We start from the raw sequence: 71872 nt of genomic DNA, 5'->3' as shown, positions 1-71872 counted from the left end.
TTAAAATTGCACAGTAGACATCTGGATAAATGGTGTCTGACAACTCCATCAAAATCTGGATAGAAAACAAATCTAAGAGGTCAAATGAGGTCATGATACACCCCCCCCCAAATCTGATAAGCATCCAGGAAACATATTCTTCACTCTGGTCTTTTATCACTTACATTCAGTTTGCTGCAGGGAAATTTACTCTTTAGTAAGTTTAGTACTTTTCATTTCAGTTTAACTGTAGCAGAATGGTGTAAGTTTTCCAGTTCCCAATGCCTGTTTTGTAATTTCTCTTAAATCAGCGAAGCATTGCTGAAGGAATGCTGGGAAATTGGAGCAATGACATCCAGAGATAGGGGAAATAAAAGACAGAAGCATCCCCTTGGTCTGGTCTGTTAGTACTGACCCACTTCACTTTCCTGCAGAACACCCAGCTCATCCGGTCACATGGCCATCTTGGGTACAACCAGTGGTAAGTAAGCAGGCTACGATCAAGGAGTAGCCTTGCATATACCCATCCAAACCATTGATGCAGCTCAGGTTGAAGTGGTCAGTTTTGTCCAAGGCTCTATAGAATTTGCACTGCTTTATATATTTAATTCTGTGTTCAGCATGGGTCCCTATCATGCCATTGGTTTTAAGCAGAACTGCCCCTCGACTTCAGAGCTGTTAGGACAATTTCTGATATGCCAATAGCACTAAATTAGATCCATTTCAAGGTGATCCATTCCATATGCTTCTGCAGAGCACACTGTATTGCTATTTTTAAGGCACTGTATTCTAATGCTGCATTCTAATAACATGCACCAAGGAGACCTGCAGGTCCCATTATTACATTATATTAAAATTCATTGTACTGGATACATTTACATTTAGAAATGTATTTGCACTGTCAGCCAAACAGCAAGAGCCATCTAGCATAAGATGCTGGGCATTGTATTAGCTACATTGATTTGTACATGGAAAATGCACAAACTGATGATACATTGTAACTAAAACGCAATACAATGTAAAGAATTGCAGTTTGTCCTCTCTTGTAGTCATAGTTAGACTCCAGGTTGAGTTGGGGGAAAATAGAGCTGTTTTCTAATTTTTCTTGGGACCATGTACAGTAGAACCTGAGTTACAAACCCTTCAGGAATGGAGGTTGTTCATAACTCTGAACAAAAAGTCATGGTGGTTGTTTCAGAAGTTTACAACTGAACATTGACTTAAAACAGCTTTGAAACTTTACCATGCAGAAGAAAAATGCTGCTTTTAACCATCTTAATTAAATGAAACAAGCACAGAACATTCCCTTACCTTGTCAAATCTTTTTTTTTAAGCTTTCCCCCTTTTTTTTTTTTAGTAGTTTACATTTAACACGGTACTATATTTGCCTTTTGGGTTTTGTGGGGTTTTTTCCCTCTCTCTCTCCCCTCTGCTGCTGCCTGATTGCATACTTCCGGTTCCAAATTAGGTGTGTGGTTGATCAGTCAGTTCATAACTCTGGTGTTCGTAACTCTGAGGTTCCACTGGATGTGGTATTGATGTGGTTTTGTTTTACTTGATTGTAACCTTATCTTTAGTGAGCTGGCATTTATTCCAAGGTTTTTCAAGACAGTGATGGGATCGTTAATTCCCTGAGGGCTGCACCCCCCCCCCCCCCAGCACACTGCAATGAGTTTTGTTAGCCTTTCTAATATGAACCCCTAGTTTCTGATGGGTCAGCTCAGCCACACACACACACCTCCACCCACTCACCCACACACACACACTCTCTCCAGGTACTTAAGCCTGGGTGTAATTTTAAGTGTCTGAGAAGTCCTATTGATTATGTTAAATTACTTTCTTAAATTCATTCATTGTGAGAAAGATACTTTCACTTTGAAACATTGATATGAACACGCCACTGGGACTATAGAACTGAACAAGCTTCTACAGACATTGGCCTATGACATGGGCTCTCAAACTGGAGGTCACGACCCCTCCAGGGGTCACGAGGTTATTAGGTTGGGGGTGGTGAGCTGTCAGACTCCACCCCATACCCTGCTTCATCTCCAGCATTTATAATAGTGCTAAATATTTAAAAAGTGTTTTTAATTTAGGGGGAGGGTCACACTCAGGGGCTTGCAGTGTGAAAGGGGTCACCAATACAAAAGTTTGAGAACCACTGTTTCTACGTGGATGAGAGTTTCTTCTGGGTAAAGAGCTGTTTGGGTGCAGACACTGCACAGGTGGAATTGCCTTGGGATATTTGGGATGCTGGAAGCATCCTGGTCTCTCTGGTAAGTGGTCTGCATTTCTTCCTGGTCTGAGTGAAGGTTCAGTGACCAATTCAACGTATGAAATATTAAGAATTACTAGGTTTAGAAACTATTGCCAGACAATATGGAAAAGCCAGAAATTCCAGCTTCCCCATGTTATAGTCACTTTTCTAGCCCTCTTCATTTGCAAGTTATGGACCTTAAAATCACATCATTCTGAATACCATCTTGTTTTTTCCCTCCCACTTCAATTCCAACCTGATTTTAGCACCTACTATCTCCAAAACTGATAACTTACTTTGTATATCACCATAAAGCTTGTCACCCCATCTCTCAAAGTGAATTCTAGGAGTTTGTCAAGACATTGGCCACTAAAATCTTGCTCAGCTTTGTGGGAGAGAAGGAGGTGCTGGGCGGGAGGAGACGACAAACCAAGATGGTACTCAGAATGACCTGATTTTTCAAGTGTTTTGTTACATTAATTTGTAGTAGTTTTGTTGGGTTTGAATATTAACTATGTATAGATTATGAATAGTTTCACTAAATTTAAGGAAATATTAATATTTGTGCATCAGCTGCAATCCCGCCTCCTAGCAGAGTCTAATAAGCTTTCTTAATCTGACATCATAAGCGGTTGCTGTTTCCTCATCCGAGAGATGCTACAAAAGGCCCAGTGATGTTAAGAGGAGAAAAGATTGGATTTAGAAAATCAATAATTTCATGTTTTAACTTCATCAGGCTGCTGGAGCTTGACCATGGACACAGAAGATGTGAGTAATGTGGGACCTAACTGACCCCCTCAGACTTTGCTGGGAGAAGGAATCACAGCAGAATAGCAAATACTAATATTTCTTCATATTTTGTGAAACTATGGAAGTTGCATAACCATAATCAGGGCCCTACCAAATTCACAGTCCATTTTGGTCAATTTCATAGTCATAGGATTTTTAAAATCCTAAATTTCATGATTTCAGCTATTTAAAGCTGAAATGTCAGTGTTGTAATTGTAGGGGTCTTGACCCAAAAAGGAGTTGGGGGGTGGGGGAGGCAAGGTTATTGTGGGGGGGGGGGGGTTGCGGTACTGCTACCCTTACTTCTGTGCTGCTGCTGGCGGCGCTGCCTTCAGAGCTGGGCACCTGGCCAGCAGCCACCATTCTCTGGCCGCCCAGCTCTGAAGGCAGCGCAGAAGTCAGGGTGGCAATACCACGATCCCCCCCATTAAAATAACTTTGTGACCCCCCCCTGCAACTCCCTTCTGGGTCAGGACCCCCAATTTTTGAAATGCCAGTTTCCTCTGTGAAATCTGTATAGTATAGGGTAAAAACGCACAAGACCAGATTTCATGGGGGAAAAATAGATTTCACGGTCCATGACATGTTTTTCATGGCTGTGAATTTGGTAGGGCCCTAATCATAATTAATGCTGGAAATAAACTATTGGGGACGAGCAGTGCCACACATCAGGAGGCATCCATGCAGCAACATTCGTTGTTTTGTGACTTGCCCGCACAAGGGACACTGCTGGCCAACCAGTACAAATACTTTCAGTAGCAGTGAGTGCTGGTCCTGCAGCAGTGATTAGAAAGAAAACAGTCTGATACCCCAGGCCCTGCTCTCCCCCACCAGCACTGCTCATCTGCATCTGGCACCCACAACCCTCAGAACGGTCATGCCCCTGCACCCAGCAGCAACCTCCAGCTTCTTGCAGAGAACCCTGGAGCCAGCACTTAATCAAGGTGAATGTTCATCTACATAGGAGAGGAGACATGTTGTCTAAGACCTGTGCATGTAACTAGCCTCCCTGAGACCTACAGAGATAGGGACTTCCACTACAACCATCTCCAGCAACTGGGAGCACGAGGCCCTACTCCCAACAATTGTCCCTCTCCACCAGCCTTGGTGGAAGAGCCCCCATCCCACTGCCCCGGTCACAGGTTAGTTTGTGCTTGACTATTTTTTTTAAGGCATATTTATTAGAAGACTGAGTCCTGTCTACTTGCCTCCTCCAGGAGATGTGCAGTGCTATTACTGCCGGCCTAGGGCCATACTAGCTCCAGTCATCCCACTGACTGCAAGGGAGGACCAGATCTCAGCAGGCCTGCGACTCTGGCTGAGGCGCTGCAAGGCATTCTCACCCCTCCTTAGCTCTTTAGGCTGACCAGGCCAGTCTGCTGTGGGCCTCCTAGGCTTTGCATACCCCAATGGCCACACTTGTATTGGGACAGCTAGAGCGCCAAGTCAGAGATCCCCATGCATAACTCCCAATGAGTAGAACAGAGTCCATAATCCAGAGGTCCCCAATCTGTGGGGCATGGAAGATCATGCAGGGGGCATGGCTGGGGCCTGGGCCAGCCCCCGCAGGGAGGGAGCCCCACCTAGCTCTGCTTCTGGCCCCGCCCCCTGTCATCTGCTTCTGGCCATGGCTTCCAGCCCTGAGCCCTGGGATCCACTTCCAGCCGCAGCTGCCGGCCCTGCACCCAAGGCCCTGGCTGCCAGCCAAGGCCCCTGGCTACAGTCCCAGCCTCAAACCCCCTTACCTGTCCATGTGTCTGTCCATCCGTCCCCCAAAGCCATGGACCCACTCCTGGCCCTGGCTCTGGGGGGCACACGGGAGGCACAGACGGGTGAGGGGGGTGCGAAGTAAAAAGTTTGGGCACCACTGCCATAATCTGAGGAAATTCTCTGTCAGAACAGCAGTCAGGCAGAAAATAATTTTTCTAATCACCAACATTCCGCATGCTCTTCCATTCAGCTGTTAAACAGACACAATAGAAGGTCCCTATAGTGATGAAATCACACTAATAGGACAGTTGTAGAAGGCTTCCCAATTTCTCACAGCCAGGTCACCCCTGGACAACCAGAAACTGCTTCTAATCCCTCACTAAGGGGTTGGATAAATATTTAAATTGCCTATTAGAAGCTGCATTAGCTACATACAGTGCACTCAGATCAATGCAATAATAATGTTCAGCTCTCATGTAGCGCTTTTCGTGTTCAAAGCACTGGAGCAACATTAACCAGCTGAGCCTCACAATGCTCCTGTGAGCTACTTAAGTAAGCCCTATTAACCCCATTTTACAGGTGATGAAAGTGGGACAAAGCAGGTAAGTGACTTGCTCGTGGGCACAGCTAGTCAGTGGCAGAGCTTGGATAAGAACTCTGATGTTCCTGGTTCTCGCCCCAATAATCACTCTATTTGAAAAATGAGTTTAACATAACCTGCCCTTGTAGGCACTAGCGCATAAGGGTGCAGGAAAATAGGCTTTGACATGCAAGCAACTTTTGCACATAATGCAGGGGAAATGGACAGAATGCTGCAGTGACACACAAAAGTGTGCTACAACCACCTAATACAGCAAGACATGCGCCATGCAGCAAAAGATTACATGGTTACCTGAAAAGGGGCTGCCCTAGCAAGTGTGTCATGCATTCAGGACTCTGGGGGGTTGGTGAGAAGAAACAGTGTTTTTTTTGTTTTGTTTTTGTTTTGTTTTAACAGCAGGAGCACTCCAGGTTCAGGCTGAGCCCACGCAGGCTTCTGGAAATGTTTGATTCATACTGAACGAACTCACAGGCTTAACATAATCATTTCCATATTAGTCACATGATACTGAGCATATGATTACACCTACCATGCTGCACTCCGTAAGCACATATGCACACTGCCCCCGTTGTGAAGAGCCCTAACCACCACATTCAGCACAGCTCACCAGCTGCAGGAGAAAGATCCTCCCCTGCGATGAGTTGTCCTGGATGCATCCCCAGCTGGGTGCTTCTGCTGCAGAGGCGGGCTTGACCCCCAGGATTCCATGACGTTACTTTTGTGTGTGATTCTAAATTCAAGTGAAGCACTTCCTACTGTGAGACACATTCATGGTATAAATAGTTACATCCTCTTCCTTTCGCTCTGAGGTTTAATTAATACATAGATCAACCACTTCTAAAATTCACAAATGCTTGGGAAGATGTAAAATTTAATTAGTTTGCCCACACAACTCCATATGTCAACTGTTAGCTCAATTATTCTTTGCTGTGAAACACTGACTGCACTTTTGCACATTAGTAATTTCCCCGTATCTTGGAGTCATCATTAATCAACACCTGAACTCACAACACACACACGCGCGCGCGCACACACTGAATTAAATGTTGAGCACAAGGAAACTGGATCTTTGCTAAGGAAATTGCAGCAGAATTGTGCTCATTACAAATTGACACATGCAGTACTGGGTCAGATTATAATCCTGTGACACAGGTCGGATTGCTGCGTAGCTCCAGAAATGTGCTATTGTGCTCACTGGTGAAGATTTTCCATTCAGCCTGGATTCCTTTGCACCAATAGTTCAGTTGAGGTGGGGTTTGCCCAGCTGCAGAGCATTCATGCAAGGCCATTTGTGACACATCGTGCAAGTGGGACTGTGCAGGGAGGGTCGCAGGGGCAGAATAGACATGCAGGGTAGGTGTGCTTCAGCAAGGCTCTCCCCACTGGATCTGAATAGGGCAGTATAGAAGGGGGCTCTGGAGGGATCAAGAGCAATTTACTGGCCCAAAACCTTCACAGAGGGGCTGTGGCTAAGACCCAGCTGAAAGTGGGGAAACTGAGGCAGTAAGGAATACTGCATAATGCGATTCCTTCCTCAGGATGGGAAAATCTAAAGATATGTATGCATCATCCATAAGGCTGCTGCCTATAATAGAAGATCCTTTTCAGAGGGTGGCTATAGAGTTTGGGGACACCTCACTCAAGGGACCCTGACTTGCAGCGCACACAGAAGTGGGGCAGAGAACATAGGGTTATCCCAAAAAGGGAAGCTGCTTTCCTCATATGCATGCAGCTCAGGGATCGAGACAGACCCCAGAGAGGGCATGTTCCACCTGGCACTGGGTAAATGGATCCCAGGAGTCAGTGCTTGGTTAAGACCAGCTTTGCCTGTGGTGAGCAGACAGGTTGTTCTACAACACCCAGCAAATGTGAGCACAGAGTGGCAAAGCGAGTGGTAGCACTATGAGTCTTGGGATACATACTCAGTTAGCTGTATTGCTTGTTGTCAAGGTTCCTTCCCCACTCTGAACTCTAGGGAACAGATGTGGGGACCTGCATGAAAAACCCCCTAAGCTTATTTTTACCAGCTTAGGTTAAAACTTCCCCAAGGTACAAACTATTTTACCTTTTGCCCCTGGATTTTATTGCTGCCACCACCAAGCGTCTAACAAATATATAACAGGGAAAGAGCCCGCTTGGAAACGTCTTTTCCCCCAAAAATCCTCCCGAACCCTACACCCCCTTTTCTGGGGAAGGCTTGATAAAAATCCTCACCAATTTGCATAGGTGAACATAGACCCAAACCCTTGGATCTTAAGAACAATGAAAAAGCAATCAGGTTCTTCAAAGAAGAATTTTAATTGAAGAAAAAGTAAAAGAATCACCTCTGTAAAATCAGGATGGTAAATACCTTACAGGGTAATCAGATTTAAAACATAGAGAATCCCTCTAGGCAAAACCTTAAGTTACAAAAAGACACAAAAACAGGAATATACATTCCATTCAGCACAACTTATTTTATCAGCCATTTAAACAAAACAGAATCTAACGCATATCTAACTAGATTGCTTATTAGCCCTTTACAGGAGTTCTGACCTGCATTCCTGCTCTGGTCCCAGGAAAAAAAACACACAGACAGAGAGAACCCTTTGTTTCTCCTCCCCTCCTGCTTTGAAAGTATCTTGTCTCCTCATTGGTCATTTTGGTCAGGTGCCAGCGAGGTTATCCTAGCTTCTTAACCCTTTACAGGTGAAAGGGTTTTTCCTCTGGCCAGGAGGGATTTAAAGGGCTTTATATTTATGACACTTGTCATGGCCCTGTACAGCACCAGTGTGAATAAGGGGCATGACTGCACAGTAAGGGGGCCAAGCTATCCCAGGCTAGGCTACCACAGCTTAGTTTACTCCATATTTGCTTCGCCTGTGCTTAGCATGCAGCGAAGATACAGCCTTAGGGCACCACTCAAGTTATACCTCAAGCTAATGAAGCTTCAGGCAGTGAAGACAAGCCTGAAGTCACTGGCAGACAGAGGGGTAGGGATGGAAATATATCCCCACGGCAGAGGAACACAGTGAGGATCGGAACCATGTCGTTAATTACACAGTGGGGTTGATGGATTCTATTTTTTTTTAAATTGCAGATGGAGGCAGGGCCAGATTAACCCATCACTGGGCCCTACATAAACATACACTTCTGGGCCCCTGTCTTCTCACAGTCAGCCAGCCAGCACACTCCCTGCCCCCGGGCTGGCCATTCTGTGGGTCTGTCAGGACCGGATGCTGATCCTGCTGCTGCTCGAGATGCTGCTCACCATGACGGTTCGATCGGGATAAGTGGCATTGTGACCTGGTGCATGGGGGTGCAGCACCACTCAGGTTTGGCCCGGCTGCTCCTCTGTCATGGTGAACAGAGCCCCAAGCAGCAGGATGAGCAGCCAGTCCTGACAGATGCACAGTACCGCTAGCCAGGCCACAGCGAGTACTGTCTGGCTGTTTGGTGGATCCCAGCACCCTCCCCTGCTCCATGCATTTGGGCCCTAGGCAAGTGCTTAGTTTGCCTGTGTGTAATCCAGTCCTGGCGAGAGATGAGATGAGGGGAAACGGCACAAATTAGTAATATTCAGGGACTAGGAAGAAGATAAAGAGAGGAGAGGAATGGCTGAGGAAGGGGAAGGGCTACCCCAGGATCATACAGTTACTCACTTTGCACACCTGCCTAAAGGGGAGACCGTAGGTCTCCGGTAACTAATGTAATGAAGATGATGCACTAATTTTTTGCCCTCCCTTTGTACTAAAACAGATTCCAGCCCAGTAGCGACACCAACACTAACGATTAGACCTGGATGATTTTTTTTTTTTTTTAACTTTGACAAACTTTCAAAATTCTAGCCTGGGGGGGAGAATCAGGAAAAAAAATTCTTGACCAGCTCTGTCAATAACCAAGTTTTCACAGCGCCTTTCATGCAAGGATCTCAAACATTCACCAAGCCTCGATACACTCCTGCAGGGTAGGCAAAGGCTATTATACTTAATGGCCTCCAGAGTGTCTGTGGCTTGTGTGTTGTTTCCCTAAGTCACACAGGCCCAAGGAGTTAAACGCTGTTAAGTGCCAGGACTTGGAAATGATCTTTTCACAGTTTTATCTCCATACTCCGCATGCTTGGCTGCACAGCCTACAATAGAGAACTACTTGCTTTAGCCCGGTATACCAGGAACGTCACATGCACTTTACGTGGTGCAGACAACAGCCAGCTATGATGCAAGTTCAGAAAACCAACCCAGCCTTTATTCTGTGTGCTGTGTTCTCATCATGTCACAAGATGAGATTTCGTTAATACATTTCTCCCTGGGACACCACCTTTTTGCACGCCTCTACAGAAGCCAGCATTTGTGCAACGTCACTGCAAAAATAGGACCAAGTCAGAGATTACAAAACATTCCTGGTTCTAACAAATCAACTGTACATATTCAATATCAACATAACTTAGTACAAGTTTCTCAAAAGGGGCACAAGTCATAGAAAGTACCACAGAAGAGTTTAGCACCAACAACTAAAATGAATAGACTTTTTCATACTGCACTTAAGTACTTTACTATCTTAAAGAAAAATGTAAATGAGAATCTCTTTGACAAGCATTTCCCTATGTTAAACAACACCTTCAATTAAAACTGATTTAGAAAACAAATTTGCTTTCCACTTATTTATGCTTTTTGATTCCTTATTGCATTTCTCTCATCTTGCACAATGAAAACAAACTGTTCCATTCCACTCTTGGTTTATAACCAGTTTCTCATAAATTTCATTTGCAGTATTTCAGGCACTAGCTAAAAATACAAATGCAATATATAGATGGCAAACACTGCACAGACATGATAATTTGTTTTCAAAATTGTTTACATTGGCATTTTAAAATCATGGAAATATTCCAGTTTGTTTTCAGTTTTGTGAGATGGCTTATATGTTACAAGATCTAAATTCCAGGCCAAATTTGATATGACAGGGTGAATTTAAATTGAAAAATACCAACTGCTAATAGCAAGGAATCTCATAGATATCATATCTAAACTTGCAGACTAAAATTTTACATTGTTTTATTTTTGAATGCAGGTTTTTTTGTACATAATTCTACATTTGTAAGTTTAACTTTCATAATAAAGAGATTGCGCTACAGTACTTGTGTTAGGTGAATTGAAAAATACTATTTCTTTTGTTTCTTTACAGTGCAAATACTTGTAATCAAAAATAAATATAAAGTGAGCACTGTACACTTTGTATTCTGTGTTATATAATTGAAATCAATATATTTGAAAATGTAGAAAACATCCAAAAATATGTAAATAAATGGTATTCTAGTACTGTTTAACAATGCAATTAATTGCTATTAATTTTTTTAATCGCTTGACAGCCCTACACAAAATGTGATCCACAATATGTGCAAAATCCTATTTCCCCAGCAACGGGAAAGGCCCTTGTACCTGACCCTCTGTTGTACTAATTTAGCTTGAATATATGTGCCTAAAGTGTCAAAGATGTTGGACAGTGACAGGGTCATGGTAACATTAAACACTGTTAAACCTCAGCCTGCTTAGCACCCTGGCAAACCCCATTAAAAATCCCTTTAACCTTTTATTAAACATGCAGAAAAGAAGGGAAATCAGTGAAAGCATTTGAAATGTAACATGTTGAGTAAGGCTTTCATTCCCACCACAGCCCTGGTTCCTTTTCCCTATGGCTGGGGAGAGTCTTTAAAAGGAAACCCTGCCCTGGTCAGACCATCTTTTAGATGGCAATAACTGTCCTTAGTGCAAGACTGGGGAACAGTTCTTACGCCCATGCTGCCTCCCCACAGAAGGGACAGACACAGCCTGGCCTTTGGCATTTGATTCAAGCAAACAGTCATGCAAAAAATGTCCATGCATTTGCTCAAGCTGCAATCATTAGGCAGAAACTGGAACAGAGAGGCCAAGTGAGATTCAATCGGACAGGGGCCCCTAACTTCTTAGACTCCTTGGGAAACCCCAGCCTAAGTGTCCTGCCTAAGCCAATGGGGTGTATGTGTGTCAATGTGCTGGCTCCCACTCCTGTGCTCATCCCATGAGTCCCAGGATCCAGTAAGAGGGGTCTATTCAACCCTCAGGCTACATCTACACTTGGAGCTAGGGGTGTGATTCCCAGCTTGTGTAGACATTCTCGTGCTAGCTCTCATCAAGCTTGTGCCCTAAAAATAGCAGTGTAGCCATGTAACACAGGCCGTGGTGTGTGGCAGCACAGACTAGCCACCCTGAGTAAAATCCACCTTGCCCCCATAGTACATAGTCAGGGCAGCTAGCCCAGGCCACGTCTGCCCATGCTACCACGGCTACACTACTATCTTTATCGCACCAGTCAATGAAAGCTAGCATGAGTATGACTACATAAGCTGGGAATCACACACACCCCAGCTCCAAGTGTCCATGTAGCCTCAGTGTATTTGTGTAAACCCCACTGTACATCTCCGGAGAAAATCAATCTATCTACAGTATTTATAAGGCCCTTATTTTTGTAATATCTGAGCATCTCTGAATCTTCCCACATTTTACACATGGAGAACTAAGGCACAGAGGCTAAGTGACTTGCCCAAGGTCACACAAGTAGTCTGTGGCAGAGCAGGGACTTGAACTCAAGACTCAGAATAGTGCCCTAACCACTGGCTTGTGTTTCCTTTCTACCATGTCAAAAGTGAATAGACCCCTGCCATTGGTGCTCATCTAAACCCTATTCCCATCCCAGTAGACACCAGTGAGAACAGTGTTGCAGCCAACATGCAGGAATTCTATATTAGACCTATCCTAACAGATAAAGAGGAACTGATCACAGAACTAAAAGTTTGCGGTAGCTTAGGTACAAGTGATCGTGATTGTGACTTGGTCACATTTATAATGTGCAAGCAGAATATATATATACTTGATGCTTTAATAGGGCCAGTTTCACAAAGATGAAAACAGTTATGAACCAAATCAGCTGGAAGGAAAAATGTAATCAGAAAAATACGAATGATAATTGGGAATCATTTCAGAGCACCTTACTAGATGTCCCAAAAGCCAAAATACCCCAATTGACAAAAAGGCTGCATTCATTTTAAAAAAAATGGTTTAGAGGGGAAGTGAAGGCAGCTGTAAAATTAAATATGTATCTAACAAGAAGAAAAAACTAACAACAAAAAAAGTTCAAAAACAGACTCCTGAGTCTCTCCAGACTTCAGAGAGACTGCTGAATTGGAATTAATTTGCAAACTGGATACAATTAACTTAGGCTTGAATAAAGACTGGGAGTAGATGTGTCATTACACACCGTAAAACTATTTCTCCTTGTTTATTTAACAAGATACTATTGTTCTTATCAACTGCTGGAAATGGCCCACCTTGATTATCACTACAAAAGGTCCCCCCCAGCCCCCCACTCTCCTGCTGGTAATAGCTCACTTTTCCTGATCACTCTTTTTACAGTCTGTATGGTAACACCCATTGTTTCATGTTCTCTGTGTATATAAAATCTCCCCACTATATTTTCCACTGTATGCATCTGATGTAGCTCACGAAAGCTTATGCTCTAATAAATTTGTTAGTCTCTAAGGTGCCACAAGTACTCCTTTTCTTTTTGTTCCAAACATTACAATTTCAAATGTAAAAAGAACACTTTCGGGGGGGTTTATTTCACCACCATAGTGATCCTCACATCACTAATACCCAGATGTGGAATAAAATCATTTTCGTCCTCTGATTTCTTTCTTCCGGCAAGTGGCTTGTTTCTTTAATTCAAATTAGCTCTTCAGAGTCAAGTCTCATTTTATTTAATCTTCTTTTTCAATTAAATTCAATTGTCTGTGATCTTCTTAACTTCCTTTGCTTCTCTGCATTGCAAATTCAGAGCGGAGACCAATTTTGTATTTGTCCCTTTACTTTAAAAAAAAATTGGAAGACATATTGCTTAAAAAAGACCATCTTCTGGAAGAGACAAAAGTGTCGTTCTGGCATCCCGATGTTAATAAAGGCTCTGTGGCACTTTTCAGATGTGCAATAGTGACGACTCAACTTTATCTGGATATAATTTGCATCAGGTACATGTAAATAATAAGAATAAGGAGGTTCAGAGGTGGAATTTATTTTCTATTGGATGAGTGCATATAATTAGCATATGGCCGTTATGGCTACCCAAGTGCAATGACAGTTGCTTAAATAAACCCCGAAACTCAAATATAGCTACAAATCTAGAAGCCTTCTGCCTTGATCTGTCATTATGGAATTAAAGGAAAGCAAACTCCCCTCTGTTTTGCAAAGTGTCCCAAATGAGTCCCTCTGTCTCTGATTTATTGTGCTGTGACACAATTGGCAAGGGCTTATAAGCTACTATATGATCTTAAACTGTTTATAAAAAGATGGACTTTGTTTTTCATCCTCTCTATATTCATAAACTAGAGCTCTGTATAGGATAGACACTTGCTATCGGATCACCCTAGCTCAGTGTTTCAAGTACCATGTGCTAGGCAGTAACATGGAAGGACCCCACATTTCTAAAACTAAACTGGATCTTTATGAAGAAAACTATTTACAGAGATGCTGCAGCTGCAGCTAGCATTCCAGCCGTGTGCACACAGAGTGACTTTCTAGTGCCTCCCCTCCTGCAACCTGTGCTCCTCCCTCCAAGTTCCATTTATCATTTTTGTTGCCCTTCTCTGTACCTTTTCCAATTCTAATATATCTTGTTTGAGATGGGGGTAACCAGAACTGCATGCAGTAAACTGCATGCAGTATTCAAGGGGTGCGCATACTATGAATGTATATTATGACATTATGATATTTTCTGTCTTATTGTTTATCCCTTTCCTAATGGTTCCCAACAGTCTGTTAGCTGTTTTCAACTGCAGCTATACATCTGACTCTGGGGCCATTGTTCCTCTGCATTTACACAGGTGGAGGGGAACTGCAAAGAGGAGTGAGACAGGAGAGCCACCAGTTCCAAGATGTGCATGTCTCACTCCCATCTATGCAGTTAGCTAGGCAGCCCCATTCACACACAAGATTCTATAGATCAGGGCTGTCAGTGTATAATTGGAGAGCAGACACTGTCTGCAGTCTGCTGCCCTTAGGACCCTGTGGATTTCTAACAGGAAATCCATGTGAGAGGTGATGAAGCTGCTTCAGTGGCATCGCCCCTAATTTACAAAGTGAATTCAGAATCTGGACCCTTGTCTACCACACAGTTTATTGCTCATTTATAAATTCCTACAAAAAATGGGTTTACATTGGCAATGCTGATAGTTGCTTAGTTACAGTGGAACTTGCGGGAGCTGTTATAATTAGGAGCTTTGGCTGTGCTAGAAATCAGAATGATTCCCATTCCCTCCTTTAATTAATACAGGCTTTTTTTATCTGAGAAAGTGGAGGTGAATTAACATTGAGCTCTGGGCAAAGTGCCACTGCTCCAAAGCAGACCCTGGCACAGTGAGACTTTCTGTTTCCAAGGCACTCCAGAAATTCCCTGTAACTACAAACACACATTTGCAGCTTTTGCCTTCTGCCATAAAACAACCAAGAAAAATATTTATCAAAGGGCAACAAGCCTCAAATAAAATCACCAGCATAACATTAAAACACCAGAATGTTCTGTACTGAGCATCAGAGGTGAGCATGGGGCTATGCAAACATAGGAGATGTGGTAAGGAGCATAAGACTGGTAAGTATTTAGGAGAGATGAATGTCTGTTAGGTATATGAGTAAAGTAAGGTGGCAATGCAAGGCCTACAGGCTGAGGCCTGTAAGATTTCAGTTTAGCCATGCCAGGCCTCAGGCTTACGGAGGCTTGACATAAGTAAGTGACCCAGGAAATATCCTGCCCTAGCAAAGTTACACGATTACTGTAAAGAATGTGCCAATAAGTGATGTTCAGGAAAATATGCCTCAGTGTACCTGTTTAGATCACAGTACATCCGACTGTAACATCATGGAAAGTTTTCCTCTCACCGCAGGTTACCATGGGAACATGTTTACATAGATGCTAATGAGCATACGGGGAACTAAGAGGACAACCTATGAAAAGCAGGGCACCCCAAAATGTATGGGGTGTGGAAGTATAGATAAGGAACAGGGGGTTGAACCCACATCCACATGCATAAGGGGGTCGTAACACAGGATAAAAGGGTTCCCTGGTATGGAATGGGTGAGACGGCCCCAAGGGAAGACTCCAGCTGGAATCAGCCCTCTATCGACGGCCACTTGTTAACAGATCCACCAGACTCTGTGATATCTTGGGGGACGTGAGTATGAATACGGCATTGGCTACTGCATGGACTCGCTCCGGTTTTGGATATGTGCGGGTGAGTATAACTTATAATACAAACAAGATTTCTTACTTTTAACTTTGTTTGTGGTCACTGACTTCGTTCTTCGTGTGTTCCTAGAGCCTCCCAATCTGAGACTCACTGAAGGTAACTTTCACCCTGTTGATCTTAAAACTGTAGCAACGCAGGAGCCAGACTCACTCATTAGGGAATTCAATTTTAAATACAGGCTACAATGGGATTTTAGCAACAGCAGCAACAACTACAGGTCCAGAGTCCAGCTCATCGCAGCTAACTTCTTCTCTTTTCCCTGAAAGGCCAGTTATACTGTCTTTAATAACATCTAAGAGACTGTCAGACAAGGGGTATTTCCTTCTAAAACTCTCTCCAGCTACAGGGAAAGGGAACGAGGGATGTTGTTAACATGAAAGCCTTATGTAATACTTTACATTTCAAATGCTGTAACTGTTTTTCTTTCTTTTTAGAATCGTTAATACAAGGTTAAGAGGATTTTTAATGGTTTGCTATGGTACTAAGCGCACTGAGGTCTCCGTATATCAAACCCCAAACCTTGGCTGACACTGTTTCATGTTGGACAGTGATTGGGTTATGGTAACACCTTTGGCCCATTTATTCCATTGGATTAATACAACTGTGTTAAAATCACACATTCCCCAGCCTGGGGAGCAATGACTGGAACCCTGGACATTCAGCTTGAAAAGCACAAGCCTGGCGCTAAAGGCCAGCTCTTTTAGATTCTAGCAGTGGCCAGGCCCATCATCGCCTCACTCTGACCCACACTTTCACTCAGCCAAAGCCAGGGTGATACAATTATCCCCAGAGGGCTTTACAATCTAATCCAACACTGATAACAGTTATAGGCCTGGCTGGAAAGTATTGTTATTTTCACAGTTTGCTTATCTTGATCAGCTCCGATTACATATATAATGCCCAAATTTTGCTAGGCCATGTCCCTGCCCCATTTATGCATGTAATCCAACATCCATCCGTTTCGAATAGGGCCACAGGAAAATTTCACTTTCCATAAGCTAAATGGTGCTACATGGTTGCTGTGTAGTGTCTTTGACATAATGTTTCTGTGGAGTTGAGTAAAAACTATTTCACCATGCTAATTTTTTCCCCTACTGTTACTCACACCTTCTTGTCAACTGTTTGAAATGGACCATCCTGATTATCACTACAAAAGTTTTTTTTCTCCTGCTGATAATAGCCCACCTTAATTGATTAGTCTCGTTACAGTTGGTATGGCAACATCCATTTTTTCATGTTCTCTATGTATATATATTTTCCTACTGTATTTTCCACTGCATGCATCTGATGAAGTGGATTTTAGCCCACGAAAGCATATGCCTAAATATATTTATTAGTCTCTAAGGTGCCACATGTACTCCTCGGTCTTTTTAGTTTTTTAATGTTTGGGTTGGAAGCTGTTGTACTTTGAGCAACTCTAAGCCATTTTTGGGTAACCAGCAGAGTGAAACATACAATTGCTTAAGTGCTCCTAAAAGAAAACCATTATTTCCACTTTAGCCACTAGGTCGTGCTCAACATAACAGCACTGAGTCCTAACAGCACTACACAAAGCAGTCACTATCAAATGTCATATAGAAAGGTAGGGCAGGAAGGGTCCTTGAGAAGTCATCTGATCCAGCCTCCTGCACTGGGGAAGGAGCTGGTAAACCTAGAGCATCCCTGACAGGTGTTTGTCTGACCTGTTCTGAAAAACCTCCAGTGAGGAAGATTCCACAATCTCTCTTGGAAGCCTATTCCAGCGCTTAATTAAATGTATAGTAAGGAAGTTTTTCCTAATATTTAACCTAAATCTCCCTTGCTGCAGATGAAGCCTATCACTTCTTGTCCTACCTGCACTGGAGATGAAGAACAATTGATCACCGGTCCTTTTTATAACAGCCCTAAACATATTTGAAGACGGTTATCAGGTGCTCCTTCAGTCGCCTTTTCTTAAGACTAATCCTGCCCAGTTTTTTAACTTTTCCTCATACGTCTTATTTTCTAAACCTTTTATCATTTTTGTTGCTCTCCTCTGGACTCTCTCCAATTGGTTCACATCTTTTCTAAAGTGTGGTGCCCAGAATGGACGCAGTACTCCAGCTGAGGCCTCACCGGTGCAGAGTAGAGCAGGACAGTTACCTCCCACATCTTATATACAACACTCCTGTTAAAACACCTGAAAATGATATCAGCCTTTTTTGCAGTTGCATCACATTATTGACTCATGTTTAGTTTCCTTGAAGAGGAGCTCAGAGTAATCATGGCTAGCAAAGAATTAGCTGCAGGAGGCAGCCAATTAGTTTAAGAGGCCCAATTTCTGATAGGTTGACGTTATACCCCTTTTAGAGTCAGTTTCCTGGAAGACATTGTCGGAGATGGTGTCAGATACCCACAACCCTTGCCTGAAACTATATGGAGTGTGATCCATTGGTGGATCTCAGAGCACTTTGCCCACCTAACAGCCCTATGTGGTAGGGAAGTAATATAATCCCCACCACACAGAAAGGAAGCAGAGGCACAGACAGTAACTCTGTGGCAAAGCTAGGAAAAGAACCCAGATCACTTAACCCTGATTTGTGCTTCAGCCTATAGGTCATGCTGTCTCCCTTAAAGCAGGGGACTGTATTCAAGAATTCTGAATTGTATAGCCTGATCTACCACTTTGGCTGTCTGTGCCAGCTCAGGTTAGCACCTTCGTCTCTCCGTGCCTCTGTTTCCATTTTACTGACAGGGAAAGGATAAGCCCAGCCTCGCAGTTGGGCTGGATAGCTTCGTGTTCATAGCACACTCGGAGATGTTATACATTATTTTTTATTTTCCTCCCATTGTACTGCTGCTTCATGTCACTTTCTAGCAACTCTGGATGCAAAGGGAAACGGATCCATAACCCACTGCGTAAGAATACAAAAGACTGACCTTTGCAGAATGGTGTTTACCCAAAGATCTCATTCTACACATCTTTACAACATCACCCACCCCTGAAATGTAGCTTTGTCTGGGGTGGAAAGCAGCAGCCATTTAACAGAGAGCAGCAGACCAATAACATCAGAGTACCTTATCCAACTGAGACTACAGAGAGCACTTTAGGTGGGCAAAATGCAATTGCACAATTGGAATTTGACCAGATGTTGGGACTAACACCTCCACTCTTGTGAAAAGTGCTAGGAGATCCAGAAGTGACAACTGATCATCTTCACACACACTTTATGGTTCTTCTATCTGCCGAGTGCCCTCTAACACCAGGCTCTACCATTGGACAACAGCACTGAAAAGGAAGAATGTTGCCTACTGAATTGCCATTGTTAGTTCCTGTAGCACCTGTGTTTTCCCTGTCCACATACTGACTTGGTTTGACCCTGCTTAGCTAGCCAGATCTGACAAGATAACAGGCCTCGGTAGTATGGCCGCCGGCTAATAAATATCATGCTGCTGACAGTGCTTTGGGGAAAGTGCCCGACAAGCAGGAGCACAGAGACGTGGCTGCAGTTACGTTTCTTCTTATGCTGATGTGCTCTCCCTTCCTTTTAGAAGTGGAATCCATGACTTCAAAGGAGAGATGGGGAGGCCTAGAAAAGAACAAGGGTGGAAAGATATGAAGAAGAGCGCAGGGGAAGCTGGAGGGGAAAATCAGCATATCTGGGAGCCCAGCATAAGAAGCTACAAAGTAGCTTAGGGTTTAGATTGAAAAGTCACCACTATCCAACACTGGGCCTGTTAGCTCAGAAGCCAGCCTGAAAAGAGGAGTCTTGTACTGAATCCTAAAGGATGCCAAGCTTGAGTTCTGGCAGGCCTGAAGGAACAAGTTCCAGAGCCAAGACCCACCTACTGAGAACACACCGGGTTCACCCTAGTGGACGGACAGCGGGAGACTTGCAGCGGATTACAAGTAACTGCCTCTTCAGCTTGTAGGAGGGAGCTGTGATTTGTGTGAGTGGAGATATTTAATCTGGACTAAGCACTGTGCAAACATAATGAATCCTCCTAGCTCCCGTGTGAGGTAGCTGTGGAAGTATTATCCCCATTTTACAGATAGGGAAATGGAAGCAGGCAGGTCATACCATCGCAGATGTGGCGTGCAGAGTTCAGCTGAACCTCAGGGCTTCTCTCCTCTAGCTTGTTCCTGATTTAGTTTTCTTTCAGATGTGGTCAGGCTCACCACGCCGATCTGGGTTGCCTTCCCTCTGCAGTCAGGTCCCTGATGTCATCAGGGTCAGAGTACATTCTCCAAGGTTTCCAAATATTCCCGCAATCTTCTTTAGAGATCGTTTGGAAGGAGCTTCCTCTGCCATTTGTGCTCTATTTCTTGCTAGAGTACTGAGTGGCCACTTCCCAGGCTCTGAGCCAGGCTGAGGCATTGCACCTCTTCCCACGTTAGACAGTCTAACCTCATGTTCACGTGTTCTGTGCGTGCTCTTTCTTTCCTGGCTGGAGTCAGATTTATGTCCCGTCTCTCCTCTCTGGCAATAATTAACTCACCCTGTAGATCCTGCTCCTTGTCTGAATCACAGTCACTCACTTCTAGCTTTTCCGCCTCTTTCTAAACGATGATTACTGAATCCAAGCACCAATGCACAGTCCTGGGAGTTAATGCAGCTGTCACCGGCAAACAGTAAATTCTCTTTCAACTCGGCTGCGACTCTGGTTCCTGTGAGACAGCAAAAGGCTTTGGCTTTGTCTACACTACGCAGCTTTTAGCAACGCGGCTGTGCTGCTACAGCTGTGCCTCTAAAAGGCATGCAGTGTAGCTGCTGTTTGTCACCAGGAGAGAGCTCTCCCTCCGACAAAAAACATCCATCGCCAAAGAGCGGCGGTAGTTGTGTCGGTGGGAGAGCTCTCCTGACGACAAAGCGCTGTTCACACCGGCGCAACTTTTGTCTTTCGGGGGTGTGTGTGTGTGTGTGTGTTTTCACACCTCTGAATGACAAAAGTTTTGTTGTTCAGTTGCCCGTGTAGACAAAGCCTGATGATAAAGCTGCCTGCAGGAGATGAGAAACCTGGAGCAGGCTTGCTAAATGAACTAACCAGACACCTGGTGTGGGGAGGGAACTTCAAGGAGCTGGTTCTTTAGAAGAGAGCTGAAGCAGTTGTGTGGGATGGCTGACTCTGGGAAGGCTAGAGGGGAGTCAGCTCTGAACAGAACGGTTGTAAACTGAATCCCAGGGTGGGTCACCCCCTGAGAACTCCTTTATAAAAAGGACTCTCTGGTAGAACCTTTTCAGTCCCCCAGGCTCTGAGGTAAGAGCCTTGCCTCAGGGCAGATTTTGGGGACTTTGAGTTTTACTTTTGAGTTATTTGTCTGGAAAAACCCAGACCCCCCAATAATGGTGGTGATTGGAAGAGCAATGTGTGGAGTCTCTGAAAAGGGGCCTGGATGAGGGAGAATAAAGGGCAGGGCATTCCCTGGCCACAAGAAGGAGCAGGGGGGCAGTCAACTCATTTACATACCAGATACAAGTCAGTCCTTAGAAATGTAGCCTGGACCTGAAAAGTGCAGATTCTGCACATATTGTGAATTAATGATTTTCTATATCTGGTTACAAAGAGAGAGACATTTGCCCACTACGAGCCTGTAAACACATCTTGAGACCTGAAAGTCAAGCTGGGTTCTCTCCTTCTAGCATAGGCTTCCCAATAATGAAGATCTCACCAGTCAAACTAAGCCCTCAGATACCCAAGCGACTCCATTGCTATCAAAGCATTTGGACAGGTATGACTGATTGTCCCTTTCTTGGGAACTTAGCCAACCATTCTGCTGCTGCTGCACAAGAAGGAAAGAATCCTGCCTACTCTCTTCGTACTGCAATGGCTCTGCTAGGCAAATGGTTGTCACAAAAATGGTCAGACAAGGCTCCAAATACACCCAGAGTAGAGCTGTTCAGAAAGACGGGGACATCTTTTTCACAGTAACTCTCCAGAGCATAACTGCATTCTGATGTTACTTTTGAAGTTGCCGTCGAAGGAGGAATAACAAAGAGCCATAACTGGGGGGATGCAAAATGGCCTTGCTTCTCTTGCTAGTGAGCATTGTTAAATCACTTCTAAAAAGCTGAAATCAGCATGAACGTTCTTCCACTGGCTCCAGGAAGATACTTTAAAATGCTCAGATAATTTAATAATGCAAACCCCTTTAAGCCATCTTGAGAGTCAGTTCTCTGAGAATACAGTGACTCTCCTGTTTCAACCAGCGAGGCGTTCTTTGGCTAAATGCACGTGTGTTTTAGGGTACAGCAAAAAAAGAACCCATAGCAGCAAGTCTCAGAGACTTCTGCTGTAGGGCTAAAAAATAGTAGTGTAGACATTTGGGCTCGGCCTGGTGCCTGGCCTCTGAAACCCAGTGTCGGGGGAGGGTCTCGGAGCTCACACACCAGCCCAAGCCCAAACATCTACATTGCTGTCTTTAGTCCACAAGCTTGAGTCAGTTGACCCAGGCTCTGAGACTTGCTGCTGCAGGGTTTTTTGCTGCGCAGATGTACCCATAACACTTTTGTGGCCTGTTCTGTGGGCAAGCTTTGCTAAGCCCAGTGCTACCAAGAACAGCACTCTTATACGGCAACCTTTGACTTCTGCATGAAAATAAGGATGCAAAGCAGGCCGAATGCACAATGCTAGACAATGTGACTCCGCTATAGGTGCCTTGGCTAACGTGCTCCTGAGCAGCCCCACTGCGCTGCTCTTCCCCTGCACCTACTGCTTTGATCCGACTGGAGGAGAGAGACTCCTGCCCAGCTCCACTAGGGGAGCAGCAGTGTGAGCCATGGAGACAGAAAGGAACAAAAATTGGGGGGAAATCCGCTCCTCCCTTCCTTATTCTATGGGTCATACACTGCCACTGGTTTTCAAATAGATCTCTTCTCTGCTGGTGCTATTTGGCCTCCTAATCTGCTAGCAGCCTGACTACACTATATCAGACTCCTTTCTCATTAGACTATTTGCAATCGCTGAGGGTGAGACACTGAGTTTCTGTCTGAACCATGAAGGTTCCCTTCAGTGCCAGCTTTTGGGATAATGGAACAGAGCTGTGAGTTGTTAACGGCATGTGGTTGTTTTAATACACCAATTCTCTCCTCATCTAGGGGTAGAACCTATTATCTCCACCCACAGCTGTTTGCAGGGCTTTTAAGAGCCAGTAAGTGCATGGCCATAGATAGCATGCACAGAGGCTCACTAAACCACACCCTCCCATTAAAACAAAACACTTGGCACTGTAAAAGGTACTTGCTAACAGAAAATGAAGGCCTGCTTCAGCCTCCCGCCTGTAACAGGTACAGGATCTGTCCAGCCCCAGTACCCTGACAGGACAACAATCCAGCCTTCAATATTTAACATCCATGGGGCACTTTAAACTAGACTCTGTATCAGATCATAATCTTCCGGAAGTTTTGTTGTTCTGTTTTTAATTATCTTTCCAGCCTATTTGCCAGGTACAGCTGTATGGCTTACTGGTCTATAATTCCCCAGATGACCCCTAGTGCCAATTTTAAATATAGAGACATCATTGGCTGCTCTCCAATCCACTAGAAGAGTGGCTGCTTTTAATGACAGACCAAATATTTTTATTTGCAGCTCAGCCACTTCATACTTAAGCTGCTAAGGACTGCTGGATAGACCAAGGAAGGCTGGTGACTTACTGCTTTAAATTATCACTTTGCTACAGCACCTCTTTTCCTGACACCTCAATCTCTGACAGCACTGCATCTTTGTTACCAGACAAGAGCAGGTCCACAGTAGGAATCTCCCCATCATCCTCAGCAGTGAAAACTAATGCAAAGAAATCCTTTAGTTTCTCAGCAATGTCCTTAATTACTCATCCTTAATTGCCTTAATTACTCCCTTTAAGCCTAAGGGATCAAGAATACCCGCCAATTCCTTCACAGGCTTCCTGCTTCAAAAATACACTTAAAGAATCTCTTGTTACTTGTTTTTACACCTGTAGGTATTTGTCCTTTGAAATCTATTGTGGCCCTTTTGAATTCTTACGTATTGCCTCCTGTAAAATAAAAAAGAGAGACAGGCATGCACAGACAGACAGGCAGGCAGTCTGGGCTTTTTGCTTATGTGCTCATATAGCCATTCTTGTCTTGAGAACATCCCCACTGTGTAGAAATCAAGGAAACACTAAGGGACATGGTAAAGTCTAACCTAGTTCAGGGACAAATCATCTATTATAATTTAGTCTGAATTGTTAATCGAGAAACTCTCGTAAAGAATGCAGGGCTTCAATCCTCTTTTTTTAAAAAAAAATCATTACCCCCATTGCACATGCATTATATTGTAATTAACAGGTGTGCCTCTATCCCCTACTGAATGGGCTCAAACTGCTCACGTCACATAGGTCTCACACTACGAACAGCAATTCTCCTTTCGTTTAAGTAGCAGAGGCTTATGCTTTTGGAGCAGGAAGTTCCAACTCCCATCCCTGCTGCTCACATTAAGTTCTAATTGGTCACTGTGAAATTCTGCATGGCCATGGATCTGCTACTAGGGTTAGACATTACACCGTAAGACACAGCAGAGAACAGCCCTACTTGTCTGAAGGGAGGCCCTGGGAGACACTGGAAGCCCTCATTTAAATAAGGTTCGAGATCAACAGGGCTGTGACCAGCTTTAAACAGTTTGTGCCCAAAATTCAGAGTTCAGGGAAAACCTGCTAGCCAGTCATTGCTGTGAAACCTGCAGGCTGGGGACTGAAGAGGAGGCCCACCCAGGCCCCAACCTTCCCAAGTCACATTCCTTGCAGCTGTGAGGGAGAAAAGGAGTTTGGGCAGTCCTGAAAAGTTTGAGCTCCAAATGCCCAATCTTGGATCTCAGGAAAGAAACACCAGGTTTAAAAACCACACAGGGTCATATATACACACTGGTTAGTGTCCATTGCTCTGGAACAATAGTTTCCATTATCAATCAAAGACTGTAATGCAGGGGGGAAATACAGCTGCTGTTAAAAGACTTCCCTGGCATTTGTGCCTCTAAAATCACAATCCTACCAGTGTGTGCACGCATTAATCCCAGCATTAACCAAGAGACTGTGTGTTTCAGAGGCAGCCTGGACTTCTATGCTGCACACCTGATCTGGGCCAGCTGAAGGAGAGAAGTCTGGGTCATCTCTTGGATCTGCTTGTACAGTGCCTGGCACAATGAGGTCCTGGCTCCTGGGCAACTGAGACGACACGGAGAAGCACCATTAACCGCTGGCTGGCTCTGCTCTGCGGCACGCAGCAGCGCAGCCTGGCTTCAGAGCCAGGAGCTGGCCCCTGAGATGAAGTCACAGTGAAATCTGCCTCCTTCCCCAGCCAAAGCTCCCTGCGGAGCCAGCCTGGACCCCGGCGGGTCCCCTGGCCCGGCGCCCGCAGCGAGAGGCAGGAGCCCGGGGTGGGCTCCGCCGCGCTGGGCTCGGGAAGCGGCAGCTGGCACATGGGGCCCGGGAGGAGGAGCTCCGCGCCGCGCATCACGGGGCGGTAGTCGCAACTACCCAAAGTAGGCGCCCCGTGCTGGCCGCTCACTGCCCGGCCCGGCGGAGGTGAGTGCACGGCCCCCGGGGCCCGCTCCGGTTCTGGCTCTGAGCGGATCCCTGTCCCCGCCCTCGCGTGGCGACGCGCCACTTGCCGGCCGGCGGCGGTAAATGGGGAAGGGGCGGGAGCAGCCCGAGTTTTGCCACTGCCTGGGGGGAGGGGGCTGGAGCGCGCCGCTCGGTGCAGGGCTCCAGGGGGAGCAGGGCTGCTGGTGATCCCGGCCCCCCATCCGATCGCCTGACCGCATGGGGCGGGGGGCGGGTAAGCTATGGCCGGGGCTGCGCTCTCCTCCCATAGGCAGGGGTGCTTTGGGGTGAGGGGAGTTTCTCAGCCCGGCGTCCGCCGGACTCCCCGCTGCAGCCTCTCCTGGCTGCTCAGAAGCCCCCGGACACGTATGGAGGGGCCAGACCCTGCGTCCACAATGTGACTGGATCGCACGTGGCCAACCCCTGTCCTTTTCCATTCGTCCTGGAGTATTAGCTCTCCGGCCCGTGGGCGTTGTTCCCTAGATCGCGGATGGCCATCATGATGGCCTGTTGTTACTGCCCCCGGGGCCTGGCTTTCTTAAAACAAGTGGGACTGGGCGTATAGGGCATGCACCGTCTCGGGCAAAAGCCAGAAGCAACACGCTAGGGGACATCTTGAGTCTGATTTCTCTCTCTGTGAGTCTATTCGGTATATTCAAGTAACTTGTTTCAAATCAGGGAGATGGTATTGAACTTGAATTGCTTGGTTATGTGTGCCTTAATCCAGGGGTGTCTGGGACGTCATCTGGTGTCCGTGGTTTTCATGATGGAAATATCTAGTTTTTATTTCGGATCACACAAGACTCAGAATTTCTTAAAAGGGGCACGGCAGCCTCTCAAAGGGAGTTGATTTAGAAAAGAGTTAGAAGTACTTTCAGAAAGTATCTGCACTGAATCCTCCTGCCAGATTTTGTGGTTTTACAATTACATTCCCCCCCCCCCTTTTTTTCCCCCTTCACTGTTGCTGTGTGAAACGCCTACACAAATGGGGGCGGGGGAGATTGACAGTCTACAGGGGGAAAAGTGAAACTGACTCTACATTAAGTGCTGTCAAATGGACTCAGAAAACAAGACTGAAACCAGATAAAATATCTTTTCTCCAGCCCAGCTATAGCTGTCTTAGATGTGTCAACAGTTGGTTTAAAAAAAACCACTAGACAGATGTGTACATTTTAAATTGACTGTGTCCCTTTAACAATAATTTACCCTTATACTAGATATAATTTCATGCAGGGCTCCCAAAGTGCTTTGCAAATTTTACAATCTGCATGTAATAGATGGGGAAACAAGCCACAGAAGTGAAATGACTTGCCCAAGGTCACATGTCAGTGGCAGAGGGAGGAATAGAAATTCCATTTGAACAGAGAGATAATGGCAATAATTATATTATCACTATAGCTGGTCTGTAAAAGGAAGAATGCTTGAAGGCCACGGGGGAGTTTAGTTTCTGTTCAGTCTCAGATTACTTAGAAATGAAGAACAATATATCAGGGTATAAATTAAAGAATCAGCATGGGAGATGTGGTCTGATTCTGGAATGACCTCGTTCCTTGCCTAGGCCAGTAGAAACTCAGGAGCGTCTCCTCTATGTGGTGCTTGTGATCCAGGGAAAGGAGGAAGTTTGCCTACCACTTAGCTGTAGAAACATTTCCTTCCAGAACACCCATTGAGTGGATTGGCTCTGGCCTTTGAGTAGGCTGCTTGTTTTACCTGCCAGATGATTAACACCTTGTTTGCAGTACACTGAAAGAGAAGGAAGGGAGAAATGGGGGACCAGGTAGGGTTCCTCAGGATCAGTCATTCTCAACCTGCGGTCCAGTCAGCACAGAGCTGCGACACAAGTGACATCCTCAGGGATATACAGCATGGCAGTGGGTGAACCATGGGCTTGGGTAGGCTAGCCCCCAGCCTGGCCCACCCTTTCCACCTGAGGCCCAGCCCATCCTGACCTTCCAAGGCCAGAGGCCGCCCCCCCACAGCTGCCAGCCCCCCCACAGCCCCGGGTCACCTGAGCGCCTACAATCCCAGAGCACCCGGCAGGCGGCACACGTGCCCCCCAGAGCGCCAGACGGGTGGGTGGCACGCGTCCCTCCCCACCCAGCCCCAGAGCGACGAGTGGGCAGCATGTGGCCCTCCCTTTGCCCCCCCCCAGCACTGGGCAGTGTGGCCCCAATGCCAGGGGTCCCCCCAGCGCTGGGCAGCGCCAGCCACCCCAAGTCCCAGCTGCCCTAGACCCAGCCCCAGGAGGCTTCCCTTCCCAGAATAGGAGCAGCCTGTCTGCGCTGGGGCCAACTAGCAGCAGGAGGGGGCCCTGGGATGGAGCATGGCCGGGGCCATACAGGGCTGTTTGGGGAGGCACAGCCTTCCCCAGCCTATTATACGCACCATCCATGCATGGGCGGCAGGTATAATAGGCCAGGGAAGGCAAAGCCTTCCTGGCGAAGCCATTCCCACGGGACACCTGGGCTGTGGTGGCCCCGCCTCTTCCCCAAGGCCTTCAGCCCCCACCCACTGCCTGGCTTCCTGCACTCCAACTCCTGCTCCCCGCTGCTTGCTGTGTCACTTCTCCTCGGGGGTGGGGGAGTGAGGAGGGACACTGCAAGCAAGCAGCAGGCGTGGGGGTCTGGTGGGGGAGTGAGGCAGCTCTGCCGGGCACTGGGGCCACCAGCTTGGATGGGGGGGTGCCAGCTCTGCCCAGCGCTTGGGTGGAGGGTCTGGGGAGAGCGGCTCGGCTTGGCACTCAGGCTGCGGGGGAGTGGCTCGACCCAGCACTGGGAGCGGCCCGGCATGTCGCTCAGCCTGGCACTGGGGCTGGCCCGGGGTGGCTGGTGTGGGTGAGCTGGGGCTCCTCTTGTCACGGGGGACCTCGGGGCTCCTTCTGTTATGGGGTTTCAGGGCTCCAACATGCGGGGGGGTGGAGCCTCGGGCAGAAGGGGCAGGGCCAGCAGGCTAGCCTCCCCAAAGTGGGGGTTCACCCGCCACCCATGCCATGCAGGTAGTATTGGATGCGACCCACAATGGTAAATAGGTTGAGAACCACTGCTCAGGATCCTCAAGGAGAGCAGCCTTTTGTTGGGTGTTAGATGTGCTGAAGGAAAAATATTCCAAGAAAAGGAAGGGAGGGAAAGGGCACCATAACACATGTGTATTTATAATACAGGCCTTGATCCTGCAGTTGGCTCCGTGCAGGCAGGCCCACATGGACTTAAGTGGGACTCTGCACAGGCCGAACTAGTTGCAGGATCAGTTACATAGGCTTTAAGATTTTTCCTATTTATGTCTGCGTATTGTATACAAAAATGTTAACACGGGGCTGTCCTTGTATAGAAACAACAGAACACTAACCTGGGTGGAGGCAGGAATCACAGAACTGACTGTGATTCAGAAAGACAAACATGCAGGACAAGTGTGCACTTCAAATTACTTCAATGGGACCATTCAGAGAACTGACCGCTCCATCTAGAGCTGAGCACATAGATAAGAGTGCAGGATCCGAGCCCAGGTGTGGCAAGTTGTTGGTTAAAGAGCAGGAAGTTCATGAAAGAATGGATTATTTATATTGCAGTAGTAGCACCTAGAGGCCTCCTCCTGCCAGCTGGGTGTGGCACAAGCATACAACAATCACAATGCACCAATGGGCTTTTAAATCGGTATCTTCCAAATGAGATTTGTGCATTGCAAAGTGCCGTCCTATGGAGAGAAATAAAACCTAAACATGCTGGGGGAAGGAAGAAAGTAGCTTACAGTATCAAAATTCCTGTCAATTTAGGATTTTTAAAATAAGATTTAAATACCACCGCAGGTCTCATCTCGTTTAACAAACCACAGTTGACATAAAAATCAGGTACAGTAAAGCCAGATCTGATATTCCATATACATGTTTGATTTGCTGTGTAATTGTAAAGGAAAAAGTTGCAAGTGATGACTTATGCAGGACACCACAGGAAAATGTGCCATTTGAAAAGCTTTTTTTTTAAAAGAAAGAACAGCATACACACACACACGTCATAAGGAACTGGGCTTTGCAACATGACAAAAAAAAAATCCATAGAAACACCCTCAGATTCTCGTAAAACAAGTGAAAATTTTCTTCTCTCAAACCCATTTGGCCAAGGTTACTAATGAAACCAACTTGCTGGAGAAATGGAAAAGCCACTGGTTGCTATGGTGATGAAGTATGACCTTCAAGAATAAATAAGCACCAGCTTTTTTACAAATCAGTTTATCATCCTTGATTATGACACTCACCGAACCAAGCTTGTAATGGAGGCAGATGCTAATTGATTTTTAAACTTAAACGCTGCTGTTCTTCATGGTGTGGTTTCTCCTCCATCCTTACACTGACTAGGGCTCTTCTCTTGCTGAACGGGCATTAGCAGTGTAGCCTCATGTAGACAAGGTCAACATTTTCAAAAGCACCAAGTCATCTGGGAGTTTCTGAACATTTTAACCAAGGCCTTAGAAAACAATACAGAAAGCACAATTCACCTTTAGACCCCCCAGCTTCTCCTAGCAGATTTTCAAAATCTCTACTTTAAGCCTTGATCCTTCAAACCTTTTATATGTGTTCACCTTTAGCCACATGAGCATTTCCACTGAAGTCACTGGAAGCACTTGCATATGTAAAGTTATTCACATGTACTGGGGCACAAGGCATTTCTAATGTGTCCATCGCCGAAGTATCTGGGCACCAATTATTTATAATATAAAGTACCATCACATATCAGTAAGCATCACTTATTATTTAGAATGAATTAACTTTTATTTCAGGACATTTGTCTGCCAGAGGGAGCACTCCAATAGACTTAACTATAAAATATGTATTAAAGACTCAAGAAAATAATACCAGACGGCTCGAACCTAAAAGCAATAAAGCACCAATTAATGTATCTTGCCAAGGGCGCTGTGAAATATAAAATACAATTTAAAAGAGGTCTATGACCTTCCTTTTGCTTCACAAAAAAAGGGATCTCGGAGCCTACAAAAGTATGGTCCATGTTCTGTCAGTCTCTGCAAACCGCAGACTTCAGCAGTGCCCTGCCCTCTGACCTAAGGAACAAGATGGTATAGAGGGAGCCAAATGATCAGTAAAGTGTTTGGACTCAATCCAGCAAGGGCTTTAAAGTTAAAACTCCAAAGATCTCTCTGTCTTGGTAATTGGTTTGTCCGCTCCCTGCTGTAGCAGAGGTGGTGATGGAAGCAGGAGTCTTGTAGGTCAGTCGGCTGATTAAAGAGATGAGAGTAGAGTGGTAGGCAAGTGCTGTGTTGTAGAGGACAAGGAGCTGGATTATACACTGAAATATCCATTGTCCGTGTAATGACAGGGCCATGATCTAGCCAGTAGTTCCACACATTGGTAGTCAAAGAGGTAGCACAGTGGCTCTAGAGCTCTTTTACCTCAGGTTCACCCCTGCCCCAGAGAACATACAACCTCCGTATTATTTGCCACTTTTAAACCAAGTTTTCCTCCTGCCCCCTAACTCAGCAAAGTTAGACTGAGTTCTAACTTTGTCTTCCACCAGATCTGCCTTTGAACTGTTCACTCCTTCAGCGTGCCCCTGCACTTTCCAAACCTCTCTTTGAGAGACAGAAAGGAGACTCTGGCTGCTTCTGATATCCCTTATCTCTCTTCCCTAGGTTCATGCTGTTCAATCCGCCTACCCCACACACCCTTTTCCCCTTGTTTCTGCTTGTGGGATGTCTTTCTCGCTACACTTTCCCCTCGCTCGCCCTTGACTGTAACTTCTGAAAAGCTTTAAGTTGGCTGTTTGGACAATACAAAGACAGCTACTAAAAAGCAGGCTAGAGCAGCTCTAATAAGCTCTTACATATGGATGTGCTGCTGTTACAGAGGATGCTTTGCTTAATGGTCAGAGCTTCAAATTTGAAACCCCTGGACTCCCTTGAACCACAGTCCCCATCCCAGCCAGGCTGACTCAGTCTTCCCCCTTCTGGGCTCAGTAAATAGAGTGCTGTGCTGAAGTGTTTAAGATGAGACTTTAACATGAAGGCCCTGTGTCTTTTGTGTAGGCATTAAACAGCCTCAGTCCATAGCACTTTTCATAACAACAGGGGGTTGCCATATAAGATCCTTGGCAAAAATGTCCCCTCCCTGTGCATTGTATTGCTTGGCTCTAGCTGGTAACTGCTCTCTGCCTCAGAGTTGTCTGCATATCAGTCATGGGCTTTGGCATCTCCTGGCTCAAAAGGCAATATATATACTCAAGATCTATCATTAGTCAGCTAGAGGGATGCCACCAGTAGAAAGCTAGGAAGTACCAGTTTTTTTGGGTTGTTTTTTTTCCCCAGATATAAGTCCCATCTGAATGGCAAGTGAAGCTCTTCACCAGGTGAACTTTGAGGAAACTGCTCAGACTAAAGTGGTCTGTTCAGTAAAATACCATCAGCGCTGGTCACTGGGCATGGTACGGCTTCTGTCTGGTAGGGTTTGGCATGTGTACAGTCTTCCAAGAGTGTACAAAGAGTAGCAAGACTTCCTCTTTGCATACTTCTGGTGGCTTGGGCTCTGCTGTTTGTACCTGTGTCTCACGGCTGAAAAGAATCAAAGTCCAGAGCCTAAAATGGAAAGCTGTTGTAATGAAAATGCTGGGTCGTAACCATACCTTGAATATGCTGCGTTGAAATGTAGCCAGGAGAGGGCGCTATATTGCCCAGGCTAACTGCTAGCAGTAGACCACTCCATCAACGCTAGAGAGCAGGTAAAAGTAGCTTTCTGAGGGGCAGTGGACTCTGCAGAGAATCAGGGGCTCTGTGACTGCAGGAGCCGCAGGCCAGAACCAGAAGGAGCTGGCTGCGGAAGGAAGGCTGGGTAGTGGGCAGCCTGAGAGCTGGGACTAAAATGTTAAGAGCCAGTCAAAGCATCAGCCTGCTGCTGGCAGAAGCCCAGCAGGAGAAGGAGGATATAGGACAGCATCGTGCAAGCAGGAGTGGGGTAAATGCACATGTGGATACCAAGAGACCACGGGCAAAGCCAGAGGTCAATTCTAATGGGCTCTATAGGCCAGGGCTTGACGACTGTCTAGTCAATGGATGGACTGGAGGGAGCATCCTTAGCACTAGGCCTGGGGAATCCCATGGGGCTGTTAGTTCACAATGGACCTCCCCTAGAGTCTGGGTTGATCTTTCGTTATGACTGTTGATGTTGTTGTGCCTAGAGTATTTGCAGCTTTTAGTTACAGGGCGTTGTGGTGCTGTTACTTACTCCAAAAGCATTGAGTGTGTTAACAGGGAGCACCAAAGATTAGAGCCTGGTGCTTGGCAGCACGTGCTGTAGGAACTCCAATCTTGCAGTACACAGAGCATGCTATCAAAAAGCACTGCGGTACCACAGCCGTTGCGGCAACGCCCCACAGTGGCAACAGCTACAGTCATCATTTATTTACGTGTAGCACAGTACCTTGCAAAACTCCCTGGTGGCAGGACATTTTTGACCGTGAGTAAAATATTAGAGCTTGGGGGTTTTTAATCATTGTTGGAGTGGGTGAACAAGGAGGATATGTGTCTGGGCTGGTAAATGTCCATAGCGGTATGGCAAGGCAGATGTGGCGCTAAAAGCTTGCAGGGTGTTTCTTGGACACATACGAAGATAAGATCTTTACACAGATGTGCATACAATCTACATAGAGAAAGACATGGGGCATGGATGGAGTACACAAGCAGACAGAATGAGTGCTAATATAAGGGTTTGGTTTAGAACGTAATGTAATCCAAGTAACCTCTCTCCTTCTTCCTTCTGTTTTTTTTTTTATCCCATCCTCCACTTTCCGTTGCTTCAGTCCAGTTAGATTCCCCTGAATGGTTCCCCGTGGCAATAATCCTCCTCTCCCCACGTCCTTATAGATATAGTGTTTAAGTGTCATGCAGTTGTATCATGTATTTAAGCAGGGGTGGGAGAGGGACAGAGATAAAGAAGCAGGCAATCCTGTAGTCATAAGTGTACATAGATAGGATCCCAGCTTCTGAGTGAGGGCCAGGCGGTTGGCAGTCTGGTATGAGTGTCCCAGCGAAGGTTCTGATGTAATTGAGCAAAGAGGCAATATTCCTGAACACATTTTGCATAACGGAACAGCTCCAGATTCTCTCAGCTACCGTTCTTCTACTAGTCTTACCATGGAGAGCTCTTTGGGTGGGTGGCTTACTCAGCACGTGTTTTCACTGTAGACTGGCTAAGAAGGAATCCTGCCTTCTTTCCTATTGACGTCTCACCTCCTCCACAAGCTCGAGAAAGGGACTAATAAAGTGATTCTCGGAGCCCCAAGATGGCTTGGAAAACACGGGTTTGCCATCTCAAACCAGCCTGCATCAGATTGATTCTTGTGTCTGAGCAGAAAAGACAGCTGCTCCTCCCAAACGAAGGGATCCAGCTGTGCCCTTTCGGAGCATCATAAAGGAACCTGAAAACAGGGCCAAACCTGTATTAGAGACAGTGTCAGGTCAAATATAAGCAAAACAGGAGGAAACTACCCTTCCCCTGCCAGGGTCCTTGTACCAGATAGACAAGCAGCGTAATTCAAAGTAACTGCAGTCTCTTAGAACTTGGTTCCCCCTTTATGGGTCTGCCCCATAGCTGTTCCAAATCAAAGAAAAGGTGGGGGTCACAGACCCATAGGTTTCAAGGGAGAACCAGCACTTCAACCTGCCTTCTCCACTGCAGGAGAAGACTATGCCTATTCCTCCCCTCCCCCCGGCTTATTTCCCAGGATGCCATCCCACAGCCCAGAACTACTTTCCCCAGCAAACCCGCTCCCTGGGATCCCAGAGAGGGGCCAGCTGGGGACTGCCCTGGGCCAGCCTTACCCCTCACCAGTGAGAGTAGATGGGGAGGGCGATCCTGCTCATGGAACAACTCTCTCCCTCCTAAAAGCAGAGGCAGCAGCACAAGTTTCTTCCCTCAACCCCCAAACTGCCTCCCCCCCAAACCACTTCCTTTCCTTCCATAGCACCTCCCCCGCGGGTAAGTTTAACCTGGAATGTGGGGGAGTGCTGGTCTAGGAGCATTTCCTCACAAGTCTCAAAGAGCTGGCATACCCGGTTATGGAAACTTCCTGTCTTAAGAGACCACCAAGAAATATCCACACCTACGCACTGAGTGCAGTTCTTCTGCATCTTTACTAGAAACACCCCCACCCCCCCCGCTGCCCCCGTTAAGCAACCCAGGTTTGATCTTGATTGAGTGATTGCTGAAAACAAGTTTCACTGTCTCTCCACTCTCTAAAGCTAATAATGACAGGACTCCAGGCTTGCATGTAACTTGACTCCAAACACAATCTGCATGCATGAAAGATTTGCTCTTTATTGCTCTTATTAGAGTTAGAAAAGATTTGCTCTTTATTGTCTCAGGAAGGAGGGCATCCTTGCATCACACCCATTATCTACAGACTGCAGGGTATTTTTAGATCCCGCTGAGTGGATCCTTCCATTCAGGTAGTCAGCCTGGTACACCATGCCTCCGTTTAGCTGCTATTCCTGCTTTTTTGCAGAGGAAAAGCTCAGAAAGGGGTGAGTCACCATTAGATAGCAATTAACTTGATAGGAGCAGCAAAGAAACCAAGACCACAGAAGAAAATGATAGCAGCCACATGGGACTTAAGTACAGTATTCAAGGCTCTTGCAAAATATCCATCTGAGCCTTTTAAGAACTGTGAGATGAGAAAAGTCATGAAAATAGCCTTCTTATTAGCCATTACATCAGCCAGATGAGTTAGAGTATTACAGGCATTAATATTAGATCCAATTCTTCAGTTTGTAGACTACTGCACCACAATCATTGTTCACCTCCTTACCAAAACTCATTCTGCTGCATTAAGTAGAAGATTAAACTCCAGATACTTGCACCCCAAATCCTCAGATTCCAACTTTATGAAACTTTTATTACAAAAGCGATCCTGGGGTGGCATTTCGTTATTATATCAGTATGCCGGCTGCCCGCAGCAAATCCAGCAGCCTGTCGCTTTCATTACAGTGGAGCGGCAAAGGAAACTGTGTAAACATCTCCTTTGTCATAAAGGAATAGAAGTGACACCTTTGCCGTTCCCATGTCTGTGCAGGCTATCAGGAGAATCAGTCTCCTTAGCAGAATTTGGCAGAGCAGAGATTCAGGATGTGTGGTACACCCTGTTGGTAACCCTGCTTTAAAAACAAACAAACAAACAAAAACCCTTAAAATCATAAACTCCTGCCTATTTGTGTTCCATTATTCCAGTTTTGCTTAGTCACCAGCCTTTATTACAGGCAGGGCTGGTAGGGCTGGTTAGTCAGGTTGCCTGTTAATTCCCATTATGAGACCCTGTTTTCAGTTGCTTAAAAAACTTTGCCAAACTTTAACTCTTTGGGCTGAAATTTGCTGTGCCAGGTGTCTACTTAGGGGTGAATAACTCTGGAAAAATTTAGCCAAAACAGGTCAGCCATTTCCAGGAACAAAGCTAGGGAAAAGTGTATTTTGGCCCTGTTTAAAAATTCTGGCAACCTTTCTTTGAGACACTCTAGAGCCCCCATGCTTGGAGCAGGCCTTGAAGTTTGGCAGGAGGGTGGTCTTTTGCCATGCCCATGGAAACCCACCTACATTTGACCAAGTTATAAGCTTTTGAAAAATTGCAGTTTGCACATGCTCAGTAGAGACTTGCTAAACGATTGTAGCTTAATTCCCCAACAATTTCATGCACACTGAGTAGGGTTACCATACGTCCGTATTTTCCTGGACATGTCTGGCTTTTTGGTTCTTAAATTGCTGTCCAGGAGGAATTTTTAAATATCTAAAAACATCCGGGATTTTGCCATTATTATTCTTCCCCAAAGAAGAATTGATCATTCAAGAAAGAGAGTGAATGCTGATCATTCGAGAAAGAAAGTGAATGTTGATCACTAGAAAGAGTGCCCGCTTTTCCCCCCTAGCTCCCAGTGCTTGCGCCGCGAAACAGCTGTTTCATGCGGCTGGGAGGGAGGGGGGAGGAGGGGGAACGCGGCGCACTGAGGGGAGGAGGCGGGGCTGGGGCGGGGATTTGGGGAAGGGGTCCAATGGGGCAGAGAGGGGCGGAGTTGGGGCGGAGACTTTGGGGAAGGGGTGGAGTTGGGGAAGGGGGGTGCAAGCAAATACCTCCCCCCCACCCCCCGGTGGAGTGTCCTCTTTTTTGAATGTTCAAATATGGTAACCCTAACACTGAGCATACTCCAGCCCAGGGCTCAGGAGGACTTTCCTGCAGTTCTTGATGTCTCCAGGCCAGGCCAGGTCCAAGCACAAGAACTGAGAGCAGAGACCCTGTCACTCCAGTGCTTTCAGGGCCCCCACTGCTGATGCCCAGGCAGCAAGGAGGAGGAAGCCACTTGAATCGAATGCCAAGGGGAGAACAGCTGGATCTGCGGGGGAGTAGATCAGAACAAGGAGCCTGATGGTGGGAGCGGAGAAGGCTGGCAGTGGAGAGGGAGAGGCAGACAGACTGGGAGTTGAAGTAGGGGGGAACTGGCACTGTCTGGGCAAGGAGGCTGGGTCTGAAAGCCAGGGAAGAAAATGGGAGACAAGGGTTGGGAGCCTGTGGGTAGTGGGGAGAGACTGATATTGGGCATAGGGGCCTGTCACGTGGACTGAATGAGGCAGGGGTCCTGTGGAAAAAAAAAAATGGAATGTGATCTTATCATCAAAGAAAGACAAGGAGTACTTGTGGCACCTTAGAGACTAACAAATTTATTTGAGCATAAGCTTTTGTGAAATTTGTTAGTCTCTAAGGTGCCACAAGTCCTCCTTTCCTTTTTGCAGATACAGACTAACACAGCTGCTACTCTGAAACCTATCATCAAAGACTGTATCCTAATGCACATGCACAAGGGCTGAAATGAAAGTTGCAAAGGCAATTCTGACATTTCCTAACTTCACCTCCCTGACTTGCACTGTTTGGTAATTGATGTTTTGTGCAGAGGAGAAAAAGGGCTAAGTTATTTCTTCCCATTACCAGTATTGCTTTCCCCCTATTTGTTGCCTTTTCATGTTTTGAGCTTCTCGCATACCAGCCATGTTATTGCCTTGCTTCCTGAATGGAAGTGAAAGGACTCCTGGAATGTATAGTAGAGTTCCAGACCAAGCAGCTTTGTATAAAAGGCCCTTTTCTTAGCTAAATCTATTCCAGTTTCAACAGGTACATAGCCCCTTCTGTGTTTGTCTGAGGGAGCCTCTTTAGGTATGGGAAAGAAACCACATGGCTTCTTTTCACTTGTAACAAAAGAGCTGTAGGTGAGGAGTGAATATTTTCATCTGGTAATGAAAACAGTGAAAGCTAATTTCATGAGTGTAAACGTTAGGATCCAAATGCCTCTTTCCAAATCTGACTTCTTCATGTATTAACTCACTAGTAATACCAGGGAAGCTAACACTGGAAGTTGATGTTTTGCAATCTGAATTAGAAGGGGCATAAAAGGTCCCAATTCTGCAATCAAGTCCATGAGGGTCTAGGGGTCTGTCTACACATATCTGATCACAGGCTCGGGGCATTGGATTGGAAGAGATCAAGTCTTCCTTTGTGTTGGTTCAGTAGCTAGCACTCGGGCGAGCCCCGAATGGGCAGGGAGAGGGGGTCCTTGTGTGTGTGTGGGGGGTGCTCAGCCCCGTGTGGTGTCCCGCTTTCCCCCTGGGAAAATATGGTCACCCAAATAATGGGCCTATGATCCTGACCAGGGCTTCTAGGAATCGATGTAGTGCAAATGATCGGATAGCTGAGAGGGACCATCTTGGTGCACTTTTATAGTGATTTGATCTAAGTTACAGTGGTTGCTTTTTACTTTTGTTGTTCTGCTTCAAGCAATGTGCTTATTAGCAGATCTGTGTAATGAAGCATTTTATGTAAAATGATCCCTAGAAATAGAGTCTGACTCAGCACTGATGAGGCTCTGTAGCTCTGCATATTTGATTCGGTCCATGGGTAAGGGACACCTGTGGTTGGGGCTCTGTGTACTTTTAAATATCCAGTTGAAAATGCCCTCTCCTTATCTCCTTCAGGAGACTGGGTGGAAGAGACAAATACAGCCACTTTAGCCAAGACATTACAGGCCACCCTTGAAACAAGAGGCTGAATTGAAGATAGTTATTTATGTAAAAGCAATAATAAGAGACAGGACTTCAAAAAGTAAAGTTGATTTTCTTAGGCCATATTGTATCATTGTGTTGAAACAGAACTTACTGAGATCACTGCAAAATTCTTTGGTGGCACAATTTGGCTCATTGTGACACTGAACTTACTATTAAAGCAACATGTTTTAAAACTAAGATCTTTCACTTTATTTTTACAAGCTCCTGCGCCAAGAGAAGTGTCTGTTGATTTCTCCCCCGCAAAACAAATAGATCCTGTTTATAGCCAACATACAAACACTGCAGGGGGTTGTAATCTAAACATTGCATCACACCGCCAGTGCATAGGAACTTCAGTTATACTAATTAAAATCCACAGACAAAAATGAAACTGACTAGCCTATTTTAATTATCCAAGATGAGTGGAAAAAGACCTGGTCTTTTGGTTAACGAACTCGATTTGGACTTTAGAGACATGGATTCCTTTCCTGACTTGACCACATATTCCCTGCATGACCTTGGTCAAGTCATTTTATCTCTGTGCTTTCACCTATCAAATGCGGATAACAATACTTAGTTGCTCTCACTCTTCGCTGTCTGATCCATTTGGACTGTAAGCTCTTTGCATCAGGGAGTGTCACCTACTATGTATTTGTAATGTGTCTAGCCCAATGGGGCCCCCAGTCTCTGTTGCTACTGGTACAAATAAAAACTGAAATGCAATAACTACGCAGCAGAACGGGACAGACAAATCAGATTTTCAAAAAGTTATTCGTATCGAACCATCTCAAGAGTTATTAATAGCATAGCTAGAGGAGGAGTTGAGTTGGCTTTTGGTAACAGAAGAGTGGGAGCTGCTTCACAGTTTAGGTTGTCACAGCAAGCCTAATTTTTAATCCCTTCCCCCCTTGTAACTTCCTCAGTAAGAAACTGATCTTCCTGAAATTTCACGTCATATCTCACCCCAAGGTAGAATTGTTTTCTGGCAAGTGTGGTGACAATTGACAAAGGAGTTTTAAAGATAGTGTTCTGAACATGTATCTATTTCCCTTTTTCAAGCTGTTCTTGGCTTTCCCTGGCTCTGGATATCTGCATGGTGAGGCTAGCCTAGAAACTGCCTGTTTGTTTTGTTTGTGCTGACCTTGGGTTCTCATTTGGAGGGCAGAGTTAGTGGAGTGGTTTAAAAAAGGTGCAAGCCGTTCATGCCTGTATAATAAAGATCTGTGAAACAAAAACGGACTTGCTGCTGACTTGCAGGCCAAGATGAGGGGCATGGATTACTGGGGTGGGGTGGAAAAGAGTAAATGATAACGGGTATTACTCTGGAGTAGGAGTCTGGGAGTGGTGTATAGAGAGGGGGACAGGAGAGGTTGGCCTGGAGCCGTGATCCAGGGGCTTAGAACAGGGGGCCTATGGACAGGCAGGATGCTAAAGGAAGTGGGGGCAGGATCTGATAGGACATGGAGGAGTACGCAGGGGATCCCAAGGGCCAAGAGGAGCATGGAGAGAGGGGAGAGAGCATGGGGCAGATTGGACACAGGTGCAGTGGACCCAAAGAAGAATGACGGGGGGTGCAGGAGAATAGAGCAGACATGGGTAGTGGTGTATAGGGGACTAAGGGAAGTCATTGAGCAGAGGTGGACTGTACCAGGGTTGATGGGGCAATAGAAGAGAGGGCATGGAAGGAGGTGCCGGATACTGGGAAGCACAGGAGTCATGGAAAGGCCCAGGAGAACATGCAGAAGGGATGATGGCAGGAGAGCATGGGTGGAGGTATACAGGGGAACAATGGGTGTGTGTTCAGGGGAGATATGGAAGTTACAAAAATCCCAATTGCTATTCAAGGAATCCATTCCCAGTCATGTCATTTGTCTGAGATTTAGAACTTCTCAGAGAAATCTGTTTACCAGGAGATCTAAGAAAGATTTTCTCCCATCCTACCAGTATTTAAACACAAACTATTGTTAGATGTGCTACTGAGGTACGGTGGGATCCACAAAGGGACTTAGATGTTGCAATGCTGAGTGTCATGGCACCTAAACGTGTAGGCATGTACAAAATAGAAGGAACAACACTGCAATCCACAAAGCTGTGCTAGGCACCTAGGCTCCTAGACAATGGATGGGGAGAGAGAAGTGCCTTAGAATGTGATCCACAAAAGCCAGCACATGAGGTATGGAGCTGCCTAAACTAGCCAGTGGAAGATGCTGACCATTGCTAGAGTGCTCTAGCTAGTGGGCTAAGAGGTTAAGGTGTGCTCCTCCTCCCTATGTTGAATGGGACCTGATAGGGCCCTGCAAGTGTCTTAGGTGGCCGAGCATCTGACTTATCACAGTTCGTGAATTGCTCTAGGGCAGTGGTTTCCAACCTTTTTAAGCATAAGATCACTTTCTGAATTTAAGTGCAACCTAGGATCTACTCCACCCCTTCCCCAAGGTTCTGCCCCTTCCCCGGGGCCCCGCCCTTTTCACTCCATTCCCCCCCGTTGCTCACTCTCCCCACCCTCACTTTCACTGGGCTGGGGGAGGGGATTTGGGTGCAGGAAGGGGTGAGGGGTGCGGGCTCCCGCCGGGTGGCACTTATCTTGGTCAGTGGGGCCCTGCCTGCCCCGGCTCCACACCACTCCCAGAACTGGCCAGCAGCACGTCCCTGCTGCCCCTCCTTGCAGGCACTGCCCCTGCAGCTCCCATTGGCTGCAGTTCCCTGTTCCTGGCCAATAGGAGCTGCGGGAGCGGTACTTGCAGGCAGGAGCAGCGCACAGAGACCCCCTGACCCTCGCTCCACAGGGGCCGCAGGGACGTGCTGCTGGCCGCTTCCAGGAGCAGCACAAGGCCAGGGGAGGCAAGGAGCTTGCCTTAGCCCCACTGCGCCACTGGAGTTTTGGCGGATGGAGACTGAGATCAACTGGCAGAAGCTCCATGACTGACCAGTCGATCGCAATCTACCAGTTGGTGACCACTGCTCTAGGGCTTAGGCAGAAGATAGGTGTCTGGATGCCTAGATGGAGGTGGCAGTGTGCATGCTCATAGGCAGAAATCTAGACACCTAGGGAATGTTTACTCTGGAAAAACTTAGGCACCAAGTGAGTTTAGGCACCTACAGGAATCAGTGAAAGTTTTGTGGATTACAGTGGAGCCAAAACTGGGACCTGGGCACCTAAACCTGGGGCTAAGAATCATAGAATCATAGAATATCAGGGTTGGAAGGGACCCCAGAAGGTCATCTAGTCCAACCCCCTGCTCGAAGCAGGACCAATTCCCAGTTAAATCATCCCAGCCAGGGCTTTGTCAAGCCTGACCTTAAAAACCTCTAAGGAAGGAGATTCTACCACCTCCCTAGGTAACGCATTCCAGTGTTTCACCACCCTCTTAGTGAAAAAGTTTTTCCTAATATCCAATCTAAACCTCCCCCATTGCAACTTGAGACCATTACTCCTCGTTCTGTCATCTGCTACCATTGAGAACAGTCTAGAGCCATCCTCTTTGGAACCCCCTTTCAGGTAGTTGAAAGCAGCTATCAAATCCCCCCTCATTCTTCTCTTCTGCAGACTAAACAATCCCAGCTCCCTCAGCCTCTCCTCATAAGTCATGTGCTCTAGACCCCTAATCATTTTTGTTGCCCTTCGCTGGACTCTCTCCAATTTATCCACATCCTTCTTGTAGTGTGGGGCCCAAAACTGGACACAGTACTCCAGATGAGGCCTCACCAGTGTCGAATAGAGGGGAACGATCACATCCCTCGATCTGCTGGCTATGCCCCTACTTATACATCCCAAAATGCCATTGGCCTTCTTGGCAACAAGGGCACTCTGTTGACTCATATCCAGCTTCTCGTCCACTGTCACCCCTAGGTCCTTTTCCGCAGAACTGCTGCCTAGCCATTCGGTCCCTAGTCTGTAGCGGTGCATTGGATTCTTCCATCCTAAGTGCAGGACCCTGCACTTATCCTTATTGAACCTCATCAGATTTCTTTTGGCCCAATCCTCCAATTTGTCTAGGTCCTTCTGTATCCTATCCCTCCCCTCCAGCGTATCTACCACTCCTCCCAGTTTAGTATCATCTGCAAATTTGCTGAGAGTGCAATCCACACCATCCTCCAGATCATTTATGAAGATATTGAACAAAACCGGCCCCAGGACCGACCCCTGGGGCACTCCACTTGACACCGGCTGCCAACTAGACATGGAGCCATTGATCACTACCCGTTGAGCCCGACAATCTAGCCAGCTTTCTACCCACCTTATAGTGCATTCATCCAGCCCATACTTCTTTAACTTGCTGACAAGAATACTGTGGGAGACCGTGTCAAAAGCTTTGCTAAAGTCAAGAAACAATACATCCACTGCTTTCCCTTCATCCACAGAACCAGTAATCTCATCATAAAAGGCGATTAGATTAGTCAGGCATGACCTTCCCTTGGTGAATCCATGCTGACTGTTCCTGATCACTTTCCTCTCATGTAAGTGCTTCAGGATTGATTCTTTGAGGACCTGCTCCATGATTTTTCCAGGGACTGAGGTGAGGCTGACCGGCCTGTAGTTCCCAGGATCCTCCTTCTTCCCTTTTTTAAAGATTGGCACTACATTAGCCTTTTTCCAGTCATCCGGGACTTCCCCCGTTCGCCACGAGTTTTCAAAGATAATGGCCAAGGGCTCTGCAATCACAGCCGCCAATTCCTTCAGCACTCTCGGATGTAACTCGTCCGGCCCCATGGACTTGTGCACGTCCAGCTTTTCTAAATAGTCCCTAACCACCTCTATCTCCACAGAGGGCTGGCCATCTCTTCCCCATTCTGTGATGCCCAGCGCAGCAGTCTGGGAGCTGACCTTGTTAGTGAAAACAGAGGCAAAAAAAGCATTGAGTACATTAGCTTTTTCCACATCCTCTGTCACTAGGTTGCCTCCCTCATTCAGTAAGGGGCCCACACTTTCCTTGGCTTTCTTCTTGTTGCCAACATACCTGAAGAAACCCTTCTTGTTACTCTTGACATCTCTTGCTAGCTGCAGCTCCAGGTGCGATTTGGCCCTCCTTATATCTTTCCTACATGCCCGAGCAATATTTTTATACTCTTCCCTGGTCATATGTCCAACCTTCCACTTCTTGTAAGCTTCTTTTTTATGTTTAAGATCCGCTAGGATTTCACCATTAAGCCAAGCTGGTCGCTTGCCATGTTTACTATTCTTTCGACTCATCGGGAGAATAAGGTGCCTAAGCATCAGGTTTAGGTGCCTCAATACCTTCATGGATCCCAACCATAGCGCCAAGCAGCCCCAGTCGTGGACATGGGCCAGGACCCCATTGTGCTAGGTACTGTACAAGCACAGAACAAAAAGATGATCCTGGCCCCAAACAGCTTACAGTCTAAGGCTGAAATAGCGGGGCACAACTCCACACTTAATTTTAGAAAATCTTTGTTTTTAAAATATTCTGCTCTGTCTTACTTTCAAATGCTGTTTAATTCTGTGATGCTTTTATTTTTCTCTTCCTTTTGAACCCAAGTAGCGGGAGACAGAGATGCTGTTTATCCCAGAACATTGCAAATGTCCCTGTTTGTTTTGAATGGCAGTTACAGGACAGAAATGTCACAGTACAAAAAGATTGTCTTCCAGCACAATTCACAATCCCTTTGGGAGCTCTCGGAATGCTTTTGCGGTGCTTTAGACCTATGATGAAATGAGTCCCTCGGTAACAACCATTCTGTCACCCTGAATGCTAATTTCTATTCATTTGCCTAAGAGCCAGAGAAATGTGTCTTTGTTGTAGAGTAACATTTTGTCCATACATTTTATTAGAAAAAGGGGATGGTTTTGGGATTAAGGCAGCAGGCTTGGCACTGACTTGGGTTCTACTCCTGGCACTGCTGTCGTACTGGGTAGCCTTGGGCAAGTCATTTAGCCTCTCAAGGCTCAGTCTCCCCATTGGTGATAAAACCCAGTGAATGCTGGGAGGCGACAATCATTAGTGTTTTTAAAGTTTAGCAAGTTGCTTGGACGGAAGGTGCTGTAGATGTGCCAAATAATGAGACCTGGGTGGTGTAAAGCCCTTCCTATGTGGGGATTTTTTTTAAATGTGTGTGTGTGTGTGCGGGGGGTACATTTGTATTGCTTATTCAAGGTCTGCAGCCAAAAGCACTTGACTGAAATTGGAACAGGCAAGTGCTGCGTAAGCTGCATCACGCACCTCTGCCCAGACACTTTCATTGTGACCCAAGATGCCCCATCTAGAGTCCAGCTCTAAATTTATATAACCAGCCTAAGTTGTTTGATGCTCTTCCAAAGTACCCAAATGTGGATTAGGAGGACACCACCAGCCTCCTGTCCACCTATATACAACAAGCCTGCTGCCTTTCTCATGTAGTACATAGTCGCATTCCCTGCTGCCTGTAAGGGAAAGGCTGAGTCCCCTGCCCTCTGTGGGGTAGGGTGCCCTCCCAGAGCACAGCCCCTCGAGGCACAGCCTTGCAGGCACCCCCCTCAATCCCCTCCTGGCACCACAGTTACATGATCACAGCCCAGTATGTAAAGTTAAGCTCCCCTTGCTGGGGTTCAGTTTATTCCGTCTTTAGGAACTGCGCCTGCATTTCCAGCTTCACCCTCAATCCTGGATCACCCTTCCAGATATCTCTGAGCCAGGGAGCTCTGACAGTCCTTCTAACTCTCTGGAGAGGCTTTGTTTTTTCCTCCTGTCCAGATTCCCAAGCTCACACCTCCAGCTTCCCTCTGGCTAAAGAATGTCACAGCCCTCCAGCCCAGGCTGCATAGACAGAAACACTCCAAACCACTTGCCCTTTCTCTCCCCCCAGTCAGCGAACAGCTCGGTTTTTATCCTGTGCAGGAGGTAGCTCACTGATTACCACCTGGCCCCCCAGTCACCAGCTTGCCTGCTACTCCCTTAAACACCAGGTTCTTAAAGGGGCCATGCCATGGACTAGGTCTGACTGGCCCCAAGGCCCCTTGCTATGGAAAGGGTCCAGACCACCCTGTTACGGTGTGGAAGGCTCACACGTGCCACAGGGGTCAAGGCTGCTGTGGTTTTATAGCCTGGAGAGTAAGTTTGGGGTGAGGGTAGAGGCAGGTAGAGGACAAAGTTGGGGAGTGGTCAGTGGATCTTTGACTGCACATGTCTAGAGGCTGCCACAATGGAGTCATAGAGCTACTTTGCTCCTTTAACTCATACCCACTTGGTCTGGTGTTCTGTCCTCCACTAGTAGTGACTGGTCTGCGTATACATAGATTGATGAGCCTGCTACAGCCTTGCCTAGTAGAGGTGGGTCTCTGAGCTCACACATTAGCAGTTCTGCTTTTACATCCAGAGGTTCTGGGTTCGATCCCTGCTGCCAATGAGCCCTGCAGGGGCGCAGCATTATACAGCCAGTTTGCAGGTTCAGGGGATTCCATCCTCCCTGAATCTATGGTGGGTTCCCACACAGACCCCGTTTGCACTGGCTGTGCACGTGGCACGTAGCATTCGCCACATTACTGCGGGTTTGTTTCTATCGTATGTAGACTGAGACAGGGAGATAAGGTTTTGAAAATGCTGTTTCCAGTGAACTTGTCCTTTCTGCTTTTGCCTAAAGGGATGCCAGGCGGAGACATGGCAAAACCACTCCTAGGTCGCCGGAATATGGAGAGCAATCCAGATCTCACCCCAGCTGTTGGCCGAACCATAGGGATCCTGGGAAGTGGAGACTTTGCACGCTCGTTGGCTACACGTCTGGTGTACTCAGGTTTCCAGGTGGTGGTTGGAAGCCGCAATCCAAAGCGCTGTGCGGGCCTCTTTCCTTCAGCAGCTGAAGTAACTGCCCAGGTGGATGTTGCAAAGAAGACGGATGTTATTTTTGTGGCAGTTTTCAGGGAACATTACTCCACACTCTGTGACCTGACGGATGTGCTGGCTGGCAAAATACTGGTGGATGTCAGCAACAACACTGAAATTAACCATCACAAAGAATCAAATGCCGAGTACTTGGCTTCTCTTTTCCCAGCCTGCACTGTCGTCAAAGGATTTAATGTGATATCTGCATGGACCTTACAGTCGGGTCCCAGAGACGGGAATAAGCAGGTATTGTTTTCTTTTATTAGGGACCAAATCCTACAGTCCTTACTCCGGCAAAACTCACCTGGACTTCAGGATTTGGTATCTGACTGCATTAGTTAAGTGCTTTACTAACTGAGAGAAGTGAGATCTAGTGGATGGAACACAGGATGGGATGGCGGGGGGACCAGAAATTGCTAAAATCTAATCCTACCACTAGCATGGAAACCTTCTGTGGCCTGGGACAAATTCATTTTATTTCTCCTCACAGAAGTAAGCTGTAAGGTACTGAGCACCTGCTAAAAGCACCATGTGGCTGAGTAGCATTGCTATTTTAACGTGAGATGTAAATTTTTTTTTTCAATCTAGGCCAAAATGGTTCTGTCAACCAATTTTAGTAAGTAGGAAGATGAGCAAAAGTACTCAAAGTTTCCTAACTTCCTTACCTCCTTTGTGCCTCCTCTATCAGAGGAGGATAAAAGTGCTTACTTGGCTCACAGCAATGGGGCAAGGTTTAATTGGCTTTGTAAAGTGCTTTGTGATCTTAGGATAGAACGGTCCATCTAAGTGCAACACGTTATGTATGTATGTATTTACTTGGACTTAAACACACATCTAAATGAATGCCTCTCCTGGGCTTCCTGCACTCTTGGCATCCATTAAAAATACATGGCCACACTGCTGTTAGGAATTTAGGCTCTTGTTAATCCAGATTCCTTCCCAAGTGTCTGTTTCCTTTGCTTTGCATCTCTGTTTGCCTGTTAATGTATCTTTTGGTTCGTTGCAGGTCTTGATTTGCTGTGATAATCAAGAAGCCAAGCGTATAGTTGCTGAAATTGCTCAGGTCATGGGCTTCACCCCTGTGGACATGGGCTCCTTGTCTTCAGCCTGCGAGATCGAGAACATTCCCCTGCGCCTCCTCCCAGCTTGGAAAATCCCTGTTTTTTTGGCCCTGGGTCTCTTTCTCTGTTTCTACACCTACAACTTCATCAGACAAGTCTTACACCCTTACATCTGGGAACAGAAAAACAAGTTCTACAAGATCCCAGTGGAGGTGGTCAATAGCACGCTGCCCTGCGTAGCCTACGTCATGCTCTCTCTCGTTTATCTACCCGGGGTCCTGGCCGTCTCTTTCCAGCTGCACTATGGCACAAAGTACAGACGCTTTCCAGACTGGCTAGACCAGTGGCTACAGCACAGAAAGCAGATTGGCCTTCTGAGTTTCTTTTGCGCAGCCTTGCACGCTCTATACAGCCTGTGTTTGCCCATGCGCCGATCTCATCGGTATCAGTTAATTAACGCAGCCGTCAAGCAGGTAATACCTTCATCGCCCAATCAGTGCATGGCATAATCTTATACATCTGCCCTAACCGTATGGAGCAGACCTAGTATTGGAGCCATATGTTTAGCTTTCGATGTTTCCCACAGAATGAGACCAGTCTCGTGAGTTATTAGCTGTGCATAAGCCCCATTCCCAAAGGTAACACTGGGTCACTGTGGAATAACTGGTGGGGTTGGCTGGTGCTCTACTGCCCAGCTGATAGCTGTACTTGGAACTCTGGTCAGCCATGGTAAGTGCCATTTCCAGCAAGAGGTTCCCAGTCTTTTGTGTCAAGTTAGAGAGTTGAGCTTCTCATTGCTCCTGAGAGGAAAAAAGTCAGCAGAATCCGCCTCCTGTCTTAAGGGATTGCTGAGCCCTGTGTAAGGTTGGGGAAGTATTGGAGGAGGAGTGGGAGCAGAAATCCTAACCCAGTGGAGGGGGGTTCCCCCAGGTTTTGAATTGCGCTCTCTCTCCCGCTGTATGTTACTTGCAGGATTGCAGGCTTTTCATTCTGGACATGCTATTCGTGCCGTTCTGTGTAATTTTGAGTTCACAAAACATTTCTGGGGTTTTCCACTGTTTCTTTTTTAATAAGTTTTCAGGTAAAGTGTAGGGGGGTGGGAGATGGGGTTGGGTGGGGAAAATCCTGCTAGTGTTACTCTGATTCTCCTTGGAGAAGCTATTGCACTAATTCCAGTGGCCAAACTCATGCTAGAGAAAACTAACTCTACCAACTGGAAATTGCTTTATTTGGGAGGTGTCTCTGGCTGTGCCGTGATCTTTGCTTTTTGGGAGGTGAGGTGCTCTCACTCTCACCTGTGCTTTTCATCTGTGCCAGTCACAAATAAATGCCTGACAGGATTTCTGTGTTCACTTCCCTTACACCTCTTATTTTCTAGCAATGTCCTTGCTAAGTGAATTAAGACCATTTAATGAGATAAATGGCTTGTTCTAAATGCTGACCTCTGCCATACAGCATAAATCTCATCTTGGCTTCAATTAGCCTGAACAGTTTTCCTCATAAGTGCACTTAAAATGAATACCATTAGGAGGCCACTTTGTATTCAAGTATTCAAAGATCTGTACTTTTGCTCTTGGCTTTAAACTGACTTTTCATGTTAATTGCAGTTCTAAATGCAACTTCAGGGCTTGATCCTGAAGGTGCTGAGTACCTGAAAGTCCTCTGGAGGGTAATGGGAGTTGTGGAGACTTGACACCTCTTAACATCAGGCTGTAAATTGGGTTTAGTAGGTCCTGGAGGCTAACCTATCCCGTTCCTCCCAAATAAAGTTCCTCCAGAAGAGGCATGTTGGTAGGGCAGAGTGGGGGGGTTCCCCTGCTTGTGCTGCACCTCTTATGTGGCTAAATGACCATGAAGTTAGATCTCCACTCCTACTGCTTCAAAAACACAAAGCCAAAGGAGATCCTCCGCTCGCAGTAGGGAGGTCTATGCCACATGCTGTTAAGCAGTTCTGATTCCATCCACAAGAAGGCAGCGGTGCACTTACGCTAGCCAGCTCATTAAATGTAAGTATTAGTCTAATTACATGAGAAGCAAACATTTATCCAAGAAGACTGCTTTCAATGAATCAGTCAGTCAAATAATGATCTCTGGCACTAACCACTTCCTGTAGAAAAAGCTGCTTAATCTTCATTGTTGTACTAGGTCATGGAGAAGAAGACTGATGCCTGGATAGAGGAGGAGGTCTGGAGAATGGAGATTTACGTCTCTCTTGGAATAATGGCCCTGGGCCTGCTGTCATTACTTGCCATAACTTCACTTCCCTCCATCGCAAACTCTCTCAACTGGAGGGAATTCAGTTTCATTCAGGTAAAGTCAATATTTGCCTATTCCAGAGGTTAAAAGCAGGATTAGAGCCAAATCCTCCAACAGAGCATGCAGCCTGCTTCCTTGTCTGCAGGAACTGAGCGTGAGGGGCTGGGAAATGGATTCTTCACTGCAGCCAGCAGTACCAGTGGGGAGCTGCTACAGCAGGCTGTGGAGAGAAGTACTGGGGCAGAGTCTGCTGCTCCACCCACAGTCCCATTCATGCACAGTCCCACCGCACTCTGGCCCAGCAAGTGCTAGAGAGCAGGGTTCTGTGGCCCATAGGAGATGACGTGGAGTCTTGCCTGCGTGGCCCCCCAGCCTGGAGAAACATTTCCACTGTGCTCTGTTTGGGGCTTTGCTCTCTCGCAGAGAGGGCCGGAGGATCTAGCCTTTACTTTGAAAGGCGTCAGGTTTCTTCTTGTCCCTATGCAATCCTGTAAGGTCTGTTAGTGAGCTGCATGCTGATTAACGGCAGACTCTGCTGCTCATTTAATGCCTTGTCTGAAACTTTCTCCCTTTGGTTTTTCCTTTGCCATGTTAGAAGGGTTAACTCTGATTTCCTGCCAACATTCCAGCAAAGGCTTTGCCGGCCTAAAATTCCTCCTGCCAGTTCGGTTGGATTCCCCTTCCCTTCCCCGCCTACACCCTGGCATGATGCTGACCTGCTCAGTTAAAAAGTTCTCATAGTAGTTAGAAATGCAAAATGCCTTTTAGGTCATTTTAGTCCCTCTCCCTGCCAGGGTAGAAACGTTCCCTCCAGTTAGCTTGTTCCCCCACAGAGATGGCTGCGTTTCAGTCATGCATAATGTGATGATCGTGCGGTGTAGAGCTTGCAAAAAGCATTGGGGCACATCAGGATGAAAGGTGCAACAGAAATGCAAGCTATTATGATTGCTGCAAGCAGAGATCCGTGATTGTTAGGGCTTCTAAAAGACTGATCATTAAGGCATTCAGCAGAGGTAGCGTGCTGGGGGCATAGGCTGGCTAGGTTGCAATGTTAACTAAAGTCTTAACTAAGGGACTTATGCCTAATATTATCCATCCTAATAACTATAGTGACAAATACATATAGGGCTTTATGAGAGTAATGGGGCTTAGATATAAGTCAGGATTCCCTAATGTTAAGTGCTCCTGCAAAACGCCTAATAAACAGCAAATGCTTGAATCCTGCCAGCATGGAGGAGTTAACTGCAATGTTAGCATCTTAAAAATAGAAGGAGGAGTCAAGATTTGAGTCCTGCGCCTGGAGAATTGTTGATGGTACATTAACCCAAACAAAATGAAGTATTTCTTCACACAACGCACAGTCAACCTGTGGAACTCCTTGCCAGAGGATGTTGTGAAGGCCAAGACTATAACAGGGTTCAAAAAAGAATGAGATAAATTCATGGAGGATAAATTCAATGGCTATTAGCCAGGATGGGCAGGGATGGTGTCCCTAGCCTCTGTTTGCCAGAAGCTGGGAATGGGTGACAGGGGATGGATCACTTGATGATTACCTGTTCTGTTCATTCCCTCTGGGGCACCTGGCATTGGCCACTGTTGGAAGACAGGATACTGGGCTAGATGGACCTTTGGTCTCACCCAGTATGGCCGTTCTGATGTTCTTATGTAATCTGTGTAATGGCCTATGGAGATGAACATACTGGAAACACATAAAGGAATAATGTAGCATTTCCATTACTAATGCTTGGCCCTCATATAGCGTTTTAACGAACACTGACTAATTGAGCCTCACAGCCGCGCTGTCGTGAGGCAGGCAAGCATTATCCTGATTGTACAAGTGGGTTAAGGCAGGCAGCAAGGCTGTGACTTACCCAGAGCTACCCCACGAGTCAGTGATACAGCCAGGCTTTGAGGGGGGAATTCCAATGCAGGGCTGTGTTCATTAGACCACCTGGCCTCTCATCAGAACTGGAGCAGAACAGGTCAATTCACTCCTTTGATCTGCGTTTCAGGCTTTGGGTTGTCACATAGGTGGATTATCAACGTACAGGAGTCCCTCCATTGCAAACCCCGGTAGCTCTGGGATTCCTTTTTAAATAGCCAGAAGGGTCTGGCTTTGATGGCCTCAAGATAAAGCACTCAGCTATCCCAGTGATGGGCTCAGTGGAAGAACTTAAATAAAAGAATGAGCATAAAATAAATATCCTGACTACTAAGTAGACAGATTTCAAAAGGTCTGGGCAGCTCTGCTGTCATATAAATGAGCCAGTGGCATTTTTTGTAGGTACAGAGCTTCAGGGTAGAATTTTCAAAAGCACTCAAGCCCCATTTTCAAACGGGACTTCGGAGTCTAAGGATAACATTTTCAAAGGTGCTTAGGAGCCATTGTCAGAAAAGACTCAGGAGCCTCAGTCCCATTGACTTTCAATGAGAGCAAGCCTGCGAAGTGCCTAAATTACTTCTGAAAATGGGACTTGGGCTCCCACTTTCACTTTTGAAAATATTGCCCTTGGTCAAACCTTCCTCCTTCCAGAGTCGTGAACCATGCTGCATGCAAGCTGCCTGCTCCCCTCCACCACAGTGGTGTGTCTTTGAGTATGTCTACACTGCAATAAAAGACCCACTGCACATCTGCGGCTGGCCTGGCTCAGCTCACTGGGACTCAGACTGCAAGCCTATAAAATTACGGGGTCAACAACTTTCTACTCACACAAAACCGAACACCCTTGCTCCGCCCTCTGCCCTGCCCCTCCTCTGAAGCCCTGTCCATGTCCCACCCTTTCACAGAGGCCCTGCCCACTCCATCCCCCCTCCCTCGGTTGCTCACTCTCCCCACCCTCACTCGCTCGCTCATTTTCATCGGGCTAGCTCGGGGGCTGGGGTGCAGGAGAGGGTAAGGGCTCCGGCTTGGGGTGTAGGCTCCAAGGTGGGGTTGGGGCTGAGGGATTTTGGGTGCAGGAGAGGGCTTCGGGTTGGGGCTGAGAGTTTCGGAGTGCGGGAGGGGGCTCTGGGCTGGGGAAAGGAGTTGGGATGTGGGCGGGGGGGGTGAGGGCTCTGGCTGGGGGTGCAGACTCTGGGGTAGGGCTGAGGATGAGGGGTGTAGGAGGGTGCTCCAAGCTGGGACCAAGGGGTTTGGAGGGCAGGAGGGGGATCAGGGTTGGGGCAGGGGGTTGGGTGGGGGGGCTGAGGGCTCCGGCTGGGGGTGTGGGCTCTGGGGTGGGGCTTTGGATGAGGGGTTTGGGGTGCAGGAGGGTGCTCTGGGTTGGGATCGAGGGGTTTGGAGAGTAGGAGGGGGATCAGGGCTGGGGCAGGGGGTTGGGGCCCAGGATGGAGGCAGGAGTGCAGGCTCCAATGGCACTTATTTCAAGCAGCTCCCGGAAGCAGCGGCTTGTCCCTCCTACACGAAGGTGTGGCCAGGCAGCTCTGCAAGCTGCTCCGTCTGCAGGCACCACCCCTGCAGCTCCCATTGGCCATGGTTTCTGGCCAATGGGAGCTGCGGGGGCAGTGCTTGGGGCGGAGGTAGCAGAAGGAGCCCTCTGGCTGCTGCTACAAGTAAGAGCGGAGGTGGGGACATGCCGGCTACTTCCAGGGACCCACATGGCACGGACACTAGCAGGGAGCCTGCCAGCCCCGCTGCGTAGTGCCGCCAACCGGACAGTCAAAGGCCCGGTCAGCGCTGTCAGGATCCCTTTTCAACCAGGTGTGCCAGTCGAAAACCGGACACCTGGTCACCCTACTCAAAGGCCAGGCTCCAGCCTGAGCCACAGTGTCTATACTGCTATTTTTAATCCTTCATCCTGAGCCCCTATCAGCTGACCCAGGCTCTGAGACTTGGTGCCTCATGTTTGTCATCACAGTGTAGACATACCATGCACACACAGTCCTGGAAGCCAGCACAGCTGTCTCTTACTAGTGCATTTAATAAGAGCATAGTACATGCCCTTTGGCAACCATTCTCAATTCATTCTAACAATGTGTTAGCGTTGGTATCAACCAGATAAATGACTCCCTATTCCAAAATAGCTCCTGGCTCCCCTGCACTGTGATTGGCTGGCTTAGTGCATGGAAATCCCAGCTAACTTACACCTATTTCTGTAAGTGCAGGATTACAATATGTCTTTGCAACACAAGCTACCCAGCTGATGGGAATGCAGAGAAGGCAAGAGAAGGTCCACTTCCTGTGGACATATCATGTCGGAGAAGCAAGTTTAAACTTTTTTGAAAAGCCAATTTCTAGATTTTCCAACGAGGAATTTTTGGATTATTAGTGTTTAAGCAAATTGGCAATGCACTTCCTGATAGGTGGAGAAACTAACACAACAGATGCATTTATTATCCTTGCACACTAGAAGTGAAAGTACATGTGCAGATGTTTATTTTTTCCTGCTAAATGAATGCATGGTGGAATACAATATATTCTTGTTCACTGTCTCTAGATGTAGTCACTATACTGTGCACTGTACAGTGCAGGACACTTTATCCAAAGTGTTTAGGGGTTATAATAAACTTGAGACTTACATAGTTCTTCACATTCAAAATGCTGTACAAAATATTTGAAAAGAGTGAAAGATTTGAAAAGGTGCAAGCTGAACATCTATTGGTATCAAAGCTTTGCTCCCATCTTGGCCTCAGCCAGCAGTGATGTGTTTAAAATGAAATTCCAACTTCAGAGCTCTTTATTTGCCTGCTTTGAGGCAAATCAAATTGGCCGAGGGTCTTCTGGGAATTCTGTCCATCAGCAATTTTTTAAAAAATAAATCCAGGCATTATTTTTATCCAATTCTCATCTGGATCGTTTCAGGCCTCATTCAGTAATGTGAGCACTGTATATTTGTAGTGTTTGATCGCTCCACTCTTATTAAAATATACTTTTGGTGCGTAACTGGACAAAAACTTGCTTGCGTGTGCAACCTTAAAGTAGCAACACCACGCTTGTGCGGCTGCACAAACCCCGAGGATTTACGATTCTTTTAAACGTTCAATTTTACAGTAGTCCCTGCATATCTCAATATTTAAAATTCATGGGAACTATACATGATATAGACATTGCATTTTATTTTAACAATGGCACATGTGCGTAACTTGACTTAAATGGAGAAATTGTTCATCTTCCCTTATGGTTTGTTTTCCCCAGGGTGTTTCAGTTTTAAAACTGACTCAAATGGCACACGGCGCTTCCGTTTTTGTCTTCTTGGAGTGACTTCCAGATTGAAAAAGGGGTGTGTGTGGAGGGGGGAGGGTGTCTTTGCCTATTAACTTCTAGCCCTGCAGACCCCCCCTGGAATCTGAACGTCAGTCTGACCTGGCTTCTTTCTGGCTCATGCATCACCAGAAATCAAGACTCAGGAGTTCTTTAACCATTCTGTTGATGATGAGAGAGCCAGAATGGAATCCAGCTCACTCCCCCATTGCTCTATTGACTCTGCTGTGCTAACAGGAGTAAAAGCAGTAGACTTATCAGGAAGCAAAAGATCACTCTGAACACTTCAGCGTACAGACAAGTCTAAACAAGCCACAAGGGACAGATGTTAGCCATGGTCATTGATGCCTCATTACTGGAATGCTCCCAGATACTATGGATATGAGGGTGATATAAGAACCTCTCTACAATAGAAGACACGTGGGAAGCAGACTAATTGAGTAAGGAGGTACTATTTTTACATAGCACTTTTTAGAGTACTTCAACATATGCTGTTTTAATGGAATCCCACATGGGCAGTAAACCCATACGGTAACAGCATAAAAAATTGTATTGCTAATCAAATAGTTTCTTAGCTAGAAACTGAACTGAGGAAGACAGCAAGAATTACATGACTTCAAGATCCAATATCGTATCAGGGCTAGAAATGCTGGCAAATTAGTACACGTGTTTTCAGGATGCTTAGCAGCTTCTTCATCCTATTAGGCCAGTAACCTGTGAGACTTTCAACCTTGTGCATTCATTTAGCAGCCTCTAGGGATATGTCTGCACAGCAAAACAAAACATACATGGCAGCAAGTCTCAGAGCTGGGGTCAAATGACTCAGCCTCACAGGTCTTGCACTGCGGGGCTAAAAACAGCCATGTAGACATTAGGGCTCAGGCTGGAGCCTGGGTTCCGAGACACTCTCCGTTTCAGAGCCCAGGCTCCAGCCTGATCCTAAATATCTACACTGCTCTTTTTAGCCCTGCAGCAAGAGCCCTGCAAGCCCAGGACAGTTGACTCGGGTGCTAAGACTCACTGCGGCAGGTCTTTTGTTGCTGTGTAGTTGTACCCTAGAATGAGTTGGTGTTGGGGGGAGGGGATAGCTCAGGGGTTTGAGCATTAGCCTGCTAAACCCAGGGTTGTGAGTTCAATCCTTGAGGGGGCCATTTAGGGATCTGGGGCAAAAATTGGCGATTGAAAGCAGGGGGTTGTACTAGATGACCTCCTGAGGTTCCCTTCCCGCTGCAGGCCAGTGTCCCACTTATGACAGGCCCCCGTGTCCCTTGTATGCCGGTGTGCTGTCCCCACCTCACCTCAGTCTTTGGCTACTGCCCAGTCACTATCTAGCCCCCATTGAATGGGGCTGACTGCAGTATATAAGCCACTCATCACAGGCAAAGGGGGTTTGGACCTGCTGCCTCTGCCTACCCACAGGCTGCCCCCGGCAACCCCAGTACCTAACTGGCCTTCGACTAGGCCGCAGCCTGGGGGGGTTTCCAGGCCAGAGCTCCCCAGCTCCCTTGGCCTTCCCCCAGCCCTGCTCCACTCTAGGCACTTAGTTAGGCTCCCCAGCAGCCAGACCCTTCTCTCTCTACATGCAGAGAGAGTCTGTTTGGACTCCTGGCTCACAGCATCTTGTGGGGCCAGCTGGGCCTGATTGGGGCGTGGCCCCAGCTGTTGCTGCCTTCCCCAATCAGCCCAGGCTTCTTGTCCCCAGCCACAGCCCTCTCGGGGCTGTTCTAAGCCCCTCAGGACAGGAGCGGGTGTCTACCCTACTACACTCAGCTTATGTGCGTGTTTTAGCCACTAGGCAGTGCTGATCCCACATATTGACACTTTAGTCAGTAGAGGGCAGTAGCACACAACATACAAACATTGTACGAGGTAGAGGGCCCAATACAACTCCCATTACAGTCAAAGTCTCCCATTGATTGCTGTGGGAGTTGGATCGGGCGCCAACATCATATTATTATATAACTGCTCATTTGTATAACTAATGAATTAGCCCACTGTTGCACTGTAAGGAACTTCCACGATTCTGGACTGAGTTACAGCCTTATCTAGGGATTCCTTGCTTATTAGTGTTTTGTTTCAGGTCACAAGGTTAACGTCATTTAAAGGTAGGCTTTTTTTTTTTTCATTTAATACTAACTGATCCACTGTGATGCTTTGTTTCCTTTTGTCCTAACTTTTGTTTCTGCTTCACTTCTACCAACAGTTGTTTAAAAAGAAACTGAAGGGGGAAAAAAATAATTAACTTCAGCCTCAAGTGCCATAACTTATGTGAAAACCCTTTTGGATTAACTCTCCAAAAGAACACTTTGCCTAATGCAGAATGTTATTGCTTCACTTTGTACATTTTTTTTCCTCTCCATTTTAAATCTTTTCTCTGAAAGATTAGTCACAAGCTGGTACTTCCTGCCACTTTTCACCCAGGGATTTTTGGCTGCCAGTGAGAACTAACAGCAGATAAATGATGTATGAGCCATGATGAGTCGATTGCTGCTGTTAGGAGCACTGTATCTTTCAACTGCAATCAGGGCACATTCCGGCTAGTTATCATTCTTAATTTTCCAAATAAGATGAACCTCTCCTGATCTAGTTGGGGGAGGGGAGGCTTGTTATCTCTTAGTCTTAGGAATTTGATGAGACTTTGAGTAGGAAGGAAGGATGGGTTTGGTATGAAGGATGCTCTAGGGGATAAGGTGCTGCACTGGCATTCAGCAAACACATGTTTGAGTCCTAACTCTGCCACTGACTTCCTGTAGAACCATGGATAAGTTCCCCATCTCTAACGTGGGGATAATATTTCCCTAAATCATAAGGGTGTTGTAAGGATGAAATCCAGTAATGACTCTTAGGTGCTCAGAATGATGCAGGTCATTTAAGTAGCTAGCTAAGTACCACTTATAAGGAAGTAGATTCCATAGAGCTTCTTTCTTCTCCACCTCCCAATCCTTTTAAATGCCCAATTAATTACACTGAGGGACAAATACAGTTGGTCTGTTTTGTCATTACTAACAAGGTTACTTTTGAGAAATCTGGTAAAACTGTAGACTAACAATCACAAACCAGGAGGAAACATTTTAGAAGCAGCAATTTCCCAGCTGATTTTTGTTTTCCAAATAAGATGATTTGATCTTTACTCCACCCATCATTCCTGCTGCTCCCTCCCCACCCCCACCCCCACCCCCAATCACCTGACTTAGCTTCTGGAAGGCAATGTTTCTTGGCCATGACTAACAAGAAGCATTGATCAAGATTTTGGGGGACTACAGTTAAACGCCTAAGTCCATATTTAGGCTCCTAAATAAGTGGCCCTGTAGCAGCTGCTGGCTCTGCAGGCCTCTTTAAAATGAGCCATTTAATACATGCTTTCACCATAGCATACACTTGGGATTTGCCCCAGTTGCAGCTATGTGGGACCTGCACAAACCCAGAGTGGAGACAGAGAAACCACTCTAGGCTATCATTTACACCAGCTTGTTTCTGATTCAATTGTTCACTCAACCTCTGTACGCCAGTTTCCCCATCACTAACTTGAAGATAGCACGTATTCAGAGGTGGTGAGAGTTCGTTAATGGTTACACTGCGCATCGAAGATGCTTGTCTTGTCTAGAGCCCAGTCCTGCTCACAGCAATGCCAATGGCTAAACCCCCATTGACTTCAGTGGGAACAGATTTCGAATCCTTAGCTATTATGCCCTGCAGACAGGGAATATCTTACTTTAGCAAAGTGCCATGAAAGTGTTCAGGGCTTTATTTGCGCTAAGTATTACTACTGTGAGAAGTGTGGCACCTCAGTAAATAGCGTGTTTCTTTTCCTTGTAGTCCACCGTTGGATTTATTGCCCTGGTAGTCAGCACCCTACACACCCTCACCTTTGGATGGACAAGGGCCTTTGATGAAAACCAATACAAATTCTATCTGCCGCCAAGTTACACACTCACACTACTGGTGCCATGTACTGTGATCTTAGCGAAAATATTCTTTCGTTTGCCCTGTATCCACGGAAGACTGCGGCGCATTCGGAATGGCTGGGAAAAGGGAAGGTACGTGAAATTCACACTGCCCAGTGCAACTGGTGAATATTCAAGCGGAGAAAGTTCCAGTAATGTGTAGCAAAGCCTCTCTTAAGATGGAGAATTTCAAAGCACTATGAAGATTTCTCGAGGTTTTTCATAATTGTGTATGTTTGGTATAATTGCCTTGTGGGTTGATATTCATAGTTGGTGACTTTAGAAAATCAGTTACCATGAAACTAGTTTATGCAGTAGTATTTAAAATATATTGCTGATTCGCTAGCATGATTATTGCCTTAAAAAATCATCACGACGTTTGAGAGAGCAGCTGTAAATATATGTAGAAAATGAATGGAATTCTGTAGGTTGTATTGGTCTATTGAGACAGTAGCTGGTGGTACTCTGTACTGACACTTCTCTATTGGGGCCCCAGCTGCTCTCTTTTTTAAATATCCAGGGAGACCATTTGAATCCCATATGATTATAAAGAAATCCTTCTGCATGAGACCTGATGGACCATCTGAATCTGCTGCTAAACCAAAACAACGTTTCTGAGCAGTGTGAGTGGTCCTTGGTGTTCTTCCACATGAGAAGTTGACTCTGAAGCTGAATGAGGACAGTATAAATCTCAGCATAAACTACTTAACTCCTGCCACCACAGCAGAAACATCCAGTTATTTGGAGAATTGTGGGATGTGCTTCCAAACCTGATCCCTGGATACAACAAATTGGATGGCACATCTCAGTATTCACTACTTTCTCAAATGTGGACAGTGTATTTTTTGGTCTTGTAGATGTGGGCGATGCATGTGCATATTTGTACAGTTGGAAGAGTTGATTTATTTCCAAAGGTTATAATAGATTTTGAAGACAGCACCGTGCCTGAAGTGCATTTACACCTTAGCGTAATCTGCAGTGGTCATTGCCACCACATGTTCTCAGCGATATGAAACCAAAGTTTAGTGCATCCCCTAATGGAAGGAGTGTAAAGATAACCTCCAAAAGGACTCGCAGCTTCATGATATTGACTCTGGGCACTGGGAAAACGACAGCTGCCAGCTGAATTAGCAGTGAATAATGGGGCGACGCTGTTTGAAACTACTCTTATTAAACTCAAACCACCTACATCTCCAACCACTACTGTATCAGGTGTATTTGTTTCACCACCAGCAATGACACATCTGCCCTCTCTGTGACAGATCCAGTACATCCAAAAAACGCGGCTTTACAGCTATGAACATTCTCACAAAGGCTAAAACTCATCTGTCTCTGACCAAGTCTCAGTCATGGAATGGACACCAATGCAGCTACTCATTATGGGCCTGATTCTCCAGTGCCTTTCACCTTCAACAGTCATTTACTCAGCTACAAAGTGAGTGTCATACACTAGCATCATATGCAGTTACATGCCGCCATGCGTATCATCTCCGGCACCCTGTGTCCGACTCCACTCCCCTGGCTTCCAGTTCTGAGCAATATTGCTCCTCCTCCTATCAGATGAGAGGTTGCCACTGGCAGGTTACTGGGGAAAGTATGCGCCAACTCAAGCCTGCCACTGCACAATGACCTTTTCAAACCACCAGTTACACATTTGCCATCACGTCGCCCATTATGGTCTCATCCGCCACGTCAGGATGTTAGGGCGGAAACATTCTGGCGAGAGGAATGGATATCTGTTATAATCCCCAACCAGCCCCTCGTCGCCAACCCCACAATTTGCCCACCTAGTTTTGACCTGCCCCATTGCCAATGGTCCCTGTTGAACAGGTTTCAGACCAGGCAAGGTCTCTGTGCAGCCAACCAGTGCCACTGGGGCCTTTGTGACAGCCCTTTGTGCAGCCGCGGCCCAACACAGACGATGCCGCACATTGTCGAGGAACGCCTGCTGACTAGGGTCAGCGGTGGCCTAGAAGAACTGCATCCCGCCAGTGAAGATGCCATCGCTTGGCTAGACGACTACGCACACGCGAAATAAAAATACTAGCATCGTTGGCAGAACTTCTCACTTCCTTGGCACAGGGGTGAACGATGCCCACACTCTGTGCAAGGCAGGGGAGAATCAGACCCCATATTTGTTTTTATCACAACAATTGTTCAGACTGTCCACAGTCTAAATTAATACACCATTTTTGATTGAAAACACACCAATGTCGTAGGTGCTTTACAACACATGCAAATCCACAGTCTTTGCCCCACAGAGATTCCAACTTGTCTGTCTACGACGACTGCCATGCTTTACAACAGATCCTTTAAAAAGGAGACTCAAGAGGAAATAGAAGAATGTCTCAAGAACGTAAGATGTTAAGATCTGGTTGTAATAACCTGGTTTCCTACAACGAAGAAAGGACACAAGTTGCTGCTGGACAGTGCCTTGAAGATATGACAGGTGTCAAAACCTGAATCACCAGAGATTTTTAAAAGTTGCAGCTGATCAGAACTTGCTGTTCAGCCTTAAACTGCTGGGGAGAATAAAACTTACAAGCTGCTATTAATAGTCCCCCTGATGATATTCAGGTATTTCTGCTGTTGTGTAAGAGTCACCCTGGAATCTCAAAACACCATGTCTTCCTACTAAATGAAAGGAAATCAAGACAAGAGTCAGTGTGCTGGATTTCATAATCACATGATAATTCCTTCAATAAGAAGGGAGTTATTGTGTGTCCCTGTTGTGCCTTTCAGGGCAGGGAGAATTATCGAGAACCCCTCCATGCCCAAATCATTATCTGCTAATGTCACTCGCAAAGCAGATAGATTTGACAGTAATATGTGCAACTGAATGGCAAATTACAGCTTCTGCGAGAGGTCTGAGCCAAAATCACCTCTGGTGTAATTCCATCCACTTCAATTTAACTCCTGGAAGCGAATTTGAATTCAGTCCACTTACTCATTCCAGCCTCCTGCTGGATTTCATCATCAGGCAAAGCCAACATAAAATCACTAGTTTTCACATTTTCTGGCTAAGGTAAAGAATCCTGATTCTGATGCTTATTCTCACATCTGTGCTTCCTCTCACTCCCCTGCAGCAGGCAACCTGGTAGACTGCTACACTGTTGCCAAAAAAGAGGAGGGGGAGAGAAAGTTGCATGAGCCTTAGGCTTTGTCTGCAGTGTTTGTGTAAAAAAAAAAATAAGTTTTTTTTAATATCAGGATAACTTTTGCACTGAGACATAGGGTTTGGCATCAACAGGATCACTCACAGAGCAAGAAGTGGTAGGGCTGAACCTGTAGAATCAGGGGCGGTGAATAGGTGGGCCAAATCCAGACCACCAGTCACTTTTGATTGAACCCCAAAATATTTTTATTTACTTATTATCATTATTCTTGGTTTTTTTATTATTTTCTTTGGTGTCTGGATCTTGCCTATACCCTGACCAAGAAATTTGGACCTTGACAAAAAATAATTGACTACCCTGGGACCAATTTCTCTACCTACAGAACTTAAGTCCTAACTTGTGCAACTTTCAGAATGACTCTACCCTTTGGGGTCTATATCCTAAATCCCTGATACTAAAATTTTGAATAATTTATTCTGACTTTGTAGAAATAATAATTTTTAAAAAGTGTTAAGAAAACTTTGAAAATGCTCTTTGCCTTTTTAACTTCTTTCCCCACTGCGTTATTTGATGTAGCTAGGGGGTTGAGGAATGTTAGCATAAACATTTCCTTGTTACTGTTATTACTTTTGTACTCCGTGTTTGTATATTTGTTGCAAGATTTATAGCTGAAATGGCAAACTGTTTGTATTTTTATTTTCTGTTTTCCTTATTTTGTACCTTTGGGGTATAAGAACCAATTGTAAAGCTGTGAGAACAGGGCCAGTTTTAATCCTCTTTCATCATTGGCCTCTCAGTCTTAGAATTATAGCTCTATAAAGATAGAATGAATGTGCCTGTATAATGGCATCAGTACTCACTCATTCTTGTGTGCTGTCTCTTTTTCTATAGACAATACAATGTTAATCTAAAGTATCTTTCTGTTAAATAAAGCTATCAATAAAGCGACGTGATTGTCCAGGATTTAAATGTGAGAAACAAAACCTAATAACGTAAGCAGCTGGTGTTTGCTATTGTGATGGGAAAAGATATTACCTAGAAGGACCAATGCTCTGATAGACTTGTCAGTTCTATGTCATATCAGTGTAAGAGGGAATATTCCACACATTTGCATTCGTTGTCGCTGTAACAGATATTTAATTATGTAGGCCTTTGTGGGTACTGATCATGGATATAGTACAAGCTGTTGCAGCTCATGAATAGCAGAGCTTAATTCAGTAAGCAAAAAGTTGCCTTAATATAGAGCTAAAGAAGAAGGGGACAATGGATGAGTTTAGTGAGAGTGGAAAGATGCAATCTTTAACACTGTCTCTTTGGCCTCAGTTCCTTTAGGCACTACCTCAAGGAAGTGGGATAACAGATCCACCACTTCTAGATCTGCAGTGTAGCATTTTAATGAGCTAATTTGTAAATTGATTTTAATGAGTTAATTTAAATTCCTGTGCTAAAGTTTAGCCTCTGCAGGTACAGCTCTCTAACGCCTTCCTTATTATACAGGGCTTTTAGCAATGTCTTTGGTCTCCTGCTCTTCAGGGATTTACTGACAAAGTGATTTATCAAACTATGGTTAAATCTTAAGTGGGATGCAATTGCTTGAAAACTGCTAGAAGGTGTATTTCATAAAATTTCTCCAAGTCACCAAGAAGGCTCGCACAGGTATATTAGCTATTACATCTGAAAGTTTTGTCACTGTTTGTGTATTCTCTATCTCAATATTTCATGCATCAAGTTAGTGGAATCTGTAGATTGTGCCTTAGCTTTGAAACAATGGATTTGTTACACTAGGGATGTTTGGTTCAATTTATTGTTTAGTGAGTGACAGTTTTGCAGAACTCCTATACGGAGTAGTTTCCCACTACCAAGAACTTACGTGAAACTCAGAGCCAGATAATTTAAATTAAACATGTGATGTACAGTATGTGGGTACAATATAACCTTATTTGCTGTTCTTGTTCATGGAGCAAATGAATCACTTTTCATAGATGTAGGGCTGGAAAGGATCATTATGACAATCTAAGTTGACCTGTGTAGTATTGGCCATGTAATTTGATGATTCCTGCAACAAACCCAATGACTTGTAATTGACCTAGAGCATCTCTCTTAGACAGATGTCCACTTTTGATTTAAGGACAGCAAGTGATGGAGGATCTACCACGTCCAGCTGGTCCACTGGTTAGTTACCCTCACTGTTAAAAATATTTGCCTTTGCCCCTGATTTGAGTTTATCTAGCTTCAACGTCCAGCCAAAATCAGCTGTTATCCCTCTTTCTCCTGGATTAAAGAGTCATCTACTATCAAATATTTGTCTCATTCAGTATCCTAGAGGGAGTAGTAGGAAAGCAGATGCTAGAAGAGAGCCAAATTTGCTTTCTGCTAAGCCAAATTCCCACTGAAAAAACAGAAAAAGAAAATGAGAGGCTCAGCTAATGACTTATAGGGGGCCTTCCTCTCTACACCACTTGTTTAACTCTATGTGAAGTCATTGACTAAAGACTATTAATCTGATTTAGTTCATGCCAGCTAGATGGTGGTTGAGCCTGAGGCTTAACTGCACACCAATGTGGGAATAGCTCAATACTTGACATTTTAACGTTAAGGCCATTGACGCAAAGGGGCTTCCTGATCTGGCCTCTTAAGCAACACATGTGGAGTATAGAACAGGAGAAATATACATGCCTGGGGCATGTTTTCCCAGTCCACTGGCACCCTCATCCCTATAGACCCCGTAGGTGCAGATAACAACGCTGGCAGAATTAGACCCAAGTGTGATGTAAAACAAGAGCCTACCAGCAGCTCTCAGATTATAGGGAAAGTTTCAGCTGTGCAGCACTACATGCCACAGCTGGCAGAATGGGAGGCCTTGACAAATGCAGAGGTGAGTCTAAGTTTATATACTCTGCACCTTCTTCTGGTCTCTTCAGTGTATCCACAACCAACTTAGACTTGCACCCAATTTACACTCCTACCCCCACCCCTCTGAATTTGGCCCCTACATTATAAAGGAATTGGTTTCTGTAAATCAGGACTTGCCATAAGATTTAACCCACCAGTAGATCATGAAGGGATGCCTGCTGGGCCGCACCCCGTGGATCGCTGGTGGGGTGAAGCAAAATCATGTGGGTTCTAGGGTGCAACAGAGGGTGTAGGAAGGTATGAAAAGTTCCACTTTTCCTGCTGTTCCTCCTCTGCTCTATCCCTAACCCAATCTCACATCTGCTCCTCAGTCTTCTCCTTCCTTCCCAGCTCCTGCGATAGCTCTGTTTCATGCGACAGCAGGGCCAGGCCCACAACACTCCTGAAGTAAGTCTGCTGCTGGGAGAATAGAGAACTACCCCCCCCACCCCGTCCTCCTCACCTCCCCATTGGCACCACCAGCAACCCACCCATCACATTCCCCTACTACCTCATTTTTACATTGGGGGTGATTGATATAAAATGAAATTTGACAATTTATTATTCATCACTAATGGGAACTCAATGGCTTGTGGATTACTGTACTGATTCTCTGGGGGCCTAGGACAGTTTTTTGCTCATGCACAAAAAAGGCTGAAAATCCCTGGAGTAATTTCCACAGTATGAGGCCAGAAGAGAGGAGTAAAGCAAGAGAAACAAAACTGGAAGATTTAAGGAAAAAACATCGGACAGGCCAGCCCGCACCCACACTTCAACTTTACTTTCTTTCATCTCCTCTGTACCCAGCCTTGCACTGGTAAATTAATGCATGTAGATAGAGGGGAGTCTGACTGTAAGGAAGTCCATTACATCCCCTTACACACCACTTGTTGCCCATTATCTGGGCACAATCTATGTGAACTTCAGCCATCATAGCGGAGTGAATCAATTCACAACACTGCAGCCTGTCACCTCTGTGCACTGGAATTCACATCCCACCTGAGTTGATCAAAGCTCAGATGTGGTGGCCTGGAGGCCACAACGCAAGATTCCCTTTTTCTCGCTGCACGGGGGACGGGGTGGGGGGGACTAACGGGAGGGCAGGGTGGAGGGCATTAAGTATTGCTGAAGATTTAGTGATGGATTTTGCATGTATGTTTGTGTTTGCTCTGGGTGCTTCACCTTGAAGTTAAGACAGGCTTATTTTAAAGCTAGATAAATACACCTCAGCAACCTAAAACTGGTATACTCCAGACAACACACCAAATGAATGATATGGGGAGGTTAACATCCAAGCTGTGCAAAGGTTTAGACATGCTGGAACTGGCTATGCAAAGAATGCTCTTAATCTAACAGGAGGAATTTAAGATTTGACATCAGCATTTTGACTTCAATATAAAATGCAACACTGTCCGCAAGGAAAGCATCAGCGCTCGGCCCCAGAGAGCTAGCACAGGCTATGCAAGTTAAACTAGTTCACAGAGAACTGTTCTTCACAAATGCTAAATATTTCCTTGCTCATACGGGCTTTGATATACTGAAGAACAGGCTGTGCTGACACCTGCTGGCTTTCTCTTCAGACAAAGATACATCATGCGAGTAGCTCTTGGGCTTTGCTATAGTTCTCCCCACCCATTGCACACAACTCTATGGTGAAACTACACTTCTGTTTAAACCAAGAAGTAGACAGGGTTATGGTATGTGCGATTTTCTAAGAACCTGTTTCAGAAGGATCCTCTGCCACTCTCCTCATTCAGATCACAGCTGGGACATAGCTTCTGTTTTGGGAAGGGCACGCATCCCTTAATGGGTGCAAAAAAGAATTGTGCACCACTGGAGTGAGCCTTTGCTGTCCCATCTGTACAGCAAATGCTGCATCCATGAAAACCTGCTGCAGTTAAGATGTGGGCAGTAGGCAAAGGGGGTGAGGGGGCAAGAAGGGAAGAGAAGAAAAGCACAAGGAAGGGATGAATGGATTGAGCGATAAAAGGGAAGGCTTGACAAGTTAACCTATCTAAGGTAGAAAACAACCAGTCCATTGCCACTAAGAACAGCAAAAAGAAGTCTCACCTTTCCTGTCCCTCTTTACTAGGCTCATTCATAATTGCCAAGTCTATGTGCAGAAGTCCAGCAAAAGGAAATAATGGGGAAAAGATCTGGTTTCAAAGAAGAGCAGAACCCTTCCTGAAACACTGCCAGACAATACATAAAGAGAGACAAGGTGGGCAAGGTAATATCTTTTTGGACCAACTTCTGTTGGTGAGAGACACACGCTTTTAATCCACGCCGAGCTCTTCTTCAGGTCTGGGAAACGTAGGCGATGTCTACACTACCGCTTATGTCGTATAACTTATGTCATGCAGGGGTGTGAATAAAACACACCCCACCACCACTTGTTGGGGGTGGATTAATTATGTTGATGGAAGAGCTTTCTCCCATCAGCGGTGTAGAGCAGCTAGACTAGAGATCTTACCGCGGTGCAGCTGCATTGGATAGCTATGCCACTGCAAGCTCTCTAGGGTAGATACCGAGTGTCACAGCGAAATACAAGGTGGAACAGATAGTTTAGCGTAAGTCGTTAACACATGCTGTAAAAAGAAAAGGAGTACTTGTGGCACCTTAGAGACTAACAAATTTATTTGAGCATAAGCTTTTGTGAGCTACAGCTCACTGCATCGGATGTAGCTCACGAAAGCTTATGGTCAAATAAATGTGTTAGTCTCTAAGGTGCCACAAGTCCTCCTTGTCTTTTTGCGGATACAGACTAACACAGCTGCTACCCTGAAACCTGTCATTATGCAAGGCATATTGTAAGAGACCATTCAAGGTGAAGTGGCCTATTAACGGCTCCAGTCCTCGGGAGGAAAGGGGGAGCAACAGCTGGGGATGGGGGCAGCTAGTGGGTTATAGATTGTTGTTATAAGCCATAAAGCCAGTGTAGGCAGAAACACAACTTTTGAATTTGTATGTAACTTAAGGGCTGGTCTACACTGCCAAGGTTTTTCGTCAAAAGGCAGCAGAGGTGTACGCACTGCAAACCACTTTTTGCGCCGACACTCCTCAGTTGCAGCGCTGTTAAAAAAAAACAAAAAAAAACCCACCTTGACAAGAGTCATAAGGCTTTTTGCACCAAGGTTTTATCGCCATCATGCCAGTGTAGACACCATGCCTGATTTTAGCGCTGTTATTGGCCACTGGAAGGCGTCCCACAATGCCCATGCTGACCACTCTAGTCAGCAGTTTCAACTCTGCTGCCCTGCTGCCGGGTGAACAACCTTCTGTCCCTCCCCCTTTAAAGCCCTAGGAATTTTGAAATTCCCCTTCCTGTTTGCTCGGCGCACATCCTCCGTGGTGACCATGGCGGCTCCACACAGCAAACGATTTCCCGCTTGGACCACTGCGGAGCTACTGGATCTGATGAGTATTTGGGGCGAGGAGGCTGTCCACTCCCAGCAGCATGCCAGCCGTAAGCATTTCGATATCTACGGCCAGACTGCGTGCAGCTTGCACAAAAAGGGCTACGATCAGGACATGCTGCAGTGCAGTGCAAAGGCGAAGGAGCTGAGGCACGCGTACCACAAGACAAGGGAGGCAAACCGTCGCTCCAGTTCTGTGCCCCAGACCTGTCGTTTTTATAAGGAGTTGGACGCTATCCTAGATGGCATGTCAACCTCCACCGTCAAGCACACCGTGGATACTGCGACAGGTCTGGAGCCAGTGGAAAGTGGACCTAGCCCAGAGGAGGAAGTCATTGATGAAGAGGTGGAGGCTGAAGAAGATGTGGAGCCCACGGCAGGGCCGCCCAGTGGTGCATCCAGTTAGGAGTTGTTCTCCACTCCGGCGGTGTCTCAGCAGTCACTCTGTGGCGAGCCAAGAGAGGAGACCCCTGATAAGTGGTTTAGCTTTGTGAAGTTCTGAAGCGGGTTGAGGGCAGAGAAATGTACAAGACTGGCTGTGTTTCTGTGTGCTGGGCATTTCCACACGCAGCTAGGCAGTACGGCAGAACAGGGAGTTGATGCACTCCGAGATTTCATGAGAATCCTCCAGAGAGAAACTTTCCTGGAGGTACTCAGCAATCCTCTGCCGAAGGTTCCTTGGCAGAGCTGCTTTGTTCCTTCCCCCATTGAGAGACACTTTCCCATGCCACTCTGCAATTACTTGGGCAGGGACCAAAGTTGCACACAGGCAAGCAGCGTAGGAATGGGGGCAGAAGCTGAAAGCATGTAGCAGATGCACCTTTGCTTCCTTGCTTACCCTCAGGAGTGAGATATTTTCCATAGTGACCCCTGCCTGTGGAAAACGGTGGGAAAGTTTAGAGTGTTGACCCCCATAAATGCCTGGGGACCCTTTCACATTGCTTTTCTGCAATGAACAATGCCCCTGCCCCTGGGTTCACTCACCATGCTTGGGGTGTTCTCCTGCATGTGTGCTTGCCTAGGGTCACCGAGAAAGTGATAGGTATGTTACCAGCTGTGTATTTTAATGCAGCGTTTCAATGCTCTCTGTGTAGTTGACAACAGTGCTTCTGTTTATTGTTAATTATGCCTCTCTAGACATGACCTTGAGAACCCCCTCCAACAGCAGGAGAGCGTCTGTGCCAGATAAGAAAACGTCTAAGACAGAGCAAGAAAGATATGTTCCGGGAGGTGCTGCTGCAGTCAAAGGCAGAAAAGTTTGAAAGCAAGAAGCAGAGGGAAAGCAACAAGTGGGAAAGGAAAGAAAATGATGCGTACAATAGGGACGCCACAGAGAGTCTGATAAAAGTTTTGGACCATCAAACTGACATGTTCCAGTCTCTCATAATGGTCCAGACTGAGCAGATGCGTGCTTGCCCTCCCCTTCAACACATTCAGAATTCCCCCTGCACATTCCTTTCTGCTTTCTGACACTTTGTGCTTTCCTCTAAACTCCGCACACACACACCCCCCATAGACAGCATTTCAAACGAAAGCTGTCTTATGCTCAGCTCTGAAAGTCAACCTCCCTTCCCCCCCCAAGTATCTTCTCCCCCCAGGAATCTGTGTGTGTCTATATATGTGTGTGTGGTGTTGGGTTGTGATTTATTTCACAATAAAAGCAAAGTTCTTTGAATTATAAGCACTCTTTATATGTTTCCATGCAAGTTATGGTAGCAGATGGCACCTGCAAATCAACAGGTATGTCTGTCAGTTCCTTAATTAAATCCTAGGCCTTAACAATCACTACTGCTTCCTAGCATATCAAATTTAATTAACCATTGCAGTCCCAATCATAGCAACAAACATTACTGGTTTTTATCTTCAAAGTGTTGCCTCAAGGCATCCCTGATTCTTATTGCCCCACGTTGCACCCCTCTAATAGCCCTGGTATCGGGATGCTCAAAATCAGCAGCCAGGCATTCTGCCTTCACAGTCCACTCCGAGTAAATTTTTCACCCTTCCCTTCACAAATATTATGCAGTGTGCAACATGCGGCTATAACCATGGGAATATTCTCCTCACTCAGGTCTAACCTGCCATACAGGCACTGCCAGCGCACCTTTAATCGGCCAAACACACATTCAACGGTCATTCTGCACCTAACTCAGCCTGTTGTTGAACCACACCTTACTGCTATCTAGGTTTTCCATGTACGGCTTCATGAGCCATGGCATTAAGGGGTATACTGGGTCTCCCAGGATCACTGGGCATTTCGACTTCCCCAATGGTGATCTGGTCTGGAAAGAAAGTCCCTGCTTGCAGCTTTCTGTACAGGCCAGTGTTCCTAAAGATACAGGTATCATGCACCTTTCCAGATCACCCCATGTTGATTTCGGGGAAGGGGTTAGAATGGGGGCAGGGAAGAGGTGGGGCAGGGGCGGGCCTCATGGAAGGGGTGGAGTGGGGGCGGGGCTGGGGCAGCGGGTGTGGGGGGGTCAGTGATGAAGCCCTCGGGCCAATGTACTAGTCCTCATATGGCCCTCGTGGTCATTTGAGTTTGAGACCCCTGCACTAAGCCCTGGATGGGGGAGGCAGCATCATTTTTGTTATTGAGTCTCCCAAAAAACCCTACAAATATACATTACAATGATTTGGATGTGAATCTGTGCATATTTAATTGTTTTTCCTAAAGTTAATTAAGTATTTTAGGGGGAAAGTGTCAGTGAGGCCACCAGTGAGAGTTGGTGGCCGCACTGTGAGGCCACCAAAAAATTTGTTGCAAGAACCCCTTGTAACCCCTCTGCAGTTCGGGAAACCCATTTCTGCAAACCCATCCAGAATTTCTTGCACATTGCCAAGAGTCATGGTCTTTCACAGTAGGATGTGACTAATGGCCTTGCACACTTGGGTTAACACAGCCCCAACAGTCAACTTCCGCACTCCAAAATGGTTCACGACCAACCGGTAGCAGGCTGGAGTCACCAGCTTCCACACTGCAATCGCCACGCACTTCTCCACTGAGAGGGCAGCTCTCATTCAGGAGTCCTTACGTCACAGTGCTGGGGAGAGCTCACCACACAGTTCCAGGAAGGTGACTTTCTGCATCTGAAAGTTCTGAAGCCACTGCTCATGATCCCAGACCTGCATAACAATGCAATCCCACAACTCTGTGCTAGTTTCCAGAGCCCAAAAGCGACATTCCACTGTGATCAGCTGTTCCGTGAATGCCAAAAGCAATCTAATGTTGCTGCTTTCCATGTCGGACACGTCAGGCAACTGTGACTACCATTGCCTTCGTAACTTCAAGAATAACTCCACTGCTATTCGCGATGTGCTAGTGAGAGCTAGCAGAGCAGTGGAGATCAGGGAAGGATCCATTCCTGCAGATAGATGTGGCAGGACAAGGAGAAAACAAGAGACGTTGAAAAATTCTGCAAACTCAAGACGGGAGCACATGGAAAGCAGTGCATCACGGGGCACTGAGCCTGGACCCATGATACGCCATGATCCCCTGTGCTTTCCCACAAGACCTAGCAGCAGAAGAGGGAGAGCAGGACTGTGGGATAGCTACCCACAGTGCACTGCTCTCATTGCCGATGCAAGTGCCGCAAGTGTGAACACGCTATGCTGCCAGTGGAAGACAATGTGAACACACAACAGCAATGTTCTTTAAGCGCTTTTTTATCAGCGACCTAACACCTTGTGAAAAAACTCTGCCCGTTTTTTTCTGTCCCCGTGTAGACATAGCCTAAGTGTTTCCAGCGATCCTGCTACCACTAACTTCAAAGAGAGCCCATTATTTTCTTACTGATGTGACCAAGCATGGACAAGTACAGCATGTCCTCTAATCACATTCCCACCCTGTTGGCTTCAAGGATCCCTCTTCCTCAAGGCCTGAAGTCAGTTTCCCTACTACTGGGCAAGGAGGACAGGAATCCACAGCTGTTCTAGACCAGTGACAAG

At 46.2% G+C, this 71872-nt stretch overlaps 1 protein-coding gene across 4 annotated transcripts; it reads left to right on the top strand.

Moving 5' to 3' along the window:
* Positions 1–15591: 15591 nt before the first annotated feature.
* Positions 15592–69517, top strand: STEAP3 (STEAP3 metalloreductase). 4 transcript variants are annotated; one of them, XM_074967210.1, is made up of 7 exons: positions 15592–15627; positions 45804–46288; positions 47049–47576; positions 49249–49413; positions 58376–58596; positions 66604–66732; positions 69065–69517. In XM_074967210.1, exons 1-6 carry the CDS (start codon positions 15597–15599, stop codon positions 66653–66655), a joined length of 1482 nt encoding a protein of 493 aa, XP_074823311.1. In that variant the 5' UTR covers positions 15592–15596; the 3' UTR covers positions 66656–66732; positions 69065–69517. The 4 variants fall into 4 exon arrangements, with proteins under 4 accessions (XP_074823311.1, XP_074823310.1, XP_074823309.1 ...); XM_074967209.1 differs by having other exon boundaries at positions 66604–66741; XM_074967208.1 differs by lacking the exons at positions 66604–66732; positions 69065–69517 and having other exon boundaries at positions 58376–60650.
* The last annotated feature ends 2355 nt before the right edge of the window (positions 69518–71872 follow it).

This window comes from Natator depressus, chromosome 11, assembly GCF_965152275.1.
Source record: "Natator depressus isolate rNatDep1 chromosome 11, rNatDep2.hap1, whole genome shotgun sequence".
NCBI lineage: Eukaryota > Metazoa > Chordata > Testudines > Cheloniidae > Natator > Natator depressus.
The sequence above is the reverse complement of the archived record's forward strand: the minus strand, read 5'-3'. Positions and strand labels throughout refer to the sequence as shown.

Bases quoted from the DNA above. Each gene is read 5' to 3' on its own strand.
- STEAP3 (XM_074967208.1), top strand. From the start codon at position 15,597: ATGGACTCGCTCCGGTTTTGGATATGTGCGG. The intron at 46,289-47,048 runs GTATTGTTTTCT...GGTTCGTTGCAG, and splicing joins CCAGAGACGGGAATAAGCAG to GTCTTGATTTGCTGTGATAA. The intron at 49,414-58,375 runs GTAAAGTCAATA...TTTTCCTTGTAG, and splicing joins GGGAATTCAGTTTCATTCAG to TCCACCGTTGGATTTATTGC.